This window comes from Wyeomyia smithii, chromosome 2, assembly GCF_029784165.1.
Source record: "Wyeomyia smithii strain HCP4-BCI-WySm-NY-G18 chromosome 2, ASM2978416v1, whole genome shotgun sequence".
In the NCBI taxonomy this organism is placed as follows: Eukaryota; Metazoa; Arthropoda; class Insecta; order Diptera; family Culicidae; genus Wyeomyia; species Wyeomyia smithii.
Window position 1 is genome coordinate 125,261,237 of NC_073695.1, and position 72,089 is coordinate 125,333,325.

Sequence of the window (72,089 nt, forward strand, 5' to 3'; positions counted from 1 at the left end):
GCATAACTCATTTGTTGTTTGTACCAATTTTAATAGTCGATTGAGAACCATATAAGCTTTAATCCCTTTGCGGAACTGGTTGGGTTAATAATTCTGCCTCAGCCGTCAAATAATGCTGTAGGATGCTCTCCTATTCGGTTTTTTTTTCTCTGTGTGGACTCATCACTGCGACCAGAGACATTTTGATCTATTGTGATATTGCCCAGGTGTTTTCTGTACTCCGCACTTCATATTATTGGCAGTATCACTATTGAAGTGAATGATACGCTTTTTTTTTATTTATATCCGTGCTTGTGTGTGAGAGTTTACCCTTACATTTCAAGCTTACTGCTCTACTATACCGAGCCTCTTTTCTATCCTACCAATATCGCCAAATTACAATTGCCTGAACTGAGGCTACACCCAACGTTCCTCTCTGGCCAGGTTTATTCTAAGAGGGACTTATTATGTCAAGAGGAAGGAGTCTTATCGAAACCTCGTTCCTCGTGCCAATATCGCCAATTACAATTCCCTGTAGAGGGTAAATATTTCTGAAATCAGTTTTATTATAAGAAGGACTTATTTTGTCGAGAGGAGTCTTGTCGAACCTCGTTCCTCCTACCAACACCGCGTCACAATCACAATTCCCTGAAGACGCACTCAATGCTTCACCTCTGGTCAGGTTTATTATAAGTAGGACTTATATTTTTGTCAAGAGGAAGGAGTCGTATCGAAACCTCGTTCCTCCAGCCAAGACCGCGTCATAATTACAATTCCCTGAAGAGAACTATTATACGTTACTCAGAACAGTTTCATTATGAGAGGGACTTTTTTGTTAGGATGAAAGTCGGCTAGGGTACTATAGAATTCAGCTTGAAGGAAGGGTATGTAGTAGAGAGCCTGAGAATGAACCCATGTTAAAGTCCTTTGACAACCAAATGGCCTGATTCTACTAAGATTCGAACCCACGACCCCTCGCTTATCAAAGCGGACTCTGTAACCTTGCGGCTACGAAGCTCTCATCTCCTATTCGGTTTGTAGCTTCCGTTGCAGATTATTGTTTGTGATCTCATTCATTATCAATTTCACTATTCCTAGCTTGAATGTTTAACTCGATTTTTTAATATTTACAAAGAACTGAGAAAATCAAATTTGGAAATTTTCACTCATCCTTTTAAGTTCTATTTAAAAACGATACAATATTTATTTTGGTGAATACCGCTAAACGCTATTTTTAACTAAGGCTTTACATTACTGCGTTGAAAATCGTTGTTATATACGTCTCTTAATATCCTCAAAATTCACTTACAACGAGTAGCAAAGCATAGCATGACTTATTTTGTCAAAATTCACGAACGTCAAGTACAACATAAACAATGTTAAAATAATTTAAGTGAATGTGAAGCTTTGTTTTTTTTTCTTTTTGTCACCTTCGACAATTCGATGAGAGTATCTATGAGATTTTTACATTTTGTGACTCATGCTAATTTGTAAAATTACGCGAGCATTTCTTTGCATTGTTGTTGTAATAAATTGAAATTGCAAATCATCTAGGTTATATTGTAAAGTCGATTGAAAACCGCCGTACAAATCTGATTGAAAGTAACATATATTTCTGGGTGGGAGAATCTGGTCGAGCTCACCACTAAAATGATAAGGAGTACCATGATATTTTTCCGAGTGGATATTCTTTAGTTCACCCAACGGCCTACAGATGGCAAGTTCATAGTGTTGCCTTGAGATTATATGCAGCGAAGCCCAACTTGGATAGCTATGTCTCTTTAGTCTATGGTTGAACAGATGTGCCGATAGTCTACCGATGGCGAAGAAACGACTGAGAAGTCTCGAATCAAAACTTGCAAAAGATCATGACTTGCGTAGCAATGTTCATCAGCAAATCAACGACTACGTGGAAAACAACTACGCACATATAGCGACGGAAGCGGAACTGAAGCTAGCAGATCCCCGTCGTGTTTGGTATTTACCTATGAGTGTGGTGACACACCCTAGAAAACCAAACAAAACGCGCCTTGTGTGGGATGCAGCCGCACAAATAAGTGGCGTGTCACTTAATTCTCAGTTGCTAAAAGGACCTGATCTACCAAACTCACTACCAGGTGTAATCAGTAAATTCCGCGAGAGAAAGATCGCCTGTGGAGGGGATATAGAGAAGATGTTCCATCAAATTCGTATAAAAGGACAAGCATGCACAGCGGTTCTTGTTTCGTTTCGACGAGAAACTGCAACCGGATGTGTATGTGATGGATGTTGCCACATTTGGAGCTACCTGTTCGCCATGCTCCGCACAGTATATACGAAATAAAAATGCGGATGATAATGCAGCGGAATTCCCGGAAGCAGCAGCAGCGATCAAGGGGAAAACGTATATGGATGACTATTTTGACAGCGCTGATACCACGGAACAAGCTGTAGAACGAGCACTGCAAGTAAAACTGATACACTCGCGAGCTGGATTTAATATGCGAAATTGGGTCAGTAACAGTAACGAAGTGCGACAACGTTTGGGGGAAACGCACGAGCAACGGTTGCTAAGCATTGATTGTAGCCCGGAAGAAAAATGACATCGAGTTCTCGGAATTGTATGGGACTCAGAGAAAGATATTTTCATATTTTCTACAAGTTGGCAGGCTGAGTTGGCTCCGTGTATAATAAACGATTTGCGACCAACCAAACGAATTATACTGCGGATTGTCATGAGTCTTTTTGACCCAATGGGATTTTTCGCCCCATATCTAATTCATGGCCGCATGTTAATTCAAGATCTCTGGCGTGCCGGACTTAATTGGGATGATGAAGTAAGTGATAAAGAGTTTGAAAAGTGGCGGCGGTGGACCCATCTACTTTCAGCCATCGATTGCTTGGAGATTCCTCGTTTCTACTTCGATAACACGCACGCTGGGGCGTACCCGTCATTGCAGTTACACGTATTCACCGATGCTAGCGAGCTAGGTTAAGGTTGCGCCGCCTACTTTCGGATTGTAATGAACGGGGAAGTACAATGCGCGTTGGTGATGGCGAAAAGCAAAGTAGCTCCCTTAAAATACCAATCGATACCACGGATGGAGCTGCAATGCTGGGAGCAAGAATTATGCGCACTGTTTGTGAAATTCATACTCTTTCGACTGCGGAGAAGTTCATACACACGGATGCGGAAGTAGTACTGTCCTGGATACGGTCGCAGCACCGAAACTACAAGCAGTTTGTCGCATTCAGAGTCGGCGAGATTCTTTCACTGACCGAGCCCGATAATTGGCGGTATGTGCCTTCAAAGGACAATGTAGCGGACTGTCTAACAAAATGGTGCAAAGATACAGATCCTAGCTCCAACGAAAGGCGGCTCAGAGGACCAAAATTTCTCCATCATCCTGAAGAATGCTGGCCAAAGCAAAAGAAAATAATAGACACTTCTGAAGAGCTGAGAGCCCATATCCTACTGCATCACATTACGGTCCCTGGACCTCTGATAGACATCGGACGCATCTCAAAGTGGACTGTGCTACTGCGAGTCATAGCATTCGTGAGTCGCTTCGCATCTAACTGTCATCGTAAGAAGGCCGGGCTTCCGATAGAAACGATCAAAGCCACCAAGGCACAGCGAAAGCTTATACTACGTTCCCTACCAGCAAGCGCAGTCCCTCTGCGCCAGCATGAGTATCAACAAGCAGAACGGTCCCTGTTTCGAGTGGCACAAACTGAAAGCTACCCCGATGAAACTAGAACTTTACTGAGTAACCGAGACGTGTCACAATCGAACAAATGGGTTAGTATCGAAAAACCGAGCCCTTTGTATAGGATGTCGCCATTCGCTGATGAGTTCGGGGTAATTCGAGTGGAAGGAAGGACAGCGAACGCTAGCTTTGCCGCGTTTGATGCCCGTTTCCCCATAATACTACCAAAGGATCATCTGATCACTAAATTACTACTAAACGACTATCATTGCCTGTACGGACACGCAAATCGCGAGACAGTCGTCAATGAAGTACGTCAACGTTTCCATATATTTAATTTGCGATCGTCAATCGACAAAGTTATGAGAAATTGTCAGCGTTGCAAGGTAACAAAATGCCAACCCGTGAACCCTCGGATGGCACCACTGCCGGAGGCACGTTTGATGCCATTCGTCAAATCATTCAGTTATGTTGGTATCGATTATCTCGGCCCAGTGGAGGTAACAGTTGGTCGTTGCAAGGAAAAACGATACGTGGCCGTCTTCACGTGTTTAGTTGTTCGTGCTGTTCATTTGGAGGTTACACACAATTTATCCTCCGATTCCTGCATAATGGCTATCAGAAGATGTGTTCGCAGACGAGGATCGCCGGTGGAAATATTTTCAGACAACGGCACCAATTTTGTCGGCGCGAGCAATGAGCTGGCTGCACAAATTCTGAATATTCACAACGACTGCGCAGAGACTTTTACTGATGCACGCACTAAGTGGTCATTCAATCCCCCTTGGGCACCCCATATGGGTGGCATATGGGAGCGAATGGTGAGAAGTGTAAAGTAAGCGATGAAGGCACTAGACAACGGGCGAAAACTCAACGACGAGGTGTTGCTGACCGTGCTGGCCGAAGCAGAAGGCCTTATAAATTCCCGCCCACTAACGTACATGCCCCAATCATCTGCTGATGGTGAGGCACTTACGCCTAATCATTTCCTCGTGGGAAATTCTTCCAGAGAACACCAGCCTGTGAGAACATCTGTAGATCTGGCTACGGCACTGAAATGTAGTTACAAAATATCACAGTATCTCTCTGAAATAGCTTGGAACCGTTGGTTGAAGGAGTATTTCCCGACTATGAATAGACGGTCCAGATGGTTCGCGGAGAGTAAGCCGATAAAAGTCGGAGAATTGGTTTACATAGCTGAAGGCGAACGGAAAACTTGGACGCGTGGACGAGTGGTAGAAGTGATGGCCGGCTCGGATGGCAGAATTCGTCAGGCGGTAGTTCGAACAGCTGAGGGCAAAGAACTTAAGCGACCAGTTGTAAAACTGACAGTAATGGAAGTGGATAGTGGATCCTGTAACACTACGGAACCACTCCACCAGGATCCACGGGGCGGAGGATGTTCTGGCGACACTGACTGATCCCGCCAGGCACAGGCGGATAGGTCCACCCTTGCGGCGGACTATAAGCCAACGTCATAAATAATTTGGAGGAATAAACAGGATAGATAGGAGGAGATGGTATATTTTTTAGCGCGAAAGAAGTAGTAGATAGAAGAGTCACGATTGAAGTTCGAAAGATTGAAAGCTAATAGTTCGAGAGAAATTAAAGGAGATAAGATTATTGAGTTTAAAATTATAGAGTAGGAAAAATTAAGTTTATCGGAAATTATCTAAATTTGCTGTTGCTCGATTGGCAAGTGCGTTGGATGCCGTTTTAACGTTTCAGCTTGTTGAAAATAAAGAAGATTTGCGCACGCCCGCATGTATTTGCGTCAACTGGAAAATTAAAGGTTCGGAAAGTTTAGATAAGAACGGGAAAGGACTAAAGGTAAGTGGAATACCATGTAATGCTTGTTTTCTTAAAAATCAATACAATTTAATTTGGTTTGAGGGTTCAAAAAAAGTGAATTGGACATTTGGACATTCTTGACGAAAGTTCTATACTCTATGGTCCCGGCATTGATTCTATGTGAGTAAAATAAAAAACAAATAGCTTACTAAGTTTTATCGGGGTATTTTCGCTACGAAAAACTTTAAGCGTTTTTCTCAAATCGATGTTTTTTGAGTCGGTGCACTCTGTATCTCAAAATCTATTCAACCGATCGTTCTCAAATTTTTTACAGTATTTCCTTACATAATTTATGAGGTAACCCTGTTGAGATTTTTTCGTTTTTGATTTTATTTTTTTTATTATTAACAACAATAGTCATGAATTTAGGCCAAAAATCGGTATTTTCACTTTCAAGTCTTGTAAAAAGTTCAAAAATTAAAAAAAAAATGGAAAAACTCGACAGAGATACCTAGAGGGACATAAAAATTAAAGGAAAAACTTTGGTTATTTCATTTCAGATGATCCAGTGCTGAGGTATGACGTACACCGCAAAAAGTATTTTTTCTGAGGCGCCTGCGAAGAATTGCTACCATTCGGTCAATTTTCAATATTTTTCAACCAATATTTTACAGAATATAGTTCAATTACTACTCTTTAATGTACAATAATCAGAAATAAATTTACTTTCACCGCACGCCCAAAAAAAAATCTGTAAAAACCTGTTTTTTCTGCCTTCAAAACCCTACCCCCCCCCCCCCCCATAAAGCAGATTATTGAAAAAATCCAATTTTCCCAGAACGACCGGCCTAGCGGAAAATTGTGAGTATGAGCGATTGTTGGTCTACTAGTGGGCCACCATTTCTGGAAATATTATTTTTGGAAATTTCCTTATAGTGGAGTAGAAGTCGAATAAGTGACCTACACACGTATATAAGGCAAATTATTCAATAGTACACTCTTTGACCAATGGTCAAATATTTGACCTTCTGACATACTGGTCAAATTTATTTGACATCATGATTGTTGTTTACCCGTGTTTGCCACATGTTAAAATTATGAGTGACAAACAATTATCTTTGACCAAATTTATATCTGTCAAAAAGTGACAAATATTTGACGCTTGGTCAAAGAGTGTAATCCAGCCTAAAGCCTGTATTGTACAGGCTTAGTCGTGTATCCTTATAAAGTCGATTTGTTTTCAACCAAAAAACCAGCTGATATGCAATTTAGAAAAATATTTCACTTATGAATCCTAGTTTATTAGTGTTACCTGTTTTAACAAACTTTGTTTTAGTGGAAAAATAGATGAAATAGAACTAAAACTCGGCTTACAACTTGAATAAAAGTTCGGGGCAAGAGGAAATTTTTTGTTACCACCAGCGTGTTGATTATTTGCAACCAAAAATAAAACTTGTATTAGTGAAATCGACCACTAATACTAGCGCAGATAGGAAGGTCTATTAGCAATACTCAGAGGGAGAGATATGCGAAGAAAGTGTTGTGAGCCAAACGAACATGTCAAAATTCGAGCCAAACGAACATAAAAGGAAACACATTGAAAGGTATTGCAATAAGGGTCGATAAAGAATATATTTATTTTTACACGTTTTTCATGTTTTATTGCTAAAACATGAATTGAGAATGCTCCAAAGTTGCTTCATCACAGTGATTTTTAACTGGTGGTTCACAAACCCTTTGTATAGTCTACAGAATAATGATGAAGGTATATAAAATAAACATAAACATAAAATTTAACACCATCACGGTTTTTGTGATGCACTTTATTATTCCCCAGGACTTCCACCGTCACCATCAGTTATACGAGCCGAATAAAAAAGTTAGTAAACATTGCGATCTGAGAAGAGATCTGGCACCTCTGATATGTGAATCCTGGTTGCCAAATCAGCGGTTTTTTTTTCATCGCTTATCTCTCCCTCTGAGGATCTTTAAGGTCTATAGACCTTTTCACTCAGAGGGAGAGATAAGCGATGAAAAAAACCGCTGATTTGGCAACTAGGTTTTTTTTTTTCATTGCTTTTTACGAGATGGGACAATATGTTTGGATGTTTTCCAGCAGGTTTTCATAACAAAGTTCATGAGGTCATCCATTGTTACGAAACTATGCATTGTTAGCTACCATTTACGCGTAATAACTCAATTTTACCGAAAATGCAAATGGGACTGACTTGCTATGCGCGGCAGTCTAGTGATGAAGAAAGTGATTTCGCAAAACAAATTTCCTTATACGCGATTAAGTAAATGGTTTTTGGAAAGATTCGGGGCGACTCTCAGCCTAGTAAATACCCAAAAAACCGCCATACGGAGGAAGGTGCCATCCAGCGTTTTAACAACGGTCTATACTTATGACCATTCCCAACGCCGCATTCGAACGTATCTTAGGTTGTTTTTGAAGATTGAAACAGCGGTAAAGGAGGAAAATGGTTTTTTATTCAACAACCGAACGAAACGGAAAAATAGTTGGTAATACTCCCGAGCAGATTTGCTTAAACCTTCCAGGTTTATTGAATAATATTGGCCAATCTTGTGAGGATTTGAGCTCTCCGCATCGTTTAGGTTGCAGAACGAAATGCCAACCAAAATGGTCATCTCCATACAAAAACCTTACAAAATGTTTACCTGCCGAAAAAACACCCTGTGCAAAATTTCAGCTCAATCGGAAATAAAATTGAGCAGTGGTTCATACCGACACTTGCGTCCTACGACGTGTTTAACAAGCGAGGCAAAACACTTCGTCTTCCGAGGCCGACCAATTGAGTCCGCATTCAAAACACTCATCATCTTCGTAATATTATTACGAATATTCACTATCGAGCACAAAAAAAAAACAACAGTTTGCTATTTCATCAAATAGCAACGATTCGGCTCGTTGCTATCGCGTTGCCAAATTTAATAACTCGCTACTACCCGAGGTGGGGATTGCTATTTCCCAAACCAACATAGCAACGCCCGGTGCGGTTGCCGCGTTATGGTGGGAGTTGCCAAACTAGCTTTAGAAACTTCAATTTAGCCACTGGTGGGCTTGCTCTTAGTGCCATTAGTTGAGAAAAATATTTACAAGTAGCTGTTTTGTTTGCAATGCTATGTTTTTAGCAGCTGGACAAATATTCAGTTGAACACTCATTATGTGTTTTAAACTTGTTTCTGAATGAGTTTTTTCATTCGTGATCCGAAATCGGGAGAAGCTGCTGAACATGATCCACCAAAAATGTTAAAAAGTGATAATAGTCGAAGCAACGAGATGCGATGATTTACAGTTTAGAGGAAACAAATGTCGTTTTCGTTTTCGCGGTGTAGTACACTTTTTCCGTGCTATACTTTGCAGCTTCAAATAAAACATTTTCAGTGCCATTGCATTGCATTGGTATGCGTAATAATGGGATAGCTGTCAATTCGTTTTGTTTTGGTCATTGTCGCATTCGTCATTTTTTCTCGTTTCCATTTCATATCAGCTAGCATCCCGCCATGTTTCGAGGACTAACATCTCAGCGTGTGTAAACGAGATAGCATATCACCGCAACTTTTCATACGCATAACATAGCATCTGTCAATGGGGCCCGCAAATTGCGGATCCGCAGTGATGTTAGCTCCTAACGGAGCAAAGCAAATAAGATAGAGATGCCAGCTAGCTGTTTCATATGTCCATCTCGCAAATGTGCTGAGAAAAAATTTACCTGACACTTTACCACGTGGAACGAAAACCAAAACAAACCAGTTTTGACACATATGTGTGAATGTGTTGGTAACTTCCTACAGTACACTCTGCTTTTTTCGGGTGTCATCAGTGACAGAAAAAGTGTAGGGAGAGACAGAAAAAGGGTAACACGAAAAATCAAATAAAACATTTTCGGTGTCAAAAGTGTCGTTTGAGTGTACTACACCGCGAAAACGAAAACGACAAAAAACAACTTTACACGGGTTTACACGTTTCCTAGTGTGCGTAGGTGAAAAGTCACTTATCTCTATAGAGATAAGTGACTTTTCACCTACGCTCACTAATGAACGTGTAAACTCATGTAAAGTTGCTTTTGTTTCCTCCAAACTGTAAATCATCGCATCTCGTTGCTCCGACTTTTTATCACTTTTTACCATTTTTGGTCGATAATGTTCAGCAGCTTCCCCCGATTCATGATCACGAATGAAAAATTCATTCAGAAACGAGTTTAGAACTTATAATAAGTATTCAACTGAATATTTGTCCAGCTGCCAAAAACATAGCATAGCAAACAAAAAGGCGATTTGTAAATACTTTCCTCAACTAGGTGTACTAATACATTCGTACGTAAAAAGGTCTATAGATCATGGTTTCTGTAAGCCGTCCCTCTGAGTATTTCTAGGATTTCTAGTAACTGCAACTTTTTGAGAATGGCACGATTGAAAGCGTTGTTCAGTAAAAAGTTTCCGATTATTGGTATGATACATGTTGATCCGCTTCCAGGTAGGTAGAGCCTGACTAAATTTTTGTTAAGGCTATTTAATTTTTGAATAAGCATCGGTGTGAAACATTGCGTATGCTTAGAAGTAAGCATAGCTCAGAAAGATGATTGACAAGAAAGACCAAGTTTATTCAATTTGTTCTAAATGTGTTCTTCCAAAGTCCTAATAAAAAGATGAATCAAAATTGAACAAGCCTGAACAGCTTGTTTCAACTCTCCTAGCCCTGCATTTCGTCCAGTAGTTTGCTGTAAAGCCCAAGTGCAAACAACAAGAAAGGTCAAGTTCCGACAGTGGGACATGTACCAAACTCATTACTTTCTTTAAGCGGACAGAAGATGCCATCACAAAAATAATACATATGTATGTACGTTAAAACTGGACATTTTTGTGAAATGTTTACGCACGCAGGGTGTGTCAAGAAGTTACGCGCAGGTTTTTCATTTATTAGCACAACCGGATTTGCCACATTGAAAGATAATTTCACAGCACATAAAATCTACACATTTGAATTTTTAAAACTCTTAGGTGCATTAATGACTACTACTGGTGATTTCAGGTACGCCACTCTATTCTAATCAATTTGAAGACACAATAAAGAAAGCGAAGCATGAAGCAGAGATATACGTTAAAGGAAAAATAGTATTATAGCAAGTCAAAAAGGAAGATATTTCAAATTCTAACTTAAACGGCTTTTAGGACGCAATACTTATTGAAAACATGCATGATTTACCGTACGTCCAGAGTAAGTTTTTGGGACCTGAAACCGTTGCTTGTATGAGTAGAATTGCAGTTGCCGTAAAAGAAGTCATTCACAACATTTTGCCATGTGGCATACAGGTGATTCAGGACCGTATTACAGAAGCTTCGACGAGCTACTCGTCTCATTCAAAATACATGGTCGAGTTGAATCGACTTATCTTCTGTAGAAGTGCCCTTAATTTTTTAACAACACCAAATGTGACATTTTTGTAGATTTTGGCGTGCGGCAATAAAGAAGCACTAGCTATAGCCAAAGCATGCGATCTTGATTTTATACGAACAGAAGGATTTGTATTTTCGCATGTGGCTGACGAGGGTGTTACAAATGCCGATGCGGGTCATATTCTTAGATACAGAAAGCATATTGACGCTCAGCACGTCGGCATTATCACAGATATAAAGAAAAAACATAGGTGCTAGTTTTGTTATATGAATATCTTTCAAATCCACAGTATCCTTTCCTTCTCATCTAGCTCCCATGCTATCACCAATGATGTTTCTTTGTGTGAAACTGCTAAAGCCGCTGAATTCTTTCTATCGGATGGACTTGTTCTAACAGGTAAAGCTACTGGATACGAAACCGATATTGACGATATAAAATCATTGAAAGGTAAAGTGAATTTACCACTGATTCTTGGTTCTGGTGTGACAATGGACAACATCGACAGATATTGGAAAGTAGCTGATGCTGCTATTGTAGGTTCATTTTTCAAAACACATGGAACTTGGCAAAATAATGTGGACGAAGAAAGAGTACGTTCGTTTATGAATAAAATAGTTAGACTACGCAAAGGTATATTGTAGATCTAATAGTGGATTTAACATTCTGTTTCCGTTGACAGTAGCAAATGTCCCTTATGTTTGAATTTAGTGTCTAGCAACGTGTTATCTAGCTTTTCTTCTTGAATTCGGTTGTAACGATCTACAGCAAAATCCATTTCTTTTGAGAGCGTGACAATTCTATTGGCTAAATCGCATTGTTTTAGCATCCGTTTCTTCTGATTGGCCTGAAAGAAAACGTATTTGTTTTTATACATAAATATACAAACTGTTCCAAATACCTACACCTAAAGGGGTTGCTCTTCCATCTAAAAATGTATAGTCCGGTAAATTTGTTAACGGGCTTGATTTATTGTGGTTTTCAGGAAACCTTCGATCTGTACTATGTGCATGAAAGTTTGCAGATAGTGTTGCAGCAACATTTAAACGACGAACTATGTATACTGGAACAATAATGATAGTTTGTATTGTATTATAAAATTTATTTAAATAGAGGGTTATACCTCTTAAATGCGAGCTTTTAGGAAGATATAACACATATCCCGTCATATTTTTTCTTGTTTGTCACTCGGCTTTAGCAAGCCCTGCAGTGCTTTATGCTATTGGCCCTGACACAGGTAAAAGAGATTTTTAAGGCTGTTCGCACCTACGCGAGTTCTCATATGCAATTGTCAATTTATGTGTGAAAACAAAAGCAAAAATATTTCCTCCCTTCACTTTCGCAAGTAAAAACCAAACCAATATCAACAGAGTCGTCAGGGCCAATAGGTAGGGACGTTGCGATACCACCCAGAGATGCCAGATATTTTTGAAAAATGTCTGCAACTGCTCGAAAAACCGAAAAAATCTGCTTGAAATCTGAAAAAAAAATCTATTCGTGATTCGAAAAAAATTTCGCTCGCGCTGGTAAAAGTCTGTAAAAATCTGCACCAGTGCTGATAAAAGTCATTTTCCCCAGCAAAATGCTTCGAAAATTACAGCCAATCATTTTCAATTTTCACTTCCAATGATCGCAGCACTCTTTCAGATACACTAGATTTTCGTCCTAGTAACGTGCTGTTATACTCAGATGAAATAGATCGCGCTCATCGTTCACGGTTACGGAATAAAATTTGACGACAAATTCAACCAAATGATCTTCCCTTCAAAGCGAAAAAGAAAAACAAACAGTCCACTTAACCAAAATGAACCTTACCGAAACACTTTTTCACTGACACTGACCGATGCCTTGACAATCTTCGTTAACTGATAAACTGATTTTGTTGTCTTGCTTTCATCGCATGAAATATAATGAGGTGTTTTGACAGTTCACTTCCATGCAAAAAGCGGGAAGGGAGAACTCTGAAAGGATTGTAAAAAATCACAGGAAGGTTGTATGCAAAGCCACGACCGCAAGGTTAAAGTAGAATACTTTTACAAGTGAGATAACCCGGCTGTTTGCGTGTCAGTCATTTTTTCTAGTAAATAAACGTTGACAGTTCATTGGCAGTATTGTAATTTCTTTTTGTTTGATATTTTGAATGAAGTTCGTTGAATATTTTTAAATTTTGTGCAAATGTGAAGCTGAAGTGCTGCCGAATTGTAATATGCACATTTAATACGACATCATTAAACGGGAACGGAACAAAGGCTACGGTTATGCAGAACGCGAATGACGGCTCGATGCGATTCGCCTTACTGTGGTGAAATGTATAGCTCTTTTTAAGGCGAAATAAAGCTATACATTTCAACACATTTCGTCTTGCCGAATCGCATCGCGCCGTTATTTGCGTTCTGCATAACCGTAGCCAAACACTATATTATAGCGCAAAACGAGAAAATATTAACTCTACAAATATTCATTTGTGTTCTTCAAATTTCAGTTGTTAAATTTAATATCCGATGAAATGTCTGTTTATTATCTAATGAAGCTCTTATATAGGCCGAATGATGAATTTCCAATTTACTAGGTCCATAAATCTGCCGACCGTGCTTGGGAAAGCAATCGTATAACGACCAATCAGAGGTCGAATTTTGTGTTTTGACAAGGCTTAAGAATTTTCAATAGTACAATAGTTCAAATAATAAAATTGCAATTTCATGCATTTGGTAGGAATCTTAGAAGATTTTCTAATCGATTGCTGCAAAAACGAAGGAAATCCATCGAAAACTAACCGATTTATTAGCATTTGAAATTGGACATATTTCTCACTTTTTTCAATTTTAGATTTTCATTTCACATCCCTATGTAACCGAACTTCCTGAGAGAAGTATTCTACTTCAAAAAATAACGTTTATGGATGCTTTTTTTCACTTTCACTCAAGAGTGTCATTAAATATCAACCCTGATCTGCACACATTTTGAGAAAAACTGCGCAAGTATAAGAAGACTCTGACAAAAATCTGTAGAAACTATGGAAAATCTGTGAATATCTGCAAATCAATAAAAATCTGCGTTTTGCAGACAAATCTGCACATCTGGTATCCCTGATACCACCGATACTAATACAGAATCGATCCTTCTACTTCCGATACTCGGATATTTGGTATCGCGATACTTAATCAATATCGATACACACCCTCTCAGTATCGAAAAGACTCAAAACAACCCTGTAAAGAAGAACGAAAGAAGCAGAAAACTTGCTGTTTTCTGTGCCATTTTGATGTTTCGTATGCATGCATGCCATCTCATCGGCAATGCAAATTTAACAGAAATTTCTGTAGATTAACCTACGGGAACGATTCTTTTCTACGGTCATGCAGATCCGAAGGTAAAATCTACAGAGCCAGCGGCTCTTTTCGAAAACGGGATCAATTATTAAGGAAAAGCGTAATCGACTTTTGACTAAGTTTCTGCAGAAGCTGGTGTTTCTAGATTCAGTAAATTTATAGACCATTTTACGAACTGACAGGGATACCAAATGTGCAGATTTGTCTGCAAAACGCAGATTTTTGGAGTCCGTGTGCAGATATTCATTGATTTGCAGATATTTGCAGTTTTTCCACGGTTTCTGCAGATTTTTGTCAGTCTTCTTATATTTGCGCAAATTTTCTTTAATTGTGTGCAGATTGTTACAGACTTTTGCCTGCGCGAGCAAAATTTTTTCGAACCACGGATAGAATTTTTCAGATTTCGAGCAAATTTTTCCGGTTTTTCGAGCAGTTGCAGACATTTTTCAAAAACATCTGGCATCTCTGCTGACAGGTGTCACGTATTCTGCTGTTGATGATGTTGCTTTCACGTGCGTTATGTCAGCTGTTCCGAGCTCTCTGTCAAAATTTCATTCATAGAATGAGTTCAGTAACGTCTCGTAAAACGGTCTATATAAATGATTTAATTGAATTAAACGTTTTATCTTGAGGAATAAATAATAAAAAAAGAATTATGACTTATATTTTGAATGAAGTGGTATCGCACAACGATACATTTAGGTATCGATACGTTAGCCTCGATACTATCGGAATATCAGTACTTGCTCTCGATACAGGTATCGAACCTAAGTATCGATGATTAATGGTATCGCAACGTCCCTAGCTATTCGCGTTGACGGTGTTGCTGATATTTGTTTGGTTTTTGCATGCGAAAAAGAAGGAAGGAAATATTTTTGCTTTTGTCATCACGCACATTTTGACAATTGCATATGAGAGTTCACGTAGGTGCGAACAGCCTTCGAAATCTCTTTCAACGCGAATAACCCGAATAGGGATAGCAATACTCAGAGGGAGAGATATGCGCAGAGAATGTTGTGAGCAGGGTTGCCACATTTCATTCTGTTTATGTAACTGTAAAAATCTGAGCATCTGTACCGCTTAGCAAAATATCTGTTCAAAAATCTGTGCAGAGCAATTGGATTCACTGTTGCTTACAAATAACCTTATTTAATTATTGAGGGCTTTTAATAAATAATTCGGTATGAATGTTTCCAACAGAACTGAAAATGTTACAAATTTTCGAATTTTTGAGAAATTTTTGAAAACTTTTTATCACATCCCTGTCACGAACGTCATCCCCATACATTTTGCTGGAAGCCGTTTTTTTCTGGCTCTCTGGCTCGATTCGCGACTACGAAGGTACAGTGTCGCCATATACAATAGTTTTCAGTGTGTGTGCAAAAATGTAAACAAAGAAAGCTAATTTTAGTGGTGGTTTTAATCAGAGTCTCTGTTTATAATAAGAGTCCCGCAAAGACGAAACCAAAGGAACCAAATCAGTGTCAAACGGGGGTACCAATCGAGCAATGTAAATAATGTTAGGAGTGGATAAAAAGTGTTGTAATTGAGCGTAATAAAGAACATGTGTTTTTCCGAAGCTTTACTTACACATTTTAATCCAACATTAAACCTGTACACTGGTTCACTTAAATTTAACAAAACATCACCGGTGTAATCTTTCAAAACTGTGTACCTTGTGAAGAATTTCAAAAAATGATATTCGCTTATGCATGGTGAAAAATAGAACTTTATAGTTCTTGGCAACAAAACGGCACAAAAACTGTGTTGCCGAAACGATAGATTTTCTCTTCGCGCGACTCTATATACACATAAACTCTGGTTTAATTCTTAATTTTTGACGTGAATTTTACTTCAAATACCATATTTGTCATTGAATATCGATAAAAACATAAGTGAGCTTAATATTGGTAGGTACAAATACATATTGGAGTTGCAATTCTATCGTTAAATTGCATTTTTGAATAGCCAGTTTTAGTTCCGTTAGAAAAACTAAGATCTTCAAATGAAGTTTTTTAAATAGAACCCGGATGTTTATGCTTAAATTCGAACGTTAAAAGAAAGATGTTTGTAATGATTTATTTATGTACTAGTATCTATTCAGAATTAATATTGTGTGTTCTGCCACAAAGGTGACATATCAACACTATTATATATATTTGTACGCTTTTTTATATTATTGAATGTTATTAGCTTTCGCAGTTAAGTTAATGTAATTGAAGCAAAATTATTAAACCTACTTGTCAAGGAGAAAAAAAGGAATAAAACAAAACTTAAAAAAAAAAAACTTAAAACTATCTTACTGACTATAAAGTGAGCTAATCGTTGCAATTGGGTTGTTTAGCTACATCAGTTTTTTTATATCATCTGAAAGATATGCATTTTCTAAGTAAAACGTGATTTAAAAAAAACTCTATCGTTGTCCTTCGTTTTTTAAATCATGATTTAAAACTGCTCGAAACCTGCTCGAAATCGTTACAATGACAGTTCGCCCATATACCAACTGTCATTGTAGCGATTTAGAGCGAATTCTTATTCTTCATTTGAAAATCGAAGGATAATGATATAAAGTTTAAAAAAATCACGATTTGCTCAGAAAATTACACTCTTTCAGATTATATACAAAAATCGGAAATCCGTGAATAGCTAAACAACCCAATTGAGGATTGAAACGATTTTTGTCGGAATTTGTTGATAATTTGGCTTGACATATTTTCTAATATTTCTACCAGCCTACGAAAAAGTACTGCTTTTTTCCTACTGTCGTTTTAAACAAGTATTAACTGCTGGTGACTAAACTCTACATCCATCAAAGTCAGCTGTTACGAAACTGTGCAAAGCATATTGGCATTGGAGAAGTTGATAAACATGCTAACACTGTTCAACGCCTCCTTATTCGATATTTAATTGAAAGCGTTTCCGTACACCGATCGTTGTAAACCCTTTGCTACTGTTTCGTTCTAAATTCTGTATGTCTTCTTCCATAATCAGTATGTAGCGGTAACAGCCGTTTTGCTATGATAACATCCTTCGGTTTGTCGATAGACGACTGTCATGAGCGGCTGTTATGAACTGTCATGTGTTCAATTTATATCGATTGAATAGTTGCGTATTGTGAATTCTTGATCCTGAAATAAGCTGACACATCCTTTAAACCAAGGTATAAGGAAATTACCGTAATTATTGTTGTTTCATTTTCATTTTCTCGCCATGTCAAATTGGCCACTTCACAAAGATATCTTGCCCAGAGATTGTCAAGAGTAGACAGGGAAGGCTTGCATCGACTTGCAAAATGTAAAAAAAAACTAATGAGTTGAAATATTTATCAAACACCACTTCAACTTCAGCTAATATAATATAGAAATTACCCAAAAAAGCTATATTTCTTCACCGTAACCACAAAAAAACATCAAGTTGTTCCACAACATTTCAATGATTTATTTATTTTGTTTGTGAAATTCAGAGCATCTGATCGAGTAGGGGGATTAGGGGCATAATGAGCACACGGGGCGAAATGGGCACCCCTCTTTTATACGAAACTACGCATTTTTTAATACAATGTGGTATGTGGAACTCTTCCGTAGTTACTACAGTATCTCTTTATGTAGAACAAAAGTGATTTGTCTGTTTGAAATATGGAAATAAATTGAAAAAATCTACTTGGTTTCCAGATGTTGGAAAAATTATTATTATTGCGCACTACAAAATAAGCTTCTACGGTCGTTTAAATGGCTCAATCAAGTATGTAGACACATCAATATGACGTATGGGTCGTACCCCAAATTTCACCATCATTAAAGTTTTGATTTTAAGCTATAATTAGTATTAAAATCTCATGTTACCTTTAACTAATTCGAAATGGTCACCTTTAGGTGGGGTGAAATGAGCACACCTTGTCATATAAACTTACGTGAAATTCATCTCAGTAGACTTGTGAGTTCGTCTGTTTCCATAGTCAGTGTTTGTTTGAAGTGATGGTGCGAACATATTTCAGAAAATCTTTGAGACCGAACCGGTCAGAAAAAGGAACTGCAGGCAGAATTGGCCACCATAAGGCGCGACGGGACATTCACGAAACAAGCCGCCAAGTATCACGGCATCTCGCGACAAACGTTGGCCTATTAGTTGTACTTCAACACAGTTTCAAGATATGTTCTATAAGAGTGCTTATTATACCCCGTGGGTGCTCATTATGCCCTAGTGGGGTGCTCATTGTGCCCCACACATCGACTAATTGCTAGTTTTTGATGCATAAATCTAATTTGTGTTTTTCACCATTATACGATAAACTTTTCAAATTGTGAGTAGTGTACTTTTAATTATAGATAGTTAATGCAAGTTTTGCGTTTCCATGCTTAAATCAGCTACCAAGTTAGGGTGCCCATTATGCCCCTATTACCCCTACACTGATTCTTGTGACAAAATCAGCGAATTATTGCTTTTAAAATTGATAAGTTGTACAGAATTGCCATCAACTCCAAAAGCCTTAAAATCTTCCTAGGCAAAAAAAATTATTTAAAAACGACCGCCGAAAACTTTAACTAAGCTGTTACGCTAAATTTCTAAATTATGAGAGTCTAGAAAATTAAGTTCGTAGGAATGGGAAACGAATTGTCCAAATAGCTTGCTGTTTTTCGTTCACGTTTTGGTTTATGCCGTTTCCAGAGCAGGTTGAAAATAATTTCGCTGGTGTGGATAAATTTCACTTCCCCCCGAAACCCCGAAGACTACCTCCCAGACCCGGAAACTTCAGGGGAAACCCGGAGATGTGGCCCACTTTACATTCTTCTATATGCTCTTGTGAATAAACACACAGTCGCTTGCAATTGATTTATCTTACCTATCGCTAACATAAGATTTTACAATGCTAAATGATAACGACAGGCTTACTATGATGAAAAGAAAAATCATTGACAAATTCGCTGTATTACGATGCATGTATCTAAGTTCAAATGGAACACTACAAAACAGCATGCTTTGCATCGCGCACAGGCAAGAAGCATAACAGTATCATAATCACTAAAGTCCATGGTGAACGCAACGGCAACGCTGCAAGTCGCGTAATTTTGTTTCCATGGACTGTTACGTTTTTGCTGGTGTTACTACTGTTGCTGAGGAAGAAGTCCTCCTGTCGTCTAACGGCTGTCGTAATACAGTACATTTTCTAAGGCTGGTTTCTACATTAGTGAGCCTATGTAGCTTGTTCGTGCTAAACCAGGCAGGACGCTTCAAAATCATTTTCAAAAGTTTATTCTGAATCCTTTGAAGTGTCTTCTTCCTGGTTGCACAACAACTTGTCCAGATGGGAACTGCATATAACATTGCTGGCCTAAAAATTTGTTTGTAAATTAACAGTTTATTCTTGAGAGAAAGTCTAGAATTCCTGTTGATAAGAGGATATAAACATCTGATATACTTATTGCACTTAGACTGGATATTTTCAATGTGCTCCTTGAAAGTAAGATTCTTATCACAAATTAGCCCTAAGTATTTAACTTGATCAGACCAATTTAGGACCACACCGTTCATCTTAATAAGGTGGTTATTGGTGGGTTTGAGAAATGAAACTCTTGGCTTATGAAGAAAAATAATTACCTGTGTTTTAGAAACAATAAAAACAATATCGCACGCTTAGCCTTGGGGCTTATAGCGGTCTCGATCAACTATATTAGTTGAGAGAATTCGTTATCGATATTGTTTTTGGCACATTTTGCATGTGTAGGATAAGTACAACGATACACCGTGCCCCAGTGCTGACTCGAGAAAATTTCCAGCTCGAAAAGATCCTCGACTCGAACGGGAATCGAACCCGATATCACAACGGTGTGGGAGAGCTAGCCGACCGACATCGCTAACCACAGAACCACGGGGACCAACTATGTTTTAGAAGCATTAGGGGAAATCTTCCATTTCTGCAAGTATGAAGAAAATATATCTAAACTTTTTTTGTAGCCGACTGCATATAACACGAAGGATTTTTCCTTTTGCGGAAATGCTTGTATCGTCACAAAACAGAGATTTCTCACAACCTGGTGGTAAATCAGGAAGATCAGAAGTAAAAATGTTATATAAGATTGGGCCCAAGATACTCCCCTGAGTCACACCAGCTCTAACAGGCAATCTATTAGATTTACCATTTAGATAGTTAACCTGAAGAGTGCGGTCAGTTAAATAACTTTGTATCATTTTTGTGAGGTGAAGCGCAAAACTGAAATTTGACATTTTAGCTATAAAACCTTTATGCCAAATACTGTCGAATGCTTTTTCTATATCCAGAAGAGCAGCTCCAGTCGAGTTGCCTTCAGATTTATTAGTTCGAATCATATCTATTACTCTAAGTAACTGATGAGTAGTGGAATGCCCATGGAGAAAACGAAACTGCTCATTTGCAAAAAAATGAGTTCTCATTAATATGTGTTATCATTTTATTAAGAATTATTCTTTCAAAAAGTTTGCTAATAGAGGAAAGTAAACTAATTGGTCGATAACTTGATGCCTCAGCTGGATTCTTTTCGGGTTTCAAAATTGGAGTGACTTTAGCATTTTTCCATTTCGTAGGAAAATGTGCTAGTGCAAAGCATCTGTTAAAATTCAAAGAGTTTTCGGGAAGTCTTTTAATGAGGATATAGAAAATTCCATCATCTCCTGGTGCTTTCATGTTTTTGAAATTTTTAAGAATGGTTCGCACCTCATTCAAGTTTGTTTCCAATACCTCTTCAGAATGAAATTCTTGGGTGGTGATCTGATCATACTTTTGGTTTACTTCATTTTCAATAGGACTTACTACGTTCAAATTGGAGTTATGAACACTCTCAAACTGCTGAGCAAGATTTAAAGATTTTTGCACATTCGTTAGAAAAATGCAATCACCATCTTTAAGGACTGGAATAGGCTTCGAAGGTTTCTTAAGAACCTTTGAAAGCTTCCAGTAAGGTTTTGAATAAGGTTTTAGTTGTTCAACTTCTCTCATGAAATTCTCATTTCGCAAGAGATTGAATCTATGTTTAATTTCCTACCCCTGGACACTTCCTGGTCGGCTCAGCACTCCATTCGATTCCGGAGCCTGATCTCGTCAACATTCCGGCCAACGGGCTTTCGTTGTGGCAAACCATCCAGCGCAAACAACAACAATTTTGGAAGTTGTGGTCCGAAGACTATCTGCACCAGCTTCAGCAACGAGCGAAAAACTTCAACCGGCAGCAAATATCTTAAATACCAATATAGTGCACTTACGTGAAATTATGAAGACAAATTGAAAATAACAGAAGCGTTAGTCACCTTTTCGACCGCTAGGTGCGCCACTTCTGATTTTGTTCTACACGACATGCGAAAAAGAGTAAAGCCTGTATTACACTCTTTGACCAAGCGTCAAATATTTGTCACTTTTTGACAGATAAAAATTTGGTCAAAGACAATTGTTTGTCACTCTCCAATTTTAACATGGGGCAAACACGGGCAAACAACAACCATGATGTCAAAAAAATTTGACCATTATGTCAGAAGGTCAAATATTTGACCATTAGACCAGAAGGGATTCACTGCTGTCAAATTTCATACATGTGTGCGTTATCGCAGATCAACTCTGGTCCATGACGTTTGTTGGTCCATGACGTTTGTAACTATGAACAAAAATCGGAGAAAAATATCACTACACAACACATTCATGAAAGTTTTCCGCGGTTTCTCGCGTTTTGATAAAAAACGTTCCAATTCTATAATATATCACACCGATCACGTTCATGACTAAAAAGAACAAAAACCAAAACAAACGCCATGTTGCTGAATATGTTGGTTACACGATGTTTGACAGATAGATCCCCCCTGCATTAGACAAAGAGTGTACTACAGGCTTAAAGCCTGTATTACACTCTTTGACCAAGCGTCAAATATTTGTCACTTTTTGACAGATACAAATTTGGTCAAAGACAATTGTTTGTCACTCTTCAATTTTAACATGGGGCAAACACGGGTAAACAACAACCATGATGTCAAATAAATTTGACCATTATGTCAGAAGGTCAAATATTTGACCATTAGACAAAGAGTGTACTACAGGCTTAACTTTTGACAATAATATTACCCTAATGGGTACACCGAAAAAAATGCACATTTTATTGTGAAGTGGACTCGGCCGAATATTTTATAATAATAAAGTTCGCCTATGTATGAGGCAATCCATGGGTGGTGTTCCACGGTTTGTACGTTTGTCGATCTCCAACAATATTTTGAGTTGTAAAATGGCGACTTCCGGTGACTGGAAAACTGCCGAAAATGACCAAATAGCACCTAATGTGGGTGTTTTTTTAACCAGAATGACGCTCAGAGGCCAGAAATTGTCTCCAAATACCATTTTTAAATCCAAGATGGCAACTTCCGGTTTCTGAAAAACAGCGGCAAATGACCAAATATGGGTATTTCCGCGATTGTTATGATACACTGAAGCCACAAATCGACCTCAGACAACATTTTGAATTGTAAGATGGGGACTTCCAGTGACTGGAAAAGTGACGAAAATGACCAAATACTACCTAATATAGATGTTTCTTTAACCAGAATGACGCTCAGAGGCCAGAAATTGTCTCTGAATACCATTTTGAAATCCAAGATGGCGACTTCCGGTTTCTGAAAAACAGCGAGATATGACCAAATACCACCCAATGTGGGTATTTCCGAAATCGTGATGATGCACTGAAACCACAAATCGACCTCAGACAACATTTTGAGTTGTAAAATGGCGACTTTTGGTGACTGGAAAACTGCCGAAAATAATCCAAAAACAACCCAATATGAGTGTTTCTTTAACCAGAATGATGCATGGAGCTAAAAATTGACCTCAGACACCATTTTGAATTGTAAGATGGCAACTTTTGGGAAACAGCCGAATACTACTGCATATGAATATTCCCGTAATCGAAATAATGTATAGAAGCCAAGCATTGACCCTGGACACCATGTTGAATTCGAAGATGACCACTTTCAGTTTCTGGAAAACAATGAAAATAACTGAATACCACCCAATATGAGTGTTTCCGGAATAGAGGTGATGTACTAAAGGCAAAAGTCGAGGATGTTGTCATTCCGATAAAACCAATAATTTCAAACGATATAAACAAATCGCAAGAAATCAATGAATTTGGAATGTTGAAAATTATTAAATTAAACACAAAAATAGGCGGGAGGAAGTTTGCCGGGTCAGCTAGTAAATACATAAATATGCTGGTTAAAGCAAAGCTGCAAGTGATGAATACGAAGGTTAGAACTCGAGAGCAAAAATTCGGAGGAATAAAAATAACAAAAAATACTTTCAAAACGAAGAAAACTCAACATTAAATAATAGTTTTTGCATAACAGTTGTTATCACTAATTATGTTTGTTTTGTTGAATATCTTTTATATATAATAAAACTAAAGCTTTTAAACCAATTACAACATTATATGTATCCATACTTAAATTGTTAAATTGATAGAACATTCAAGTGTTATCTAAGGTAAAACAACAACCATATACGACTATTGACAACCATTGTGCGGTTTCTCCTTTTATCTTTTCCACGAGGTAATTGAAACATTCATTTAGTTGTACACTTCGTGGCCTAATTATTGAGCTTGAGCTTGACGGCCGCACATTTCGTAGTTGCTTTCCATGATGGATCTGAGCTAGTGAAGTTACACAGGGAACCACGTATATAGCAACTTGGGATTAGTTTACTATTTACACGTCGTGACCTGATTATTTGAATATTTCTTCTCCGTGCCTCGATAAGCTACATCTATTATATTATCAATGTTTAACTCCCGTAAAGGCGTTAGTTTTACACAAAGTTGCTGATTATCACAATCATTCATGATTCATCATCGTCGCTGCTCACTAGTGACTTGGTACTAGAGCTGCAGCCTATCGCATCATCAAGTGCGAATAACAGTGCTTACTGAACTGTTTGGGTGTATTCTATCCTTTACTTCTTCTCCAGCTATTGTATCTCACTGAGTTAACACATTCAGCCACCCGAAAAAAAGTTACTCACCATCAGTTCGACTAACAGCTGAAGCGAACGAATCTAACGAAGCGAACGAAGCGTCGGGAAAGACCAATGACGTTTACGAAGGAAAAAAAAACACCGTTGGTTTTGGTAAGAATAGATTCGTACAAGACCCAAGCAAACGTCGCTGCCTAGGGTGGGCAAGCGAATTCTCTATTTATCGAATAAGGTGTTCGATACATCTGAGAAGGGATGTATTCTTGACAAAATAAATTTTGCGGAATATAGTTTAAGGAATTAGTTTAGATGTTCACACGTATTGTTCGAGATGTTTGAAAAGAAAAAAATGACATTCTTTCAATGTATGTTTTTATTTTTATGTTTCTTGAAGTCAACTGATTATTGGTTTCTGAAATTTAAAATGAATTTAACAAAACTGAAAGCATCGATAAGGCACCTATATTCTATTGCCCCTGTAGCAGCACCTTTTCCTCCACAACATCCTTCATCTTCGTTTTTAACGCGCGGCAGTTCATCACTGCTAGACTCTTCCTATTTTCACAACTACAACTACGCAGCACTGTTGGCTGGAGAAAGCTAATCGCTTCGGTTCACCCAAAAAAAAAAGACCCGAAGAATATGACTGATGCAAATCGTACGAACGGTGCGAACGATGCAAATGAAGTGAATGATGCGAATCATCTGACTATTCTAAGTGATGAGATTACAGCGAAAAAAAAACCTCTGTCTTCCCTATTGATCTGATCGGGTCCGAAGCGAAGATGGTGCGAAGAGAAAAAAAATTCTCATACGTGAGTCACTCACCATGGCACGGGACAATAAACGCGTTCGTTTCATTTATGAGTGCATGCTTTGTTGCCACTAGTCAGCCTATACACCAGAGAGACGCCGAGACACTCACCGTTAAGGCAGCTGTCAACATCAAAACGGGCGATCTGTATAATTTTGCATTGCCGTTATCCGTTTTGATGTTCACAGTTGCCTTAACGGTGAGTGTCTTGTCATTTCTCTAATGTATAGGTTCGCTAGTTGCCACTGAACTGAGTACTTCTGGTTGCAGACAACGGTTGCAGTGTAATGAAGTGATAATCAGCAACACTGGTTTTACATACGAACAATATACGCACGAAATCTGCAACATGTTTTTTTCTGTGAAAGTATGAAATTGAGTCAACTAAATCTAAAATTGAGTAAATTCAGTTTCGTGTGTGAGAGTGTCGGTCAAACGCTCACAGAAATTCAACAACAATGCACAGTGGTACTACAGTAAGGTAATGTAGGCGGACATGAGTTTTTCGATGCGATTTTGTGGTTTTAGAGTAAATTTTTTTTCTAAGAACTTGTTTCTTATATTTAGTCTATTTTTTATGTGCAAATGAAAATAAGGTTGGTCCTGAAAACGACTAAATAAAAAAACCAACTTTTTTATTTGCAGAAATGAATGTATTCATTCATCAACTAAACTTCACAATATTTATTCAATATTTGTTCTTTCAAATGATACCAAAAAATATTATTTTTGTTTGCCCTAAACGGAGGCATCAATATATCAAAAGGGCCTATTTTTAAAATGGAAATAGTGAAAACTCTTCATCTGTACAATATATCGACAATGCTTTTTCGTCAAAATTGGCGTGTTTTTTATTAAAGTTTTCTTCGGTAACTTTGTTTTTAGATTTGAATTGAAAAAATAGAGCGAAAAGACTGTTTTTGGAAACCAAATTTAATGTCTACAAAAAAGTTTCTTTACAAAGTTACTTAGATTTAGTTGGTCTACAAGTTTGCCAAAGAATGTTTACAATTATTTATGCAAATAAAAACAAGTTAGTTTGTTTTTATTTCTCATTCGCACATAAATAGAGGACTATGTATAAGAAACAACTTTTTACAAAAACTATGGCTTTAAACCGCAAACCAAAATCGCCAGGAAAAGCTCATGTCCACCTAAATTGCCTTACTGTACCACTGTGCAATGAGTTTAGTTACCTTTTTCACCACAAGAGGGGGTGTTCCCTGTCTGTCTTCACGGAAACATATGGGAAATTCGAGAGTGAACTATATTGTTATTTTAAGATATTTGCCGGCATCCAAATATTTTAGTCGGTAAGCTGGTACTATTGGAGCACGATAATTTGTCACCATATAAATGGAGTATGAGACGTGTAACGGCCGTGCACCCTGGACCTGACGGGCTTGTGCGAGTGGTAGATGTCAACACACTATCCACACTATTTGGGGAGCTCCGTAGCCGCAAGGTTACAGAGTCCGCTTTGTCAAGCGGATGGTCGTGGATTCGAATCTTAGTAGAATCAGGCCATTCGATGTCAAAAAGGACTTTAAGTATGAGGTTATTCTCAGGCTCCCCACCACTTACCCTTCCTTTACGCTGAATTCTATAATACCTTTGCGTGACTTCCTCTTAACAAAAAATAAGTCCCTCTTAACAATAAAACTGGCCAGAAGGACGCACGACGAAACTTCTCCAGGGAATTATAATTGGCGATATTTGGCAGGAGGAAGGAGGCTCGGTATAAAGAACACTAAGCGTGTAAAACGAGGGGAAGTACATTACACACAAGCACTGATCAAAAATAATAATAAGCATGCCACTTCTCAATAGCGGTATTGCAAAAAATAGAAGTGCGGGATACAGCAGACACCCGGGCATATCTCACAATAGATCAACGATTCTGGTCGCAGTGAGGAAATTCATACAGGAAAAAAAACACAATCCGGTGCCATCTATAATCGACCAATTGTCAAGGTGTACCTCCTCCCCATCAACGACGGAAGTCCAGATGATATGATGCAGGTGCCAGGTGATGACGATGAACCTAGTACTTTAGTTTGTAGTTCTAGTTAGATTAAATTTAGCTTAATTTGAATGGAATGAAAAAATCCATTGCTGGCCGGTATGTTGCGTACGCAAGCAGCAAAATAATAATTGCAGCCAAAATTGTACTTTTTCTTCTTCTTAATAAAATCAGTCGGTATCGGTGCACCTTTATAATTTGCGCAGCTTCACTGCCGTCTTTATTTAGAAGTTATCAGTTCCTAACAATAACTCCACTGCGATGGAAAACAACCTACTCGAGATGCACAGTGTTCCTTATTTCACCGAACAGCCAAGCAATAGCCAGCGAAGAGTTAATTGAAAGAGTCTTTGTCAAGACTAGAAGAGTTTGAATTTTTTATACAGTCCACAGCTTGCAGTCAGTTTAGTTTTCTGACTATCGGAGAGTGTCCTGGCGCGGACATTAATTATTTGCAAATGTATAAAAATGACTTATTTACGAATACAGGAGTATTTTATCTGCAATCATCAATTGTCAGAATCGCAATTCTCTGCAACAATTGATTCATTAAACATAACCATGTCTATTTATTTTGATTTTTTCGATATGTGTTCATTGTGATGATGTGATGATTTCTCACGTGATGTTTCATTCGTAAAAAACCTGTGACAAAGGTATTGCAGCCAGATAGTGGACATTCTAGACCTAATATAAGATACTCTCACATTATAAAATGCAATACTTAATATTACATACTGTTTACCTTGCAACTTCTCAAACCACGCAGCATCGAGTCTATTCTTAAGTTCTTCTATGGCAATTATTGACAAATAGTGAACAAAACAGATCGTGCGAACAAAACGACAGAGCAAACTGAAAAGACACTTGAACTATTTTTTCACTCATTAATGGGTAAAAAATGACCCATTTTATCCTAAGAATATGTCTTCCTAATGCGTACAATTTTAGCCATTTCACATTCTCAAATTTACTCATTTTTTTGGACAGCATATAACAGTAAAAAATGGGTACAAAATTATCCATTAATCGGTTGTTGACGCTTACCGTGTATACGGTAATAAAAGAAAACTCATTAATAGGTACTTTTTCAATCATTTCGCCAAAAAGTGAGCCAACCCATTTAATGGGTAAACTCGATTTACCCATTAACGGTTATACCGATTAAACGTCAAAAACTTGGTACAATTTCACTCATTTTGAGAAATAAATTTGCTCGAGAAAATGGGTGAAATTTCACCCATTACTAAATAAAACCTGCATCCATGCAAAAACGGAAATTTTGAGATTATCACTCAAAAAAGTGAAAAGAAGTAAAAGGGAATTTAATTATAGTTATTCATTTGCAAATGTATAAAAATGACTCTTATTTACGAATACAGGAGTATTCTATCTGCTATCATCAATTCTCTGCAACAAAAATATTGCAGCCAGATAGTGGACATTCTAGACCTAATATAAGAAACTCTCACATTGTAAAATTCAATACTTGATATTACCGCAGACAGACGTCCAAGCTGAGTTCCAAACTTGTGTAAAGTTTTTTGTAGTAGCAATCCGTAACCAGATAGCGCTACCAGTACCGCCAGCTAGGGATAGGCGAACGGCTCACTAGCCGTTCATATGAACCGGTTCTTAGAAAAGAGCGAAAGAACGAACGACTCACGAAAAAGAGCTACGGAGATGAGGTAAAATTTATAACTTTTACAAATTTAAAAATGTGAATTACCTCATTAGAAAATATTAACTCTTCAATCAAGTTTTTATTTCATCCTGAAATTGTTGTTCATTTTAGTATCGGATAAGATGCCGATCACATCTTTGCGTTATTACTGACAGGGCGAATAAAGTATTCCTTGTAATAAAGTAAACAATGAAATGCCGGTTTAACACTCAAAACTAGACGGCTCACGTGTTGTCAAAATGAGTCAACTATTCATTGAATGCATTTATTAGTGCCCACTGTAACGACCAAGCCCCTCGTTGCGGCGGCGCCGTCAACGAACGTCGACGGGATGCTGATTGAATCGGCTCGATCAGTCGACGGAAAGAAGAAACGTCAAAAACGAATATCCAATAGTCATTGTTAGCCGTTCGTGAAAAGTGAAGGCACATTATATTTCCCTTATCTGCAAAATTAGACGTTAAATAATTATCGAATTGCAAATTAAATTATATAAACCGCTAAAATTTAAACCATCCATAAGGCATTGCAAGTAAGCATAAATTTATCTCTAGTACTTTATAAAATGCAAACTTAAAACTAATGTGAAAATTGTAGGTTATATTTGAACAAAATAACGCGGCTAGCGATAAGACTTCTACCGTTTCTCAAAGATTCTTACACTAAAATTGTAAGTACAATTAGTATTAGCTTTAAACGTAAAAATAAAATATTTTCTTGAATTTAGCTTGAAGCTAACGCTACGATAAAAAGGTGTTTGCTCTCGGAACTGTGTACATAACCTCCCACCCCCACAAAATCTTCAAGAATTTTATACGGGGTCAGGAATGGAGAAACATCGTTACCCCGCCGGCTACAGCTGCAAGTCCTGTACCCGTTTTGACACGGACGATGAGTAATGGGTGGCCTGCGATTCTTGCAAATTATGGGAGCATTTCGGGTGTGCAGGCGTGGACGACTCTGTCAAAAGTCTGGCCTACTTCTGTAACGAGTGTCGAATTAAAAATCCCGCGCTATCCACCCACTATTAAAAGCCGCCATCATCCGCCAGGACACTCCGATTGTCCTCGGCTAAGTCGGGCTCTAAGAAGCTAGAGAAAACTATATCGGTAGTGCCCAGCCCCACGTCCAGTGCCCGGGCAGCTCGTCTGCAAGCAGAAATAAAGCTGCTTGAGGAGGAAAAGACAATGCGAGAGCAAGCGTTGCACTCACAAGAAGCGCTGGAGAGGAAAACGACGGAAGAAGCCCTTCGTCGACTTGAGGAAAAGAAGGCACTTATGGAAGAAGAGGCCAACATCCGGCAGAGACAGCTGCAGGAAGAGAAAATCTTTCATATGAAGCAACAGCAAATTCGACAGGAGTCGCTGGAGAAAATGCAGTCCATCATTCGACAAATGAGTGAGTGTGGCAGCGAGACTGGATCGGTTCACGATTCCAACCAAAAGGTGTCCGACTGGCTGAACGAGATTCATTCCGATGTATTCGATACCGAATAGGAAAGCGGAAAAGCCGACCCACTACCGGAACTGAAACCACCAGTTCCAGTCATGCATCACCTGAATCCCGACTGTGCAAACCCTTCAGATCAATCACCGACTCCGTCAACTCCGCCCGGACTACCGAACCCAATCGATCAAGCTTCTAATTGTACGGCGCAGGCCGGACTACCGTTAACTACGCCTAGCGTTTCCATACCGTTGGGATCATCACCGTTACTGCCGCCAATATCGGAGGCTCAGCCGGGAATTCCAAAGTCACCGAGACAACAACCGGTCTCTACCAAACCTCTGATTCCGCGGCGATCGCCGGACAATCCGGGCCTGAGCGATCAACCAGCCACTATGACGGATAAACCATGCCTACCGATGCAGTCTCAACGACAACGGAACACCCCTAATGTTCCGAATCCAACGGAACCGCAGAGACTTCCTCAGCCACCAGACTACCCAGTCCCTGGTGCTCCGAATCCATGGTACCCGCCATTTTCAATGGGTCATCAACCGATGTCATGGTGGCCACCGGGGTTCCCTATGCCATTCGTACAACGTCCGGCACCACCCGCTATTTCAAATCCATTGGGACAGCAAGAGGACTCGGTGGCAGATAATCTTCCGGCTAATCCATCGGGCCCAGTTAAAAATTCAGCGCCAAACGATCCAATAACGATTCCGAGATTACCGCCTAAAAGAGTTGGGCCAACTGACCCTTCATCGATACCACCGAGTCGACCTGCATGTCCAAAGCCGAGTGTGGTATCAACGATCTCACTCAATCCGCCGGGATCCCAGGCACAGTCCGAACCCGAATCGACTACGTTCGATCCTACTGATCCACCTTGCCCCCCGATACCTCACTCATCGCCAAGCGTACATCGTCCGGATCAACTAGATGCAAGCAAAATGGCAGCCAGACAGGTAATGGGCAAGGAATTACCACACTTTCCTGGCAATCCGGAAGATTGGCCGATATTCATATGCAGCTTCGAACAAACAACAGCTGCATGTGGGTATTCAGATGCAGAAAATCTCATCCGCCTACAACGATGCTTGAAGGGACACGCTTTCGAGTCTGTCCGAAGTAGACTGCTACTTCCATCAAGTGTTCCACAGGTCATCAACACCCTGCGTACCCTATACGGTAGACCGGAACTTCTGATACGATCACTCATCGAGAAGGTTCATCGATCCCCAGCGCCAAAGCACGACAGACTCGAGACGGTGGTGGAATTTGGACTGACCGTTCAAAATCTCGTGGATCATCTGAAGGTGGCGAATCAATTTCTACACCTGGCCAACCCGGTATTAATGCAGGAACTGGTAGAGAAACTCCCCGGGTCGCTCAAAATGGAGTGGGCGGTCTACAAAAGTAAGCAACCGGATGCAACATTAGCGACGTTCGGTGACTTCATGGGAGGACTAGTGACCGCAGCCAGCCAGGTGACGTTCGATCTTCCGAGTTCCAGCCGCAATTTCAAGGGTGATCAAAAACGTTTTAAGGAGAAAGGTATTATACAAACTCATTCGCCACTTCCGACGTCTGCTCCCCCTGCAAACCAGACAGCTTATAAGAAGCCAGGTAAGCCTTGTGCCATATGTGATCGAGAGGGACATAGGGTAGCGGAATGCGAGAGGTTTAGATCCTACAACGTCGACGAAAGGTGGAAATTAGTCCATCAAAAAGCTCTATGCCGAACTTGTCTGAACAGCCACGGCAAGTGGCTTTGCAAGTCTTGGAGGGGTTGTGAGATTGAGGGTTGTCCGCAGAAACATAACAGTCTCCTTCATTCCCCTTCTTCACCTCGACCACCCCCCAAAATATCTGCCAACCATCTCACTCAGGAGAACGGTCTCTTCCCTATGTTCCGCGTCCTTCCCGTGGTGCTGTATGCAGGGAAGCAATCCGAGGTCGTCTTCGCATTCATCGACGAGGGGTCCTCAATCACTCTCTTGGACAAAACAATCACAGTACGTCTGGGCGTAACCGGGCCATCAGAACCGCTGACTCTGCAATGGACGGGTAAGGTGACCCGAGAGGAACCAAGGTCGCAACGAGTACAACTGCACGTATCGGGAAGACGTAATGGCAACCGTCACCTGCTGTCACATGTTCGAAGAGTCAGCAGCTTGGTACTCCCTTCACAAACCTTAAAATATCAGGAACTTTGTCAGCGATATCCACACCTGCGAGGCCTTCCCTTAGAAGACTACGACTTGGTTCAACCAAAATTTTTGATCGGGTTGGATCACCTTCGTCTCGGAGTTCCGCTTAAGCTCCGTGAAGGCGGAGCAACGGATCCAATCGCAGCAAAATATCGCATCGGGTGGAGCATTTATGGATGCTTAGCTGGATCATCTTCAAAGAAAGCAGTGGTCAACTTCCATCTTGCTGGACCCACCAATCCAGACCAACAACTCAATGATCAACTAAGAGACTTCATCGCGCTGGATGACGCTGGGGTCACCGGGCACTACGAGCCGCTGGAATCCGAAGAAGATATACGAGCAAGAAAAATCCTAGAAGAAACTACAAGGCGGACCGATCGTGGCTTCCGGATGAAGCTCGCGAAAAACCCCTCACTACAAACGCGAGTACATGAGCAAATAGCCGCATATTTACAAAAGGGCAAATTGGCGATGGCCGAGAAAAAGCGTATGTGGTTCCTCCCGCTAGGAATCACCATCAATCCTAAGAAACCAGATAAGGTACGGTTGATCTGGGACGCAGCGGCAGTGGCAAACGGAGTCTCCCTTAACTCGAAACTCCTCAAGGGTCCGGACTTGCTGTCACCGTTGCCAGGTGTGCTGAGCAGATTCCGTCAATTTCCGGTGGCAGTCTGCGGAGACATCAGGGAGATGTTCCACTAGCTACAAATCCGTGTCCAAGATCGGCTGGCACAATGCTTCCTGTGGCGAGATAGTTCTTCCGATCCGATTCAGGTCTACGTGATGGACGTAGCCACCTTCGGCGCCACCTGTTCACCAGCTTCTGCACAGTACGTTAAAAATATTAACGCGCAGGAGTTTGCCGAACTGTGTCCGCGGGCGACAGCAGCCATATTAAAAATGATTTTTTGGATAGCTTTCTGACCGCCGAAGAGGCTGTCGAAGTCGTCAAGGAAGTGATACTGGTCCACGCAAAAGGCGGATTCGAAATTTGCAAGTTTCGCTCCAATTCTACCCAACTTCTGCAAGGAGTCGAATGAAGTGGCTTCCTGAGGAGGACTGCTTCATCTACACGGTTAATTTACGGGAAGACCTACAAACTATCGTCGAGGCAGCGCACGTACTGACAAAGCGAGAGGTGTTAAAGGTCGTCATGAGTCTCTTTTGTCCTCTGGGGCTTATCTCTCATTTTCTAGTCCACGGAAAAGTGCTGATTCAAGGAACCTGGGCATCAGGAACGGGATGGGATGAACCGATTAACGAGGAACTTAATCGAAAGTGGCGTCAATGGATCGAATTCTTTACGAAGCTGGACCGGTTGATGATTCCACGCTGCTACTTCTCCCCGTTCCCGGATTCTCTGGATGGTCTGCAAGTCCATACATTCGTGGACGCTAGCGAAAATGCTTACTCGTGCACTGTCTACTTTCGCTCAGTGCAAAACGGCAGTGCTCAATTGGTCTTGGTTGGTGCAAAAAGCAAGGTGGCTCCTCTGAAGACTCTCTCCATTCCAAGACTCGAGCTCCGGGCTGCAGTATTGGGAGTTCGATTCGTGACGACGGTCCTAGAGTACCACACCTATCCGGTGGCTCAACGCTTCTTCTGGAGTGATTCCACGACAGTGCTGGCGTGGATTCGTTCTGACCACCGTCGGTTTCACAAATTTGTATCAGTCCGAATTGGTGAAATACTAACTCTCAGCGATCCACAAGAGTGGAGGTGGGTACAATCGAAAAACAACGTGGTGGACGATGCCACGAAGTGGAAGAGCGGACCGAACCTAGAATCTGATAGCGCCTGGTTGCGAGGACCCAAGTTTTTACGCTATGGTGAGCAATCTTGGCCTAAACAGATAACTACTGAGACCACCCACGAAGAAATCCGAAGAGTACAGATACACTAGAATACTATCCCGCTGATAGATTTCTCGAGATTCAGCCAGTGGACAAAGCTGCAGCGGACAACGGTCTACGCTTTAGGCTTATCGATAGCTCTCGGCAAAGGAATGTTGGACATCAGCTTCAGACGAAGGTCCTCACCCAAGCAGAGTTGGAGGGGGCGGATAAGCTGCTGTGGAGGATGGCACAAGAAGAGGCATTTCCAGATGAACGCAATGTATTGAAGTTGACTCAAGGAACCCCGGAAAATCGTCATCCTTCTGTGTCGAAGTCCAGTCCCATCTATAAAACCTGGCCATACATGGATGAACAGGGCATTCTTCGGATGCCGTATCGGCGCTGCGAAATATGTACCTTTCGAAGCGAAGTATCCTGTCATCCTCCCAAAACGTCACTCTGTAACGGCACTCGTCACGGACTTCTACCACCGCCAATATCGGCACGCCAACCGCGAGACAGTGGTGAACGAAATGCGGCAGCGTTTTGAGGTGGCTAACCTTCGAGCTCTTGTTAGGAAAGTAGCTAACAACTGTGCGTTCTGCAAGATCGTCAAGGCCATTCCATCAGCACCACCAATGGCATCCCATTTCGAAGAAAGATTAGAACCATTCGTCCGCCCTTTCACGTACGTGGGGGTGGACTATTTCGGGCCGGAGCTGGTCAGAGTAGGGCGCAGCCAGATGAAACGCTGGATCGCACTATTCACCTGTTTGACAGTCCGGGCTGTCCACATGGAGGTGGTATATAGTTTGTCTACGGATTCATGCGTTATGGCGGTGCGCAGACTCATATGTCGTCGAGGTTCGCCAGCAGTTTTTTACTCTGATAATGGCACCTGTTTTCAAGGGGCGAACAAGCTGCTTCAGGAGGAGATCGCAACATTGAACGATGTAATGGCAACCACCTTCACGAACGCAAGAACCGCTTGGAAATTTAACCCTCCCGCAGCTCCACACATGGGCGGAGTGTGGGAGCGCCTCGTCAAATCAGTAAAAGTAGCAGTTGGTTCAGCGTTGGACACTCGGCGAAAACCGGACGATGAGACCTTGAAGACCATCATCTACGAAGCCGATGCATTGGTCAACTCCAGGCAACTAACCTACATGCCTCTGGAATCAGCGGACCAAGAGTCCCTGACTCCAAACCACTTCTTACTAGGAAGTTCCACGGGTAACAAACTTCAACCAGCAGCAGCCGTTAATGGCTATGCAGCTCTACGCAGTAGCTGGAAGCTAGCCCAGTTCATCACCGGGGAGTTCTGGAGGAGATGGATCCGGGAATACCTGCCCGTTATAACACGCAGATGTAAGTGGTTCGAAAACGTCAAAGAATTGGAGGAGGGAGATCTTGTTCTTGTCGTCAATGGAACTGGGCGGAATCAATGGATTCGTGGACGTGTGGAGAGAGTCCTTCCTGGCTGAGATGGCAGAGTTCGCCAGGCTCTAGTACGGACAGCGACTGGAGTTCTACGGCGACCCGCCGTTAAGTTAGCGGTGTTGGACGTCGGAGATAAGTGCAAACCTGCGAAGCCTTCAGGAGATTCAGGACACCCAGGTTTACGGGTGGGGGTATGTAACGACCAAGCCCCTCGTTGCGGCGGCGCCGTCAACGAACGTCGACGGGATGCTGATTGAATCGGCTCGATCAGTCGACGGAAAGAAGAAACGTCAAAAACGAATATCCAATAGTCATTGTTAGCCGTTCGTGAAAAGTGAAGGCACATTATATTTCCCTTATCTGCAAAATTAGACGTTAAATAATTATCGAATTGCAAATTAAATTATATAAACCGCTAAAATTTAAACCATCCATAAGGCATTGCAAGTAGGCATAAATTTATCTCTAGTACTTTATAAAATGCAAACTTAAAACTAATGTGAAAATTGTAGGTTATAGTCGAACAAAATAACGCGGCTAGCGATAAAACTTCTACCGTTTCTCAAAGGTTCTTACACTAAAATTGTAAGTACAATTAGTATTAGCTTTAAACGTAAAAATAAAATATTTTCTTGAATTTAGCTTGAAGCTAACGCTACGATAAAAAGTTGTTTGCTCTCGGAACTGTGTACATAGCCTCCCACCCCCACACCCACTATCGCACAGAGACTGCATTTCACTAAAGTGCCTCACTGCATCAACCGCTATCGATGCGGAGATCCGCTGCAACTAGTGCGCTATCCATACACACTTAAAATTTATTGCCGGGTTTCGGTAATTTTTGCCGAGAACGGCACCACTGAGTGCTTGGTTGAACGAAGACCGACAGCTGTCCCATTTTTTCGTAAATCTCGGTTTTCCTAACTGAAATTTCAGCACAAAATATCCGTAATCTTGGCAGTGATAGCTCGGTAATAATTTATGCCGAAATTTCAGTTAGGTTGAACCGAGATTTACGGAAAAATGTGACAGCTGTCATTATTTTTTAAACCGAGCACTCAGTGGTGCCGTTATCGACAAAAGTTATCGAGACCCGGCAATAAATTTTAAGTGTGTAGCCATGCCACAGCTGCGGCCGCTATACGCTGCCATTGGTATCCACTGTCCCTGCATCAGTCGGCCCAGCTGCTATTGTTGCTGGAATCCGCTGCAACTAGTGCGCTATCCATTGCTACGCCACAGCTGTGGCCGCTTTCCGCCATCGCTGGTATCCATTGCACTGCTAGTGCTGCTGCTTGTAGAGTTCCTACATATGGGCTCTGTTTTAATTACTCAGGGGTACTCCAACCCCAGGATGATTCCCACTTACCGCAATTACTATCACTCAGGATCTATCCTAATCCCAAGCCTGGGATTCCAAAAAAGCGAAGCGAGACAACCAAGTGTGGCAGATCCGATGAAGGCAAATTCCTAGGATTGAGGAGGATTCTTCAACACTATGTAAGAAAACACAACTGAACAAGTTAACGTTATAATCAGAAGTGGCGGTCCCGCCGTCGGTTTATTCTTAGTTCCAGTGTTTCCAGAATATCGATTTTCGAATGTCTAATTTAATCGACATAGTATGACATTTCGAAAGGGCGTACAACACTGCTAAGGGAGGACATTTTTGGAAATTTCTCGTTTTATGTTGTTTTATATTTGATTTTTTTGGTTGGAGAGTGGATCTCCAGTTGAACATACACACTAGAAATTGATATTAATTTAGATTTAGTGTGAAAAATTGCGTCAATATATCGAAATAAAATATATAAAAATGCTATATTTCTAATAGTTGGAGCATAATCTTAGTCATTGTCATAGTTCATGACTTTTGTTACTGTATGAAACATAAGCGACTCTATTTAGAAGCGCTATTAGAGTACAAGAGAAAAACGAAAAGTGCAAAAAGGTTACCGGCAAAATGATGAAAAACAGCATATTTTACCTAAACCCCAGCATGTTTATGTATTTCTCACAAATAAAACATGTTTCAACATCATTTCTATAATTTTTCAGGAAAGTATGTTTTATAAGTTTAGTTTAAAATGCGTAATCATTTCAAATTTCATACAGAATTGGAAAAAGTTCATAACGCTCACTAATACCTGAGAGAAGAGTGGCCAAGATGATACCTCGGCTTGCTCCAGGTTTTTTGCTCCAAACGTGATTGGCTGATTTTGACAGCACGCGTGTGTGACAATATTCAAAAGGGGTTCAGCCTGCCGTGTTGCTAAACAGCTGGTGTTCGACCCAATCATTGAGTATAAGTAAAAGTGAAATATTGTAGACACAATTTGTTTTCGTTGCGACAAAAAAGCAAAAAAGAATTTGAATGAGGTGCCAAGAGTTTGGTCGTAAAATTTTATCGATTTCCCAAGGATGCAGAACCTTATCGACAGTGGCTAAAAATATGCGAAAAATCTGAAAATGATATTCCAAATTTTAAAATCTCACGCAATAGTCGAAAATGCAGTGAAGGTATTTCTTTTTATTATTATGTTGTTTATTTAGTTATTCGTGGTAACGTGAAATCAAGCTTTTCTTGAAAGCAAGGATTTCCTCCTTGATTTTGCAACAGGAATTAAGTGTTTTGCCGAATATTTTTCATTCTGCTCAGGCTTGTAAACGGTCACCATTTTCATTTGATCTCGCTTGCTTAGCGTACGTCACAGTCGGCTTTCGTTCGTAAATGTAAAACAACCAAACCATCGCCGCTCAGCTCACAGAAAGAAAAGGATAGTCAAACGACACTCGCGCATCAAAGAGATGCACACTGTCAATCGTTTAGCGATGTTATTTTGGCCTATTTCTGTCTACTTCGTTCATTTACGTTGAGAAATATTAATTCAAGATCAATGATATAAATAAATTCCTGAATACACGCACTCAACGTGCGTAATTATCATTCCTAGAAAAAATGTCAAAATACGTTTGAGGAAAATAACGTCGTGATGGCGATACTCATTTGACATTTTTGTTTAAGAATGTATTCAGACAGCGAGCCTTGGTAGCGTCAGAGGAAGAAGAAGACGATTATCGCAGTGAAAAGTGGTTCTACCGTGACCATTTCGAAGCCTGATTCTGCTCTCTATAAAATGTCCGGAGAAGTCAGAAAAACAAAAAAAAAGTTTGGCTGTGGTAGTATGATGATATAAATATGGACGAAGTTTTGTTGTTTTGTTTTATATGTTGTTTGTGATCTAATTTTCATTGTTGTGTTTTTTGTTAAATAAACATATCAAATAAATAAATTTTTCTGGTTGCACTGGATTTTGCGTAAGGCAGACGAAAATAATGTTCAACCGGGGATATGTTTCATAGCAAAGAAGAAGAGAAAGAAGCCACTTGGCCACTCTTCTCTTAGACTAATACTAATGCATCGACGTGAATAGCATTAGTGATGGGAAATATCGCCCAAAACGTACATCGATAACAATCGATAATTCCGGGGGTTTTATCGATATTATCGATAAGTATCGATAATTTGACAGCTAACGTTTGCGGTGAAAAATTTTTTTTCAGATGATGAAAAAAAAAAACTATTTCAGATTGTGATGAAAAAAAAAAAAAAACTATGACAGATAAATAAGTTGGATGAATTTCCCATGCAAGGTTATCATGTTAGCTTCCTCGCAAAAAATATTACGTCCTTGCGTGCGGCCTTCCGGCAGTTAACCGTAACATTTGCCATGGCGGACGAAAACATGCGTGTAGCCATGTTTTTAAGCTCTTTCTTCGTTTTTTTTTATTAATTCCTCCTCCGTTTTCGCGACAAAATTGTTGGAATAGATCTTGCGCTTCAAGTCCCAGAAATTCTCGATGGGAAGCAGGTGGGGGACATTGGGCGGATTCGCCGACTTCGGTACCACATCGATATTCAGCCGCTCCATCTCCTCGTACGATCGCTTCGAGTAGTTGGCCGACGTCAAATCTGGCCAGAACACCGTGTCTTCGCGCTTATGGTATTCCGTGATGAACGACGCAACGTCTGTCAGCCACTTCGTACTATAAATTTCCCCGTTCACGGCCAGCCCGGAGCGAAAGAAGAGTAACTTTGACATCCCTTTCTCGCTGATTGTCAGCCACAGCCGCACCTTCTTGGGGAACTTGGTCTGTGAAATAAACTTTACCTCGGTGCTCACTTCCTTCGTGGGGGAGGTAAAATACGAAGAACCCTGCTAGTCGTTGCCATCCAGGGTGAGACAGGTCTAGTCGTCCATCACTACTGCCACGTCGCGATTCGCCGGGAAAATCGACTTGACCATCTTATTCAACCGCTGTCGCTGCGTCATTGCCTGCATCTCCGAGATCAGTGGTCGGGACTGCAGCTTCTTGTATGCATGTCCATGTTCTCCAGATACTTTTTCACTGTTTTAGAGCATGCATCAACCTCTCGGCCAAGTGCACGCAGCGATTTAGCCACTTTCCCTCGGTCTTCCTCTTCAGCATCCTTTTGGTAATCAGCAAGCTTCTTGTCACTCAGGGTCGTTGGCCGACCAGAACCGGGTTTTCTTTCGATGCTCGATGATCATTGTCCAATAGTGTCAAAATGTTGTAGATGCCAGAACCGGCATACCCGGTGTCCACAAAGTGCCGCACGATGTCTGTTTTTGACGCCATTTTGAAACCCATGAAATCGGCAATTTTTGTCCATTTTTTTACCGCAAACGTTATTACGGTTATAGTAACGGCCCAAACAGATTGGATACGTTTGCGTTGCGTTGGCGTCAATTTGACAGTAAATGTATGGGCTAACTGTCAAATTGCCGCAAACGCAGCCGCAGTGGCGTAGCGTAACCGGGTGACACCCGGGGCGGAAAATTTGGCACCCCCCATTTCCCATGGGTGTCACCCCCGCCAGGTTGCAGTGAAATCATTTTGTTACCCAAAATTGTGAGAGATATCACGTTCGTTTTCGATTTAACTAAATCTACCGATTTTTGAAAAAATGGTTGTGATTATTTTCTTAAAAGTAAATTTAAAGTAAAGTAAAAATAAATTTTCGGGGTTTCACAGTGACCTCCACCTAATCGATAATTAATCTCACGGATATCACCCTTTTGAAGGTGACACGTATGAAAATTTTCCTCATGGGTGTCACCCCCTGAAGGGTGACACCCGGGGCGGACCGCCCCCGCCGCCCCCACCACGCTACGCCAGTGCGCAGCCGCAACGTATTTATTGTGTTGAGGCCTTGAATGACAAATCTTACGATATTGCGAATGATAATTAAAACTACCGGACGAGTTAAACAGTTTGTTTTGGAAAGTCTTTGAGTTTTACGCCGGGAGTGCTTTCTACGGAGTAGTTTCAAGCCGAAGTTCATTTTGAAGGTTGTGTAATAAGGGAAATAATTGAAGCAGGCAAAATTCTGTCAATTTTTAAATGGCCAAAACTTCACGAAAAATGAATCAATTCAGACAAAACAGGTTTCATTTTACTGGAAAACTGTCCTAGATTCCTAGTATAACTTGAGAACTGGACGTGACCAAGGGTCACTGGAAATGTTTCAGATTTCCGGAGTGTGTGCTAAAGTGTACATTTTTGCAACGCGTAGAACTTTTTCTGTCATTCTGTTTCACATAGGTTTATTTGTTGTCAGTACATCAAAATTTATTTCAGGTTCATTGAAAGCCAAAGATTGAAAATTCGCCAAGGAATCATCGAGGTATGAATTTATTAAGTATGGGTGTTGATTTTGGCGGTTTTTTCCCTGTTGGGTACTAATTTTCTTTGAGCTTGCAGCACTCTAGCAGAATTCAATCGGATATTGTGGGTGTGTAGGTCTTATTAAACCAAGCAACTTTGCAAACTTGCGTTTGAAAATTTATCTGGATTAACATTTAAAAAGGTCAGATTGAAAGTTGAGACCATGATAATTGTTAGTCAAAATTTCGATCATCATGTGACAAATTTCAGGAACTCATTGCTGAAAATTGCACTCTTCAGGATGGGGTAAGTTCATCGAAGCAGTCCGAATTGTTTGCATGCTTTGGTTGGAAAAAAAATTCAAAAATAAATGTTAACATGTGAACCGTTTTTTGAACCCGTTTGTCCCGTTTTTATCCCGAGAAAATCTGGTCAGCCTACTTCAAAAATATAAAAAAATGAGTTTAAGATCCTGCTCTGAAAAAATATAATTTTAAAAACAAAAAATGATTTTAGAAAATATCGTTGATCTCAGATTTATTTAAATGAAGTATTTTAGATAGAAAATTTAGTTGCCTAAAACGTTCTATGCGTTGCAAAAATGTACACTTTGACACACACTCTTGAAATCCGAAACATTTTCGGTGTAGGATGGTCACACCAAGTTCCCAAGTAATACTAATATAATACTGTTTGCCAGTGGAATGAAACTGGTTATCAAAATTGATTCATTTTTCGTAAAGTTCTGGCCATTTGAAATTCGAGAGAATTTTTTTTATCTCAATTATTTTTTCCACCCCCTGTATAAAGCAGGACACTTTTTTTGGCGCAACAATTTCGTTGATTTGGATTTTTAGTGGAACTAAAAATTGTTTGTTGGGTAACAGATACTTCAAACTTAACTGTTCCAAGTTAAACTAAACAATTACCAGAGAATTACCAATAGACTGCCGCTATGCATGTCCATCATATTATAAGAGTTGGCAAGCCAAAGAAAATGCATTTTATTACAATTTCGTGTCATTGCTTTTTATGAGATGGTGCGAAAAGTTTGGATATTTTTCTAAAGTTCTCCAGTACTGAGTTGTCGAATTTATCTGTTCATAGGAAACTAAAAACTATAAATACCTTTTTAGTTACCATTATTTTTCAGAAACTCAGTGACATCCGGGGCGAACCTTTACACTACCCCCAACAATGCTAAATCTTGTCGAATAGCAACAAATACCCAGCGGCAAAAGCAACTCCTGGGGATGGGTAGGTGAGGTCTCCTTCTTTTGGGTCTCCTCCAGTAACCAGCCGCACTGACTTCTTCACCCTTATAATATCGATAATTATCGTTAACGTCAAAAAGTTAACGATAATATCGATGTCAAGCACTTATCGATAAGTATCGATAAGTTTCCCATCACTAAATAGCATACCTTCTAGAACTGTCTTTATACTTGGGTTCAGGTCTACGGGTATCGGCCAATGCTAATCGATACAATATCGCTTTAATGCCAACCTTTTCGAACCTCTACAAATTTAGAATAATTATTGTTAACTTTTGTCAGTTTTATCATGTCTGCAAAAAATAATAATTTTGATAGAAAAATTAGAACAGATTTGAACGATTTCAAAAGTATTTGGGTTCGTGCAATTAAGCCTAATTCAGAATGGAACGAAAAAGTGAGACTGTAATATACTTTGTAAACATGACTTAAATACATTTGGTTTTGCAGGACGATTTTTTGGATGTTATATATTGGTCTCGGCAAGTTATCGGTATCGTTATTGGAGTGTTTATGGGAATTTTTCCCCTGAAGGGTTTTATAGCGCTTGCGTTGTAATATAGTGTGATTATATATTGCTAAAAAGGCTTCAATTTTGATATAAACATTTTTAGGTTTGCTGTTATTAACTGTGGTATTGTGTATTTCTATTGCACAAGTTTTCAATCTATTGACGATGAAGCGTATGGTGGAATGTGGGAGATAATCAAAGAAGGATTTATGACATCTTTTGCCTGCTTTCTAGTGACATGGATTATTTTTTATACTGGCATTCATTTCGATAATGTGTCACAAAAAATTATGCATTAAGCTAAGCATTATCAAATATTTATTATTAAACTATTGAAGAATTTTATTCGACTGCCACTCTACTTGTCTCTTATGCAACAAAAATGAAATCAGAACCTGTTTAATAATCAAAGGAGAAATCAATCAAAAATAATAAAATCAGAATTGCTATTGAGCAAAATAACTCCAAATGATCTATGGGATTGTATAAAAACTCCCCGAAAACCATTATTCCGAAACTTGTTTCCCCGAAGACTATTTTCCGAAAAATTCCTGGGCTTGGTGGTTGAGCTCAAATCTTGGGTTCGTATAGCTTTGCAGAATCCTTTAAGATGGATCCGCAAAATTGTATCAGTTCTGACAGTTTGAGTGCGCGTGCTCCCGGTGTCGGAGTCAGATATATATGTTGTAGTTCTTCCTGATCTTGGTCTCCTAAGGATTCATAACAAAATTAATTGTTGAACATGTTGATTAAAAATATATTGTTAATAATTTTGGTGAATTCTCCTCACACGTGGACCAGACCACTAAATGCCAGCTCTGTTTTGATCTACAAATAGACAGTTACATACTCTTATACCTAATATGTGAGGGCCCATATTCGGTGAAAAATTCAGCCTATATTGTCGTGTGAATATCATAACATTGGTGCTTATTACGGGAGTCACTTCACGGTGAATTTGAAACCAGAGTGAAGTGAACAAAATCCTATTACGGGACTCACGTAAGTGAGAAAAACGTCGCAAAGTGACATCTGCCGTGGAATCTGGGTTATTATGAGTGTCATATCAGTGAAGTGAGAACGGAAAAAGCGACGTTTCGCGTGGAATTATTTCATTTTGAACGGTGGAATGATTCCACAAAGATGTCATAAGTCTTAAAGTTGATTGATTTGTGATCTAATGGTAAATATTGGATTTATTGTTTAGTAACGGAGCGAATCAGAATTTGATCCGTGCCCTAAAGCGGTCAAATTTTCATTTTTTTGCCCGATGAAAAAAATGCAAACTAGTTCAGGAAATTTGCGATACCGAAAAAAACATTTTTTTTATGCCGAATGTCTTAGAAATGCAGAACACGTCAAGATCTGGTGTTATTTAAAAAAAACGGGAAAAAACGACTTTCTGAGACTTGGACATTTTTGAGCTGGGAAACAATCTCATTTCACTTGTCCTATTCTCAATTTCACTTCACTGTCAATCTCACTCTACGGAGGTGATTTTTGTCACCTCACTTGAGGTGGAATCGGGAATAGGTCTAAAAAAGTGAAGTGAGCGTGAGAGTGAAATATATTTCACCGTGAAGTGACTCCCGTAATAAGTACCATTCACTGCGGATATTGGCTGGATATTGTACTGAATATGGGCTCTCCCACTACAGGTATAAAAGTTAAAGCTGTGCACTATTAGAAAAACTTGTAGTACTGCTTAGGGACTACAAGCAGGGTTGCCACATTTATATCTGTATTTTTCTTTAAAAATATCTATATATCTGCATCTCGGGCCAAAAAGTCTGTATCGAGCAAACTCAGAATGTTGGATGGGAATATTTTTACCTGCAGAATATATTTAAACAAAATCATTTTTCTCTATGTGATGTTTATACACGTTTTGTCAAATTTATTTTTTAAAGTATTCGTTTATTTAATATAAGCATTTCCTCCTTGGTCTGCAACGTAGCTATCAGCTTTTGAAATTGAGATCATTAGCTTAGAGGCCATGCAATTTCTATTTTCAACTATATATTAAAAGTATGCGTTCTAAATAAGCAGAAGAGTGTGGATTTATTAAAAAAAATATTCACAAATGATCTGTAACGGAAACATGATCCCGCCTATAGTGTTGTTCAACAACTCAGACCAAGTTGAGTCATTTGTTTCAATGAATCGTCCGTTCATAAAGTTTTTTCAAGCGTGCGAAATTCGTTAGATAGCCCTTGTCAGTCAGTTACTGCTTCAAATTTGGGAAATTGACGCATCAAATCGTTTAAATTTTCCAATTTCACGAACGATTTAAGATTATCTAAAGCTACCGTTTTTATAACAGGATCGGTGGTCGAAACGTTCATTTTCGCGCTTCGTTCAAGTCACATTCCACTTCTTCAGCATCGATACCAACATAATTCTAATGTTGTTAAATTTTTACAAAACTTTGAAAATCGTATAATAGACGTTTCCCGTCGGACCTTACCCCCTATTTTTATATTTTTTCTTCGAAGTACTTTGCATTCAAAGATTGATAGCGTTAAAATCAATTTTTTTTCCATGAGTATTAAATTTAATTTTTTGAAAAGTTGAAAATGTATGAATATTGAATATTTTTTTCACGTTGCATGAATGTTGAGTTTAAAAATTTACGTTCTTGCAGCACTGCAAAATATTATTCACCCCAACTTTTTGGCAACATTGTAATTTTTGACATGTTCTTGGTACTGGAATTTTTTCAACAAACCAAGCATCGTTTTATTTATGTCGTTTTCGTTTTCGCGGCGTAGCTACACTCAAACGACACTTTTGACACCGAAAATGTTTTATTTGACTTTTCGGACTACCCTTTTTCTGTCTCTCCCTACACTTTTTCTGTCGCTGACGACACCCGAAAAAAGCAGAGTGTACTGTAGGAAGTTACCAACACATTCACACGTATGTGTCAAAACTGGTTTGTTTTGGTTTTCGCTCCACGTGGTAAAGTGTCAGGTAAATTTTTTCTCAGCACATTTGCGAGATGGACATATGAAATGGAAACGAGACAAAATGACGAATGCGATAATGACCAAAACAAAACGAATTGACAGCTATCCCATTATTACGCATACCAATGCAATGACACTGAAATGTTTTTTTTTAAGCTGCAAAGTATAGCACGGAAAAAGTGTAGCTACACCGCGAAAACGAAAACGACATTACTGTGCAAAAACTTCTGCACGCAAATTAAAATAACACATTGCCTGACAAAATTCTTTCGGAACTGCCCCGAAAAAGTCTCTTCGCAACTCGTGAAATAACGAGACTAAAACTTATCTCTCGATTCGGAGGTATCCAGCATCCGTTCAGTAAGACTGATTCGTTCCTGCTGCGACTGTATTTCCTCTTTTCAGAAAAAGTGGCAAACTATCCTCGAATTCTTTCAGCTAGGACTACTAGGACGAATTTAGACGACGACGACTAGGACGAATTTAATAAAAACCTCGAGACACTAAATCTACTCCATCAGAAGAATTCCCAATATAATTTGCCTCGTCAACCAAAGTGTAACTTTGTCGTTATTCATCAACTATCATTCTATTTATCACCTTCTAAACTGATAACACTAAATCCACCTTCGGCAATCAAATGTGCAAATAGTTTGGCAAGATTCCTTACCTATGCTTGCTCCAATGCATGTATGCTCTTCAACCGATCGGCGATCATATTCGCAAAACTTTTGCGAAAACGCACTATAATCTGGATTGTAACTCTTTTCGGACAAACAGTAAATTATGACCGTGACCATCACTCGCTGATTTTTGATGACCAATCCGAGAATCCTATCTAACACTCATCCGTATCATTTTATCACCCGTACTCATTCGTTGTTCCCGGTCCAGATAATGCAACTGCTACTAAAAAGCTTTTTCGTTGCCCTTTAAGGTGAAACGGGATTGTGGCCTTTTCCTATACAATTTTTAGGTTAGAGTTCTTTTTACTTCTGTATTTTGATCGTAAAAAATTCGGCTTCCACTAAATAAATAGCACTCAAATCGCTACTTCAAGCATGCAACAGTTGTGAAAACAATTGATCAAAGTTTCATGTACGTAGTCTTATAAATCAAGAAAAAATTAGATTGCAAAATTCGAGTTGATCGCGACCACGTCCCGTTTCACCTTAATGCAGATCCTTCTGTACCAATTCCGAGGGGTGCGACACTAAGAGCTTTACCAAAATTAACAAATGCTTATTTCAGTTTGCCGATACTGGCAGCTCTTATTTAAGTTCGCGGGATTTAAAGATCCTAAGAAGAGATAAACTAAATTTTCGATGATAAAACAGTTTTGCGGGTTCTGGTGGTTAGCCCTTAGACCAAAAATAAGAGTGCTGTCTATACGAGATCGAAAGCGTAAAAAATATTACGAAACTAGACAACTACTGTTCAAGATTGTATTTCAATAAATTTTGAAATTATACTCGGAAGACGGCCAAACGGGTGTCAAAACGATCGAAACCAAACAAAACTATTTTGTTAGTTATCGGCTATTGTGAGGACAATGTTTCCGTTAGTCAGATATGTTCGTTTCTTATACATATACCAGAAAATGAAAATCGCACTAAAAATATCGTATAAAGAAAAAGAACACACAATCTAAATCGCGCAAAAAAGGGTCACATGACAACAGATCTCGCTGTAGTTTTACGCAGATAAAATAACGTTGTGAATGATTATATTGTGATGCATATGGATTTTATTATGTAGGCAATGGGGCTTATTACGAGAGTAGCAATGGGCGATCTTCGAAAAAAAATCGATTCTCCTGCATCGATTAATCAGAATTATTAAAATCGATTCATAAAAAAATCGGGCCTGAAAAATCGATTTAGCCAAAAATCGATTTTTTTGGTATAAGCTTTTTACGACCTTTTTTGGCTATATTTATGGAGATTTTGTTTTGTTTGCGTTTTCTGGTTTATCAATCATGTTCAACGAGTTTTCGTTCACAACATCTACTAACGATACGGCTTTTTTAGTTTATTGCCATCTTCTTTTACCGCGTGTACTCTTTGGCGGTTTTTTTCTACTAAAAGTTTTCGCTGTCGCTCATCCCATAGACCATTTCACGAGACGTTTGTGAACTTGATTCATGAACAAAATTTTGACAGAAAGTTTGGAACCGCTGACATAATGCACGTGAAAGCATCATCAACATCAGCAGGATCCGTGACACCTGTCAGTTCGTGAAATGGTCTATTGTTTAGGATGCACTAAGAGCAATCCAAACCTGTATAATTGGGTTGTTTAGCTAATTCAAATCGTGATTTAAAAAGCGAAGGATAATGATAGAATTTTTTTTAAATCACGTTTTACTTAGAAAATTCAGATCTTTCAGATGATAGAAAAAACTGATATAGCTGAACAACCCAATTCATAAAAAAATCGGAACATCCGCTGCACAAACTCAAATAAACAAAAATGGCGAGCGCGACACCATGCTGAACAGAATGCAGCACGGCATATACACGAACATTTAATTCAACTTTTGCAATATTTGAGTTAACGAGTTGAAAAATAGGTTGAGGTAGCAAATGTGAAATAATGTTGGCTAATATCCAAAATGGTAAATTCAATATCCAATGCAATGCAAAATTTCAGCTCAATCGGAATTCAGGAGTATTTGGTCTAAATTTCACTTTCTCGACTTCTGAAGAAAAGCACAGTTTGTAATAGTTTTTTTTTTGAGCCAAATGTCTTATGCCTTTATCACACTATAGCAGATATCACGTGATATCGCGTATCTCGAACATACATACATCTAGTTTTCACGAAAAGTTTGGAGTATGGGATTTGAAATCAAGATGAGCAATATTACATCATGTGTACGGGTTATTAGAAATGTATAAAACGTCGAGGTCGGGTGTTATCCGAAAAATCGAAATTTTGCTAACTGTTCGTGAGGGCTAAACATTGAACACTACTTCTAAATAAGACTGTCAAAGTCCATTGCCACCCCAATATACACCAATCAGTTAGTAATGATTGTATACAATACATATATGTTAAACTTTCGAGGCGGTCTTGTGGTCGGTAATTTATATTCAGTTCGAGGTGCAAATTTGTCTCGTCGTTCTTTTCATCTTCGCTAGGGATGAGGGCTTTCATCTGGATTATCCAGATTTTTGAACATGTATCCAGGTAAACAGCTTTGATGTCCAATTATCCAGATTTTTCATGGATGATCCAGATTTTATCCAGATTTTATTTTCTCTGTTCCGCAAAAAGGTCATCACTTAAATTTTGGCGCGAAATTTTGCAATTTTGTCACCACAAATTTTGCGTACCCCAAGACTTTTATCCGAAAAATTAACCTTTCACCCCACGAAATGACTGCCAGATTTTTTCCAGATTTTTATTTTGCCTTTTCCAGATTTAAAAAAAAATGACCTGGCAACGCTGTCAGTTCAGAGCCGCTCTTGCAAAAGAGCCGTTTCACCCACCACTAATCCTTGATATATTTCACAACGCATGCTTATTAGCCAAATTTCATACGGGTTTGTCTATTGATGTCGCGTTTACAAATGCAAAAAATGGTTACTGCGTTAAAAATACTGGAGGGACTTAAGTTGGCTGCGGATTGTTCTTTTTCAACTCGACGACAAGGTTATCCAGCTTCACTGACCTACAGAAAACGTCAAAATGGGCAGCGTGCCATTACCGTTCGTGGAAAGCTGGATATTCTGGAACCTTGTGGGGGTGGTGACATACTCATGAAAAAAGTTGTCATGGACGTAGACAATTGTTTGAACCAACACAAACATTTGAAATGCGTTTTTCTCGGTTTCATGTCTACTGAACTTTAGTCCATTTTTCAACTATGGTCATCCCGGTAAAAAATTGACACATTTTTCAGATCAGTGTCCGAGTTCCGAGCACACACTTCTTCGGAGAGAAGAAAAAAAAATTGTATACTATCAATAAAGAAATTTTCTTCTCTTCAAAAAAAAAAGTGTTCTCGGAATTCGGCCGCAGATTACTATTCTATTAGAGCAAGCCCACTAGTGGCTAAATTGAAGTTTCTAAAGCTAGTTTGGATACTCCCACCATAACGCGGCAACCGCACCGGGAGTTGCTATGTTGGTTTGGGAAATAGCAATCCCCACCTCGGGTAGTAGCGAGTTATTAAATTTGGCAACGCGATAGCAACGAGCCGATTCGTTGCTATTTGATGAAATGTCAAACTGTTGTTTTTTTTGTGCCCGATAGTGAATGTTCGTAATAATATTACGATGAGTGTTTTGAATGCGGACTCAATTGGTCGGCCTCGGAAGACGAAGTGTTTTGCCTCGCTTGTTAAACACGTCGTAGGACGCAAGTGTCGGCGTGAACCACTACTCAATTTTATTTCCGATTGAGCTGAAATTTGGCACAGGGTGTTTTTTCGGGCAGGTAAACATTTTATATAGGTTTTTTATTGAGATGACCATTTTGGTTGGCATTTTGGTCTGCAACTTAAACGATGCGGAAAGCTCAAATCCTCCCAAGATTGGCCAATATTATTCAATAAACCTGGAAGGTTTAAGCAAATCTGCTTGGGAGTATTACCAACTATTTTCCCGTTTCGTTCGATCGTTGTATAAAAAACCACTTATCTCCTTTACCGCTGTTTCAAAAACAACCTTAGATGCGTTCGAAAGCGGCGTTGGGAATGGTCATCGGTATAGACCGTTGTTAAAACGCTGGATGGCACCTTCCTCCGTATGGCGATTTTTTTGGGTATTTACTAGGCTGAGAGTCGCCCCGAATCTTTCCAAAAACCATTTTCTTAATCGCGTACAAGGAAATTTGTTTTGCGAAATCACTTTCTTCATCACTAGAATCAATCAAATAATCGAAAACAATTTACGCGTTCTATATTTAAGTTCTTTTTGGCGGCAAATTTTCAAATAATAATAGCAAACTGTGGGAACCGAGACAGCATGAAATACAGAATACAACTAATGCCAGCTTTCAGTAGAATAGTCATTTAAGCCAACTTTGCAGGACGTGCCCAGTTTTAAGGAATTACTTTAAATAAACATATAAGGATGAAAAAATTTATGGCGCACAAGTATAAAAATCTGCAACAGAATTATGCTATCGATAACTTGGGAGAACGGAAACAAAATTAAAACAAAGTTATGTGAAATGGAGGGAGCATTTTGTGAAGTAGAAAGAACGTAGATCATTCCGGAAACGATTGACTGACGGATAAGTTGGTTATTACTAGATCCGCAAAAAATATGCGAAATACATCACAAACAAACATTTTGCCAACGCTGGCTAGTGACGGTCTTCAGAAATTGGCAACTGCCGGTGTGAAAAAGAAATAGTGGAATTGGTAATCCCCATTAGCAACGACCGGTGCGAAAATCGGTTGCTATCCAAAATAGCAACGGCCAGCGTTGTGAAAATAGCAACTCAAATGGCAACTCACCGGTGCGCTTGCTCTTAGATCACTATTCTCTTCAATCCGTTTTGCACACATTTATTTTTCAGGCGAAAAAAAAACGATCTCGCCATCCAAAGGATCGATTCAGTAGAAGATCGCGCACAAAGAAATCGATTCAAAAAATCGATGAATCGACCCAAAAAGATCGATTTTGCAAAAATCGGATCGATCTTGCCCATTGCTATACGAGAGTCACTTCACGGTGAAATGACAACCGTAATAGGCACGGTGAAAGTGATTCCTGTTTGATTTGCACGCGTCTTTTTTCACCGTGAGATTTTTCACTTCGTTGTCACCGTGAGGTGACATCCGTAATAAGCCCCAATAACCCGACTGCGTCCATTCTATAAAAATTCTAAAACAGTTGATTCAACATATTCTCAATTTGTTGATTTTCCAATCTACACAAATGCATTCACTGCCTTGAAGCAAACATCACAACTTGTTTGGTTGTATGGAGAACAATATTAAAAAACATGAATCTGTATCAATAACGTTGTTAGAGGGAAACTATCAATTAGTTCTGGGATGTCATCTCCTAATTTAATTAAATTTTCAAACTAAGTGATTTAATTTATTGAAAGCGATCAATGTAGTCTACTGTTGGATTTGTGTAATATAAAATTCCTACATCTACTACAGGTTTATTTAAATGTGATACATAGTAATCGATGCTTATCGAATCGAATTCATTTTCTACATTTAGAATGTAATCATCGTTAACGCGTTCAAAACTGAATGAACTACCTATCAAATTCAGCCCTCTAGGACGCACGTTTCTTTGTGGATGAATTGAAATGGTTGTCAATGAACAGCTTCTGCCATCAGTAAACCTAAATCCGAATGCTTTGTATACCACTAGGCGGCCTTCATTATTCAGCAATACGAATTCACCTAGCTCAACATCTTTCAGGATTTCATTTTCGTATCTTATCTGTCGGTCGATTGTAGTTGGCTCTTGGAAATGGAGCGTCCTATCAGATGACAATTTTTGAAAACCAGTACTAAGCATCCATATAAAAGTACGTTTTTTACGCACACCACTTTGTTGTTTCGATTTCTAATTCTAAAAACATGTTTGAAGTTAGCTGAATTTTTAAGTTGTAACTCTTCACCAATATTGAGAAATAATTCAGATGCTTCGTATATTTCCTTTCCTTTGAGCGTTTCATTTTCATTCAAAACGCCCACAAATTCAAAATTTCCGCAACTCAAGTCTGGCTTCTGCTTTGGCCTCCCTAATATTATGGTTTGCTCGAAGCATATTTCTGAATGATGAAATCCCAAATCAGTCAATGTGTGGCAGCCCTGGCTTGTTTTACAATATTCTGTATATCAATATTACTAGGTAGGTCGTTTCTCACTGCAACATTCAAAAAATTTGTTCTGGGAAAGTTGAATTCATGCTGACGTCTATGGATTATGTCTCGTTTCATTTGGATTCTGTTCAATCGCGACTCAAACCCCTGTATCGTGAAGTTCACAACAGTGGACTCAGTTAAAGTAAATGATCGAGCGTCACGAAAGATTCCTTCACATGTCCGGCTATGTAACATTGTAACCATGAAGCCTAGACCCTCGCTCCTGCAAATTAAAATGTATATGATTAGAGCATGAGCATTGATCTCAAGGCCCCAATATGTGTTTGTTGTTACGCAATTCTCTATTGTTTTGAATTTTTTGATACTTCTATATATATGCGTGTGTGTGTGACAGCAAATATCTTAAATACCAATATAGTTCACTTACGTGAAATTATGAAGACAAATTGAAAATGACAGAAGCGTTTAATCACCTTTTCGACCGCTAGGTGCGCCACTTTTGTTCTACACGACATGCGAAAAAGAGTACCTTTGGACAATAATATTATCCTAATGGGTACACTGAAAAAAATGCACATATTATTGTGAAGTGAGTCCACCGACCGAATATTTTATAATAATAAAGTTCGCCTATGTATGAGGCAATCTATGAGTGGTGTTCCACGGTTTTTACGTTTGTCGACCTCCGACAACATTTTGAGTTGTAAGATGGCGACTTCCGGTGACTGGAAAACTGCCGAAAATGACCAAATACCACCTAATATGGGTGTTTTTTGACCAGAACGACGCTCAGAGGCCAGAAACTGTCTCTGAATACCATTTTGAAATCCAAGATGACGACTTCCGGTTTCTGAAAAACAGCGAGATATGACCAAATACCGCCCAATATGGGTATTTCCAAAATCGTGATGATGCACTGAAACCACAAATCGACTTCGGACAACATTTTGAGTTGTAAAATGGTGACTTTTGGTGACTGGAAAACTGCCGAAAATGACCCAAAAACAACATATGGGTGTTTCTTTAACCAGAATGATGCTCAGAGGCCAGAAATTGTCTCCAAATGCCATTTTGAAATCCAATATGGCGACTTCCGGTTCCTAAACAACAGTGGCAAAAGACCAAATAACACTCATTATTGGTATTTCCGGGATTGTTATGATGCACTGAAGCTACAAATCGACCTCAGACAACATTATGAATTGTAAGATGACGACTTCCGGTGAATGGGAAACTGCCGAAAGTGAACAAATACCACCCAATATGGGTGTTTCTTCAACCGGATGATTTCCATCCAATATGAGATGCTTCGAAACCAGAGTGATACAGAGGAGCTAGAATCGACCACAGACACCATTTTGAATTCTAAGATGGTGACTTCCGGTTTCTGGAAAACAGCCGAAAATGACTAAATAACACCTATTATGGGTGTTTCTTAAACCATAATGACGCTCAGAGGCCAGAAATTGTCTTCAAATGCCATTTTAAAATCCAGGGTGGTGACTTCCGGTTTCTGGAATAGCCTAAAGTGACCAAATACCACCCAATATGAGTGTTTAGACAGAGACAATATTTTGAATTGTAAGATGACAACTTCTGGGAAACAGCCGAATGCTACTGCATATGAATATTCCCGTAATCGAAATAATGTATAGAAGCCAAGCATTGACCCTGGACACGATCTTGAATTCGAAGATGACCACTTTCAGTTTCTGGAAAACAACGAAAATAACTGAATACTAATACTAATAATTACTGAATACTAATAACTGAGTGTTTCCGGAATAGAGGTGATGTACTAAAGGCAAAAGTCGAGGATGTTGTCATTCCGATAAAACCAATAATTTTAAACCATATAAACAAATCGCAAGAAGGAATTTGGAATGTTGAGAATTATTAAATTAAACACAAAAATAGGTGGGAAGAAGTTTGCCGGGTCAGCTAGTAAATTCATAAATATGCTGGTTAAAGCAAAGCTGCAAGTAATGAATTAGAAGATTAGAACTCGAGAGCAAAAAATTCGGAGGGATAAAAAAAAAACTAAAAAATACTTTCAAAACGAAGAAAACTAAACATTAAATGATAGTTTTTGCATAACAGTTGTTATCACTAATTATGTTTGTTTTGTTGAATATCTCTTATATACAATATTATAAAGCTTTTAAACCAATTACAACATTATATGTATCCATACTTTAATTGGTAAATTGATAGAACATTCAAGTGTTATCTAAGCTAAAAGTACAAACAACCATATACGACTATTGACAACCATTGTGCGGTTTCTCATTTTATCTTTTCCACGAGGTAATTGAAACATTCATTTAATAGTACATTTCGTGGCCTGATTATTGAGCTTGAGCTTGACGGCCGCACATTTCGTAGTTGCTTCCCGTGATGGATCTGAGCTAGTGAAGTTACACAGTTTACCATTTACACGTCGTGGCCTGATTATATTACCAATATTTAACTCCCGGAATGACGTTAGTTTTACATACAAACAATATACGCACGAAATCTGCAACATATTTTTTACATACAAACAATATACGTACGAAATCTGCAACAAGTAATTTTTTTTACATGATTTGAGGTGTTTTCTGTGAAAGTATGAAATTGAGTCAACTAAATCTAAAATTGAGTAAATTCAGTTTCGTGTGTGAGAATGTCGTTCACCCGCTCACAGAAATTCAACAACAATGCACAGTGGTTCACAGATCGACTTGAACTGTCCTACAGTACGGTCGCATTTTACCAACAGCTCGAGGCTTAGTCTTAGACTACCGAGAGATATTAAAATTTTGTTTTTCGCTTTCAACAGGCAATCTTTTTAAAAGACTACCTGTTGAAAGGCAAAGTAATAAATTTGTTTTTAAAGTTAACGAGTGTTTAGTGAATAAATTTGGTTTGAGATATTTCTACTTAAATTCTATAGTGAAGTGAAAGTGTAGTGAAGTTGTCCAGTTATGCCTGGAAAAAATAAAAAAGCTCGCTTTGATGCGGCATCAAGGAAACGTGAGGCATCTCCTCCAAGTGACGCATCGTGAGGCATCTCCTCCAAGTGACACTGAAGTACTATGTTCACATTGATAATGTCATCAAGAAAATTGCCAAGAAATATGGAATCCTCTGTCGTTTGAAAAAGGAGTTGAATACTTTCAGCAAGATTCATCTCTATAAATCAATCATCTCTCCTCATTTAGACTTTTGCACTTCCATTTTATTTTTGGCAAATGAAACACAAATATCGAGATTGCAGCGTTTGCAAAATAAAATAATGCGGTTGATTTTGAGATGCAATAGATACACTTCCTCGTCCTTGATGCTTGACGCTTTGCAATGGCTATCGGTGAAGCAACGAATTGTTTTTCTGACAATGGTGTTCATTTTTAAAGTAGCTAATGGATTGCTGCCCCGATATTTGTGTGAAGTGACATCCATAGATATAACACAAGAAATGCGGGAGAAATTAGAACACCACATTTTTTAACTAGTGCTTCACAAAATTCATTGTTCTTTAAAGGAATAAATGTATACAATTCGATGCCTAGACACATCAGACGTACGGCGACGCTATCAGAATTCAAGAGACTATGCATTTCACACGTCAAAGCTGAATTTTAAGCAGTAATTAAATTTTTTTTTTAATTTAGCTAAACTGTAATTGACGAAGTTCTTGTAACGGATGATCTCTGTGGACTCTGCTTATATAGCTTTTTAAAGGAATATGGTAGCACTGAAAAACTATTATGTTCGTCACGAGGGTGATGATGGATTTTGTAATTATTGATGTAGTATAAAATAAAAAAGAGTAGTCTACGAAGGTTTGAAAATCGCGCGCGATGATCAGATATGAAGGACTGAATTTAGAAATTTAATCATTTGAAATGGAGAATACCTTTATTATTTTATTTTGATATTATCAAGATACTCGTCAGAGTAATCGGAACGATTTTAGTTCTGCTGGTTGTTATTGGACATTGGTTTCCTAGCCGGTCTAGGATATTTTCGAGTTGGAAATATTTTCGACTTCCCTAGGTGGGGGCTCTCTTATAAATCACATCGAAGTTGACAGCTGGACTTGTGCTTTGCTTGCTGATCACGGCAGGAATGGCCTCGTCGGGATTGTATCGACTTTGTGGATGATTACACTGGATGTTGGCTTAACTCAGATGCAATTAATGTCTTTTGGCTGACAGTTGCAAATAAATTGATACCGACAACGCTTTGTCGATGAATTACTTGATTTTTGACGAATATTTTCTCTATTTGAATCGCTGCAAAGCATTGGATCAATTGTGAAGAAATTTATATCTGTGATGAAAACCAGTTCGTTTTGTTTGCTTATCTGGTTTAATAGTTTTATAATAATTATCTTGTAGATAAATCGTCTTTCTCAAACCTTTGTAGGGGTAAGAGGTGGGACCATCATCATCATCAATTTCGACTAACAGGTATGATATTCTTTCTTCTGTTGGGGATCTAGAATTCCAAACTTCTCATACTGAGCATAAAGCCGTTATGAAGAAGGTTAAAGTTCCACCTATTGTGGTATTTGTAGCAAACTTTAAAGCATTTCGATCAGAACTTTCATCATTTCTATCGAATGTGAAAGTTAATTTTCAAATTGGTCGCCAAGGCGTAATTCGTATTTTGGCCGAATCTTTTGATGGCCATAAACATCTTTTACAGTATTTGACTGAAAAGATGTATAAATTTTACTCTTTTGATGCCAAAAACGAGAGACCGTTTAAGGCTGTGTTGAAAGGTCTCTCAAATGATCAAAGTATTGATGAAATCAAAGATTGTTTGTCAGAATCACTTGATTTTGCCCCCAACCAAGTAATTTTGATGAAACGAAAGGCAAATGCCAAAATTTTTTAAACTGGAATACACCAGGAAAATTACTTAGTACATTTTGATCGTACCAAAGTACATTATTTCAAATGTTTAGAAAAAGCACGTGTTTTATTCAACGTGCGAAAAAAGTGGGAAAATTTCAAGAGACATGGAGGAATCCATAATCTTACGCAATGTCGGAATTGTCAAGCCAATGGTCATGGAACTCGAAACTGCCATATGGCTGCAAAATGTATGATTTGTGGTGACACTAGTCACACGAAAGATATCTGCCCCGTGAAAGAGATCACTAATAGTTTTAAATGTGTAAATTGTGGGGGAAATCACAAATCTAATTTCTTTAATTGTCCTGTGAGGTCAAAAATTATTGCTTCTTTTTTTAACATGATGATGATGATGGTCCCGCCTCTTACCCCTACAAAGATTTGAGGTAGACGATTTATCTATTAGATAATTAGTTATTACTTCAATTAAACCAGAAAGCAAAAAAAAAGCGGACTGGTTTTGTCAATACAGATATAAAATCCTCCATAATATTCCAATGCTTAAACGGCAGTATTACTGAATAAAAAAAAAATTAAACACAAATTTCTAAGCCGTTCTACGACCAAGATTACCAAGTTCTAATTATTTTACTTCTTTCAATCAATTGGACATTATTCACATCTGAATTAAGCCAACACCCAATCTAGCCCACAGCTAAATTGATACAGTCCCAACAAGGCCATTCCCGCCGAACTCAGCAAGCAAAGCACAGGTAAACCGTGAACTTAATAGAGACTCATGAGGATGTCCTTACCTAGGGAAGTCTAGAAATCCAACCCGAAAAAGTCCTAGAACAGCTAGGAATTTCAACGTCCAAAGACAATCAAAAGTGTCATAATTTTCCCGAGTAATCCGTATGTCCAGAACTACTTAAAAGTTTATTGTGTCACAAAAACTCAATTTTCATAACATACATCAGCATAATACATCTGTATGTATGTAAATAAAAAAAAAAACCTTTATTTTTCAAAATGTCAAATATCAACTTAAGAAAGGTAGTCAATTATATCTGTGTAACGCGCGCGATTCTCAAACCTTTGTAGACTTCTCATTTTTTTTACTACTGCATTAAATACAAAATCCATCATTATCATCGGGACGAACATAATAGTTTTTACAATGCTTAAGTAAATACTAAAAAGCTATTACAGCAAAAGTCCACATAAAATCATCCGTTATGAAAACTTCGTCAATTTAGTGCGTGAATTGTAAAACATTTCTGTTTAGCTGCCTAAAAAACAGCTTTGACGTGTGAAATACATTGTCTCTTAAACTCAAGTAGCGTTGCTGCACGTTTGACCTGTGTAGGCATCGAATTGAACACTTTAATTCCTTTAAAAAATAATGAATTCTGCGAAGCTCCAAAAATAAAATTTGGTGTTCGAATTTCTGTCGCGTTTCTAGTATTGTATCTATGAATATCACTTCCTCTCACAATTCGATCACACAAATATCGAGGCAGCAATCCGTTAACTATTTTAAAAATGAACACCATCGTCATGAACACAATTCGCTGCTTCACAGATAACCATTGCAAGGCATCCAACATCAAGGCCGAGGAAGTGAATCTACTACATCTCAAAATTAACCGCATAACTTTATTTTGCAAACGCTGTAACCTCGATATTTGAGTTGCATTTGCCAAAAATAAAATGAAAGAGCAAAAGTCCAAGTGGGGAGAGATGATTGATTTATAGAGATGAATCTTGCTAAAAGTACTCAACTCTTTATTCAAACGACAGAGAATTCCATATTTTTGGCAATTTTCTTGATGACATTGTCAATATGAATATTGAACTTAACTTTGTCATCAATAGTCACGCCAAGATATTTCATCTCACGTACGCGTTCGAGTGTCTCGCTGTCAATTTCCACAGAGACATTTTCAGTAACACGGTTGCGCGAAATAACCATAAATTTAGTTTTACTTATATTCAGTTTTAGTTGTTTGAATTTCAACCATCTACTCAGCGAACACAAGTCCTCATTCAAGCGAATGATAGCAAAATCGAGATCTTGAATAGTACAGTATCGTCAGCAAAAAGGTTAATATCACAGAAACGTAAAACTTGTCTCATGTCATTAATGTACATTATGAATAAAATGGGCCCTAATACACTTCCTTGAGGTACTCCAAGAATGTTTCCCATGGGAAAAGATGTAAATTCATTGAAAATAGTCCGTTGAGTTCTGTCACACAAGTAGCTCTCAAACCACTTGTATGCAGTACCTGTAATACCAAAGCGCTTTATTGTTCGTAACAATAAGGGCCTAGAAATTGTTTCGAAAGCGCGTTTTAAATCCAAGAACACTGCAACAATAGTTTCTTTACGCTCAATATTTTCTTTCCATTTTGATAACACCAAATTCAACGCAGTTTCACAAGAATGACCTTCTCGATAGCCTGATTGCTCTGGTATTAACAAACTGTTCATATTAAGATAATTTAAAAGTTGGCCTTTGATAACAAGTTCTAAAATTTTTTCTAATGTGTGCAACATGTTGATGGGACGAAACTCTTCGGCTTTACTCGTACCAGCAATCTTTTGAATAGGAACCACCAAAGATTCCTTCCAAACTCGTGGCACGTGCCCAGTTTGTAACGATTCATTGATTAGGCCAAGGAGGTCGTGTCCGATGACATGAAAGCAATCTTGAATCACTTTTGCATTAACGTTATCGATTCCAGCCGTTTTTTGCATTGAAAAACAAATGTTTTTCAGTTCTATGTATGAAATAGGGTGAAAACCGGTCAAAGTACAGTTAACATTGATTGGCTGTTTTATTTCATCAGGTTCATCCACCAATTCAATAGATCGATTGATATCTGAAACACTATCGATAAAATAAGTATTGAACCTAGAAGCGATTGCTTGTTCTGATCGTTCTTCTGTGCCATTAAAGGTTATGGACCGCGATTTGCAAACGCCAGGTTTCAACAATGACTTTAATATTTTCCATAACTCTTTGCTGTTATTTTTATGATGTTCAATTTTCCTCTGTATATATTCGCTCCGTGTTTTGATCAGAGTTTGAGAATATATATTACGCGCCATCGTATAGTTACGCCAATGATCATTACTATTTGTTCTACAAAACTTTTTATACCATCCATCTCTCTTACGCTTGAGACGTAAAAGATCCAAAGTGTACCACTTGTTGGAGTTCTTCACAACAACAAACTTTTGTTCCACTACTAATCAGTTAGTAGTTACATGTTTTTAAGACGTTATTGAGAACATCGGTTTTATGATCAAGGCACCCCGATAATGGGAAATCCACGTTTCTCGCGACAAGATCCGAAACCTTTCGTTTCGAGTAATTTTTCCAACACTTTTTTTTTTTTTTTTTTTTATTTTCCGTCGGTCTAGTTCCGCCACTGTTGTGGCCAATCACCGACGCCCGGGGAGGCGACTCCACACCCAGGACCCTAACTCACGACCCGTTTATTAACGGACCGGCGCCAACGGCTTTACTTCCTCATGCGATGGAAGGCGTGATCCCAAAGATTTTTCGCCTCAGAAAATCTCCCGGTGTCGGCTAGGATTGAATCTAGACCAGTTGGGTTGGTTGTGAGTGGATCACGCCACCTCACAACCATCGACACCTATTATGTCGGCGGTGGGATTCGAACCCAGGCGTCGAGCGTGGTTGGCGGAGACGTTACCAACCACACTAGGCCCCCGCTCTTTTCCAACACTTTAGTTTAACTAAGTTATCATCACTGTTTATACTCTGATTTACAGTAATAACAAGAGTCTCATGATCGGTTATTTTCAATTCAGAATTTACTGCAGCGCGAACAGAATCAAAGTTTGTATAAACATGATCAATTAAAGTTTTACTGTGTCTAGAAATACGCGTATATTCAGTAACAACTTGTTTTAAATTGCAAAACTCACTTAATCTCTTCAAATGGCTCGAATTAAAGCTATCACGCCAGTTTATGTTAAAGTCACCAGCAATCACGTTGAATTTGCGGCTATCCACAAATAACTCAAACCAGTTTTCTAGTATTTGCAAAAATCGCTGATCACTAGAACTAGGGGAATGATAAACTACACCATAGTTACCAACCTTCATGCCTCGGTCCACTGTTATGCCCAAAAACCAATTTCCTTCAATTGCTTCATTGAAACAAACATTGAATTGTACTGGTTCTTTGACATAAATAGCAACCCCTCCAGTATGTCTAGAATGTGACAAACAGGCAGCAATATTGTATCCCGGAATAGAATATTGATCAAATGCATCGATATCTACTAGGTGTGTTTCTGGCTAAAAAACTAAAAATGGACGATTCAACTCTACAATCTGACGTAAAGCTACGTAGTTTGTAGAGAGACCAGCAATATTCAAATATATAATATCTAAGCTACACACATTCTTGGAACCTGATTGCTATTTATTGAAATGCAGGCTGCCTTTTTTTTTATCATACAATTTTTTGTAAACTAGGCACTCTGAACTAGATGCCGCATGGTTAACGTCCAGATTAATTTTACGATCTTTATAGTATTTAGAACAAATAACGCATTTCAATACAGTGGACGTGCATTCCGAAGTTCTATGATACTCACTACACAAAGAGCACGTTTCATGGTTTTTGCAATCTGTACTCTTGTGGCCAAATTCTCCACATTTGAAGCATCTAAGGACATTTATCGCTGGAACTATAGGGCACCGATCCCACCCAACATTTACTTTTTTCGCGGATAATAAACAGTCATAAGTCTTTTTATCGACTTCTATCACAACGTTGTACTTGTTATACGTGAAACGTGGATTTTCATACGTACGCAAGACTTTGACTCTTCGGCTTTACTCGTACCAGCAACCTTTTGAATAGGAACCACCAAAGATTCCTTCCAAACTCGTGGCACGTGCCCAGTTTGTAACGATTCATTGATTAGGCCAAGGAGGTCGTGTCCGATGACATGAAAGCAATCTTGAATCACTTTTGCATTAACGTTATCGATTCCAGCCGTTTTTTGCATTGAAAAACAAATGTTTTTCAGTTCTATGTATGAAATAGGGTGAAAACCGGTCAAAGTACAGTTAACATTGATTGGCTGTTTTATTTCATCAGGTTCATCCACCAATTCAATAGATCGATTGATATCTGAAACACTATCGATAAAATAAGTATTGAACCTAGAAGCGATTGCTTGTTCTGATCGTTCTTCTGTGCTATTAAAGGTTATGGACCGCGATTTGCAAACGCCAGGTTTCAACAATGACTTTAATATTTTCCATAACTCTTTGCTGTTATTTTTATGATGTTCAATTTTCCTCTGTATATATTCGCTCCGTGTTTTGATCAGAGTTTGAGAATATATATTACGCGCCATCGTATAGTTACGCCAATGATCATTACTATTTGTTCTACAAAACTTTTTATACCATCCATCTCTCTTACGCTTGAGACGTAAAAGATCCAAAGTGTACCACTTGTTGGAGTTCTTCACAACAACAAACTTTTGTTCCACTAACTGATTAGTACATGTTTTTAAGACGTTATTGAGAACATCGGTTTTGTGATCAAGGCACCCCGATAATGGGAAATCCACGTTTCTCGCGACAAGATCCGAAACCTTTCGTTTCGAGTAGTTTTTCCAACACTTTAGTTTAACTAAGTTATCATCACTGTTTATACTCTGATTTACAGTAATAACAAGAGTCTCATGATCGGTTATTTTCAATTCAGAATTTACTGCAGCGCGAACAGAATCAAAGTTTGTATAAACATGATCAATTAAAGTTTTACTGTGTCTAGAAATACGCGTATATTCAGTAACAACTTGTTTTAAATTGCAAAACTCACTTAATCTCTTCAAATGGCTCGAATTAAAGCTATCACGCCAGTTTATGTTAAAGTCACCAGCAATCACGTTGAATTTGCGGCTATCCACAAATAACTCAAACCAGTTTTCTAGTATTTGCAAAAATCGCTGATCACTAGAACTAGGGGAATGATAAACTACACCATAGTTACCAACCTTCATGCCTCGGTCCACTGTTATGCCCAAAAAACCAATTTCCTTCAATTGCTTCATTGAAACAAACATTGAATTGTACTGGTTCTTTGACATAAATAGCAACCCCTCCAGTATGTCTAGAATGTGACAAACAGGCAGCAATATTGTATCCCGGAATAGAATATTGATCAAATGCATCGATAACTACTAGGTGTGTTTCTGGCAAAAAAACTAAAAATGGACGATTCAACTCTACAATCTGACGTAAAGCTACGTAGTTTGTAGAGAGACCAGCAATATTCAAATATATAATATCTAAGCTACACACATTCTTGGAACCTGATTGCTATTTATTGAAATGCAGGCTGCCTTTTTTTTGATCATACAATTTTTTGTAAACTAGGCACTCTGAACTAGATGCCGCATGGTTAACGTCCAGATTAATTTTACGATCTTTATAGTATTTAGAACAAATAACGCATTTCAATACAGTGGACGTGCATTCCGAAGTTCTATGATACTCACTACACAAAGAGCACGTTTCATGGTTTTTGCAATCTGTACTCTTGTGGCCAAATTCTCCACATTTGAAGCATCTAAGGACATTTATCGCTGGAACTATAGGGCACCGATCCCACCCAACATTTACTTTTTTCGCGGATAATAAACAGTCATAAGTCTTTTTATCGACTTCTATCACAACGTTGTACTTGTTATACGTGAAACGTGGATTTTCATACGTACGCAAGACTTTGACTCTTCGGCTTTACTCGTACCAGCAACCTTTTGAATAGGAACCACCAAAGATTCCTTCCAAACTCGTGGCACGTGCCCAGTTTGTAACGATTCATTGATTAGGCCAAGGAGGTCGTGTCCGATGACATGAAAGCAATCTTGAATCACTTTTGCATTAACGTTATCGATTCCAGCCGTTTTTTGCATTGAAAAACAAATGTTTTTCAGTTCTATGTATGAAATAGGGTGAAAACCGGTCAAAGTACAGTTAACATTGATTGGCTGTTTTATTTCATCAGGTTCATCCACCAATTCAATAGATCGATTGATATCTGAAACACTATCGATAAAATAAGTATTGAACCTAGAAACGATTGCTTGTTCTGATCGTTCTTCTGTGCCATTAAAGGTTATGGACCGCGATTTGCAAACGCCAGGTTTCAACAATGACTTTAATATTTTCCATAACTCTTTGCTGTTATTTTTATGATGTTCAATTTTCCTCTGTATATATTCGCTCCGTGTTTTGATCAGAGTTTGAGAATATATATTACGCGCCATCGTATAGTTACGCCAATGATCATTACTATTTGTTCTACAAAACTTTTTATACCATCCATCTCTCTTACGCTTGAGACGTAAAAGATCCAAAGTGTACCACTTGTTGGAGTTCTTCACAACAACTAACTTTTGTTCCACTAACTGATTAGTACATGTTTTTAAGACGTTATTGAGAACATCGGTTTTATGATCAAGGCACCCCGATAATGGGAAATCCACGTTTCTCGCGACAAGATCCGAAACCTTTCGTTTCGAGTAATTTTTCCAACACTTTAGTTTAACTAAGTTATCATCACTGTTTATACTCTGATTTACAGTAATAACAAGAGTCTCATGATCGGTTATTTTCAATTCAGAATTTACTGCAGCGCGAACAGAATCAAAGTTTGTATAAACATGATCAATTAAAGTTTTACTGTGTCTAGAAATACGCGTATATTCAGTAACAACTTGTTTTAAATTGCAAAACTCACTTAATCTCTTCAAATGGCTCGAATTAAAGCTATCACGCCAGTTTATGTTAAAGTCACCAGCAATCACGTTGAATTTGCGGCTATCCACAAATAACTCAAACCAGTTTTCTAGTATTTGCAAAAATCGCTGATCACTAGAACTAGGGGAATGATAAACTACACCATAGTTACCAACCTTCATGCCTCGGTCCACTGTTATGCCCAAAAACCAATTTCCTTCAATTGCTTCATTGAAACAAACATTGAATTGTACTGGTTCTTTGACATAAATAGCAACCCCTCCAGTATGTCTAGAATGTGACAAACAGGCAGCAATATTGTATCCCGGAATAGAATATTGATCAAATGCATCGATATCTACTAGGTGTGTTTCTGGCAAAAAAACTAAAAATGGACGATTCAACTCTACAATCTGACGTAAAGCTACGTAGTTTGTAGAGAGACCAGCAATATTCAAATATATAATATCTAAGCTACACACATTCTTGGAACCTGATTGCTATTTATTGAAATGCAGGCTGCCTTTTTTTTGATCATACAATTTTTGTAAACTAGGCACTCTGAACTAGATGCCGCATGGTTAACGTCCAGATTAATTTTACGATCTTTATAGTATTTAGAACAAATAACGCATTTCAATACAGTGGACGTGCATTCCGAAGTTCTATGATACTCACTACACAAAGAGCACGTTTCATGGTTTTTGCAATCTGTACTCTTGTGGCCAAATTCTCCACATTTGAAGCATCTAAGGACATTTATCGCTGGAACTATAGGGCACCGATCCCACCCAACATTTACTTTTTTCGCGGATAATAAACAGTCATAAGTCTTTTTATCGACTTCTATCACAACGTTGTACTTGTTATACGTGAAACGTGGATTTTCATACGTACGCAAGACTTTGACTCTTCGGCTTTACTCGTACCAGCAACCTTTTGAATAGGAACCACCAAAGATTCCTTCCAAACTCGTGGCATGTGCCCAGTTTGTAACGATTCATTGATTAGGCCAAGGAGTTCGTGTCCGATGACATGAAAGCAATCTTGAATCACTTTTGCATTAACGTTATCGATTCCAGCCGTTTTTTGCATTGAAAAACAAATGTTTTTAAGTTCTATGTATGAAATAGGGTGAAAACCGGTCAAAGTACAGTTAACATTGATTGGCTGTTTTATTTCATCAGGTTCATCCACCAATTCAATAGATCGATTGATATCTGAAACACTATCGATAAAATAAGTATTGAACCTAGAAGCGATTGCTTGTTCTGATCGTTCTTCTGTGCCATTAAAGGTTATGGACCGCGATTTGCAAACGCCAGGTTTCAACAATGACTTTAATATTTTTCATAACTCTTTGCTGTTATTTTTATGATGTTCAATTTTCCTCTGTATATATTCGCTCCGTGTTTTGATCAGAGTTTGAGAATATATATTACGCGCCATCGTATAGTTACGCCAATGATCATTACTATTTGTTCTACAAAACTTTTTATACCATCCATCTCTCTTACGCTTGAGACGTAAAAGATCCAAAGTGTACCACTTGTTGGAGTTCTTCACAACAACAAACTTTTGTTCCACTAACTGATTAGTACATGTTTTTAAGACGTTATTGAGAACATCGGTTTTGTGATCAAGGCACCCCGATAATGGGAAATCCACGTTTCTCGCGACAAGATCCGAAACCTTTCGTTTCGAGTAGTTTTTCCAACACTTTAGTTTAACTAAGTTATCATCACTGTTTATACTCTGATTTACAGTAATAACAAGAGTCTCATGATCGGTTATTTTCAATTCAGAATTTACTGCAGCGCGAACAGAATCAAAGTTTGTATAAACATGATCAATTAAAGTTTTACTGTGTCTAGAAATACGCGTATATTCAGTAACAACTTGTTTTAAATTGCAAAACTCACTTAATCTCTTCAAATGGCTCGAATTAAAGCTATCACGCCAGTTTATGTTAAAGTCACCAGCAATCACGTTGAATTTGCGGCTATCCACAAATAACTCAAACCAGTTTTCTAGTATTTGCAAAAATCGCTGATCACTAGAACTAGGGGAATGATAAACTACACCATAGTTACCAACCTTCATGCCTCGGTCCACTGTTATGCCCAAAAAACCAATTTCCTTCAATTGCTTCATTGAAACAAACATTGAATTGTACTGGTTCTTTGACATAAATAGCAACCCCTCCAGTATGTCTAGAATGTGACAAACAGGCAGCAATATTGTATCCCGGAATAGAATATTGATCAAATGCATCGATAACTACTAGGTGTGTTTCTGGCAAAAAAACTAAAAATGGACGATTCAACTCTACAATCTGACGTAAAGCTACGTAGTTTGTAGAGAGACCAGCAATATTCAAATATATAATATCTAAGCTACACACATTCTTGGAACCTGATTGCTATTTATTGAAATGCAGGCTGCCTTTTTTTTGATCATACAATTTTTTGTAAACTAGGCACTCTGAACTAGATGCCGCATGGTTAACGTCCAGATTAATTTTACGATCTTTATAGTATTTAGAACAAATAACGCATTTCAATACAGTGGACGTGCATTCCGAAGTTCTATGATACTCACTACACAAAGAGCACGTTTCATGGTTTTTGCAATCTGTACTCTTGTGGCCAAATTCTCCACATTTGAAGCATCTAAGGACATTTATCGCTGGAACTATAGGGCACCGATCCCACCCAACATTTACTTTTTTCGCGGATAATAAACAGTCATAAGTCTTTTTATCGACTTCTATCACAACGTTGTACTTGTTATACGTGAAACGTGGATTTTCATACGTACGCAAGACTTTGACTCTTCGGCTTTACTCGTACCAGCAACCTTTTGAATAGGAACCACCAAAGATTCCTTCCAAACTCGTGGCACGTGCCCAGTTTGTAACGATTCATTGATTAGGCCAAGGAGGTCGTGTCCGATGACATGAAAGCAATCTTGAATCACTTTTGCATTAACGTTATCGATTCCAGCCGTTTTTTGCATTGAAAAACAAATGTTTTTCAGTTCTATGTATGAAATAGGGTGAAAACCGGTCAAAGTACAGTTAACATTGATTGGCTGTTTTATTTCATCAGGTTCATCCACCAATTCAATAGATCGATTGATATCTGAAACACTATCGATAAAATAAGTATTGAACCTAGAAACGATTGCTTGTTCTGATCGTTCTTCTGTGCCATTAAAGGTTATGGACCGCGATTTGCAAACGCCAGGTTTCAACAATGACTTTAATATTTTCCATAACTCTTTGCTGTTATTTTTATGATGTTCAATTTTCCTCTGTATATATTCGCTCCGTGTTTTGATCAGAGTTTGAGAATATATATTACGCGCCATCGTATAGTTACGCCAATGATCATTACTATTTGTTCTACAAAACTTTTTATACCATCCATCTCTCTTACGCTTGAGACGTAAAAGATCCAAAGTGTACCACTTGTTGGAGTTCTTCACAACAACTAACTTTTGTTCCACTAACTGATTAGTACATGTTTTTAAGACGTTATTGAGAACATCGGTTTTATGATCAAGGCACCCCGATAATGGGAAATCCACGTTTCTCGCGACAAGATCCGAAACCTTTCGTTTCGAGTAATTTTTCCAACACTTTAGTTTAACTAAGTTATCATCACTGTTTATACTCTGATTTACAGTAATAACAAGAGTCTCATGATCGGTTATTTTCAATTCAGAATTTACTGCAGCGCGAACAGAATCAAAGTTTGTATAAACATGATCAATTAAAGTTTTACTGTGTCTAGAAATACGCGTATATTCAGTAACAACTTGTTTTAAATTGCAAAACTCACTTAATCTCTTCAAATGGCTCGAATTAAAGCTATCACGCCAGTTTATGTTAAAGTCACCAGCAATCACGTTGAATTTGCGGCTATCCACAAATAACTCAAACCAGTTTTCTAGTATTTGCAAAAATCGCTGATCACTAGAACTAGGGGAATGATAAACTACACCATAGTTACCAACCTTCATGCCTCGGTCCACTGTTATGCCCAAAAACCAATTTCCTTCAATTGCTTCATTGAAACAAACATTGAATTGTACTGGTTCTTTGACATAAATAGCAACCCCTCCAGTATGTCTAGAATGTGACAAACAGGCAGCAATATTGTATCCCGGAATAGAATATTGATCAAATGCATCGATATCTACTAGGTGTGTTTCTGGCAAAAAAACTAAAAATGGACGATTCAACTCTACAATCTGACGTAAAGCTACGTAGTTTGTAGAGAGACCAGCAATATTCAAATATATAATATCTAAGCTACACACATTCTTGGAACCTGATTGCTATTTATTGAAATGCAGGCTGCCTTTTTTTTGATCATACAATTTTTTGTAAACTAGGCACTCTGAACTAGATGCCGCATGGTTAACGTCCAGATTAATTTTACGATCTTTATAGTATTTAGAACAAATAACGCATTTCAATACAGTGGACGTGCATTCCGAAGTTCTATGATACTAACTACACAAAGAGCACGTTTCATGGTTTTTGCAATCTGTACTCTTGTGGCCAAATTCTCCACATTTGAAGCATCTAAGGACATTTATCGCTGGAACTATAGGGCACCGATCCCACCCAACATTTACTTTTTTCGCGGATAATAAACAGTCATAAGTCTTTTTATCGACTTCTATCACAACGTTGTACTCGTTATACGTGAAACGTGGATTTTCATACGTACGCAAGACTTTGACATCTCCAATTGCAATGTCTTCATTTTGACTTTTCAAAAAGTCAATGAAGTCATCTGAGGAATATTGAACGCTCATGCCCAACACTTTTAATCTTGGCACCGGAGGTGTGAGAACAACAGCTGTATAGCTTTCACCCAGATTACCTTCAATGCCATTTTTCACAACCTCCACATTTTCTTTTGTTGCACACTCAACAATAACAGAGCCGTCTTTCCCGGTTTTGAAATTACTAATCTTGTGTGTTTTAGGATTCAATTTTGATTTTAAAAACTCCCGCGTAGCTTCGCTACTTTGGGTGGACTCTTTTGGTTTAATCACGATGACCGGACAAGCCTTACGTTTCTTACTACCGCTCAAAACGTTTGCATAAGTCATCGGTTCATCGCTAAAACTTTGTTTTTCATCTTCATTTAACTTTCGTTTTTTAACCTTTGTAGCTGAATTACGGCTGAGATCAGCCGGTTCAGATATCACACTATTCATCGCAACTAAATCCCTATCACGTTTATTATCAAAAAATGACCGAGTCATATTATTCATTTTTTCATGCATTAATTTTTCAAAATCGGCAACTATATCCTTTAGAGTACCATTTACATTAAATCTCATTTCTTCCATCCCGATCTTGAACGCGTTGTCTATCTGAGCAGCAATGTTGTTTTGCAAATCTGTAAAAGAGGCAGAAATTTTGTTTACCTCGTCTCTTATTACTTTGACATCCAAAACCGATACATTCTGCTCATCACAACACTGAACCGATAGACAATTATCACACTTGTACAGAAGATTGTCATTCGCATTGATCAACTTAATAGCCGCATTACCGATGCCTACACAGCGAGAGTGAAATCTCTGTTTGCAGTTACAACAGTAAACGACATCGTTGATCACAACCGTTTGACTACACTTTGCACATTCCATTTTACCTACACAGTGGATGGTGTACGGCGACACAACACTACCGGCAGAGACAATTGAAAAAGAATAAAACAATACCGACGGCAGCCAGCCGTGGCGGAAAGCAAATAAAATTGCAAAATTTATTCAAAATAAGCAGCAGATATTACTGCACTTCTACTTATCCTGATGAAGATCTTTCTATAGTACACTTTAGACACTAAATATTCTATGTGCACACACAATTTCACACGTAAAAATTCGAAAATATCACAGCACGTTATAAACAAACTATGATGCTCGTCATTACGCACACCACACAGACAACATAGGAATTCTAAGCAACCTGTTGTTAATGTGGGTATACAAAAGACTTTCAATACTGTTAAGGCATCACCAGCACTTTCATTAGCAGGTGTGTCTGTAGGTAATAATTTAAATTCAGATAACAAATTTCAGAAAAATAATTCTGTTCAGGCAACACCAGGCTGTTCATATGCCAGTGTCCTTTCAGGTGATATTTCAAATTCAAACAGTAACAAACCATTCGTGTTTGGTGCTGAAAAGTCAGCCAGTATTGATTTAGGTAGTCCAACTCCAGAAAAGATTGAATACCTACAACAATCCATGCTGCAGCTAATGTCCGTTTTGTTGAACTGTAACTTGATGTACGAGGCTGTTCAAGAAGGTATAAAATTTACAACTAATATTGTTATGAAATTGAAATTTAGCAATGATTTTAAATAATGCTGTAAATTTTCTAAATTGGAATGCTCGCTCTTTAAAAGCGAAAGAAGATGAATTTTTCAATTTTTTAACAGTCCACGATGTGCATATTGCAGTTGTGACTGAAACGCTTTTAAAGCCAAATATTAAACTAAAAAAGAACCCAAATT

The 72,089-nt window shown here is 38.7% G+C and overlaps 4 protein-coding genes across 6 annotated transcripts; 3 read left to right on the forward strand and 1 right to left on the reverse strand.

The window, feature by feature from the left end:
* The first annotated feature begins 2,998 nt into the window (after positions 1–2,998).
* LOC129719867 (uncharacterized) lies at positions 2,999–4,507 on the forward strand. Its single transcript, XM_055671283.1, has one exon. The coding sequence runs from the start codon at positions 2,999–3,001 to the stop codon at positions 4,505–4,507; it is 1,509 nt and encodes a 502-aa protein (XP_055527258.1).
* Positions 4,508–8,767: 4,260 nt separating this feature from the next.
* On the forward strand, positions 8,768–11,537 carry LOC129725623 (uncharacterized protein F13E9.13, mitochondrial). 2 transcript variants are annotated; one of them, XM_055681668.1, is made up of 6 exons: positions 8,768–9,338; positions 9,857–9,957; positions 10,513–10,595; positions 10,653–10,793; positions 10,929–11,128; positions 11,189–11,537. In XM_055681668.1, exons 2-6 carry the CDS (start codon positions 9,885–9,887, stop codon positions 11,517–11,519), a joined length of 828 nt encoding a protein of 275 aa, XP_055537643.1. In that variant the 5' UTR covers positions 8,768–9,338; positions 9,857–9,884; the 3' UTR covers positions 11,520–11,537. The 2 variants fall into 2 exon arrangements, with proteins under 2 accessions (XP_055537643.1, XP_055537642.1); XM_055681667.1 differs by lacking the exon at positions 8,768–9,338 and adding an exon at positions 9,429–9,797.
* Positions 11,478–46,956, reverse strand: LOC129725627 (39S ribosomal protein L52, mitochondrial). 2 transcript variants are annotated; one of them, XM_055681672.1, is made up of 3 exons: positions 46,754–46,956; positions 11,781–11,938; positions 11,478–11,722 (listed from the first exon to the last, which is right to left on the reverse strand). In XM_055681672.1, the coding sequence occupies exons 1-3, from the start codon at positions 46,881–46,883 to the stop codon at positions 11,534–11,536; spliced, it is 477 nt and encodes a 158-aa protein (XP_055537647.1). In that variant the 5' UTR covers positions 46,884–46,956; the 3' UTR covers positions 11,478–11,533. The 2 variants fall into 2 exon arrangements, with proteins under 2 accessions (XP_055537647.1, XP_055537648.1); XM_055681673.1 differs by lacking the exon at positions 46,754–46,956 and adding an exon at positions 11,999–12,606.
* LOC129725630 (GEL complex subunit OPTI) lies at positions 42,799–43,583 on the forward strand. Its single transcript, XM_055681676.1, has 3 exons — positions 42,799–43,000; positions 43,054–43,157; positions 43,218–43,583. The coding sequence occupies exons 1-3, from the start codon at positions 42,893–42,895 to the stop codon at positions 43,411–43,413; spliced, it is 408 nt and encodes a 135-aa protein (XP_055537651.1). The 5' UTR covers positions 42,799–42,892; the 3' UTR covers positions 43,414–43,583.
* Positions 46,957–72,089: the final 25,133 nt, after the last annotated feature.

Bases quoted from the DNA above. Each gene is read 5' to 3' on its own strand.
- LOC129719867 (XM_055671283.1), top strand. From the start codon at position 2,999: ATGCGCGTTGGTGATGGCGAAAAGCAAAGTAGCTCCCTTAAAATACCA.
- LOC129725623 (XM_055681667.1), top strand. From the start codon at position 9,658: ATGAAAAATTCATTCAGAAACGAGTTTAGAACTTATAATAAGTATTCA. The intron at 10,794-10,928 runs GTGATTCAGGAC...ACATTTTTGTAG, and splicing joins TTTTGCCATGTGGCATACAG to ATTTTGGCGTGCGGCAATAA. The intron at 11,129-11,188 runs GTGCTAGTTTTG...CTTCTCATCTAG, and splicing joins GATATAAAGAAAAAACATAG to CTCCCATGCTATCACCAATG.
- LOC129725630 (XM_055681676.1), top strand. From the start codon at position 42,893: ATGTCTGCAAAAAATAATAATTTTGATAGAAAAATTAGAACAGATTTG. The intron at 43,001-43,053 runs GTGAGACTGTAA...TTGGTTTTGCAG, and splicing joins ATTCAGAATGGAACGAAAAA to GACGATTTTTTGGATGTTAT. The intron at 43,158-43,217 runs GTAATATAGTGT...AAACATTTTTAG, and splicing joins GGTTTTATAGCGCTTGCGTT to GTTTGCTGTTATTAACTGTG.
- LOC129725627 (XM_055681672.1), bottom strand. From the start codon at position 46,883: ATGGTCACGGTCATAATTTACTGTTTGTCCGAAAAGAGTTACAATCCA. The intron at 11,939-46,753 runs GTAAGGAATCTT...TTATTGTTCCAG, and splicing joins ATGCATTGGAGCAAGCATAG to TATACATAGTTCGTCGTTTA. The intron at 11,723-11,780 runs GTAGGTATTTGG...GTTTTCTTTCAG, and splicing joins GAAGAGCAACCCCTTTAGGT to GCCAATCAGAAGAAACGGAT.